Source organism: Heloderma suspectum, chromosome 2 (genome assembly GCF_057233095.1).
Source record: "Heloderma suspectum isolate Gila_16-S chromosome 2, 16-S_ref, whole genome shotgun sequence".
NCBI lineage: Eukaryota > Metazoa > Chordata > Lepidosauria > Squamata > Helodermatidae > Heloderma > Heloderma suspectum.
Window position 1 is genome coordinate 185,677,966 of NC_139459.1, and position 72,089 is coordinate 185,750,054.

General features: G+C 45.7%; 1 protein-coding gene and 1 long non-coding RNA gene across 2 annotated transcripts; both read right to left on the bottom strand.

Moving 5' to 3' along the window:
- Positions 1–13,767: 13,767 nt before the first annotated feature.
- Positions 13,768–32,318, bottom strand: LOC146353549 (uncharacterized). Its single transcript, XR_014787395.1, has 4 exons — positions 32,195–32,318; positions 29,741–29,857; positions 17,356–18,343; positions 13,768–14,282 (listed from the first exon to the last, which is right to left on the bottom strand). It is a non-coding gene; the product is annotated as an uncharacterized LOC146353549 (long non-coding RNA).
- A 35,489-nt stretch (positions 32,319–67,807) lies between these two features.
- Positions 67,808–72,085, bottom strand: LOC146353550 (homeobox protein Hox-D3-like). The gene is made up of 4 exons (XM_084829747.1): positions 72,076–72,085; positions 71,150–71,175; positions 70,592–71,006; positions 67,808–68,493 (listed from the first exon to the last, which is right to left on the bottom strand). Exons 1-4 carry the CDS (start codon positions 72,083–72,085, stop codon positions 67,808–67,810), a joined length of 1,137 nt encoding a protein of 378 aa, XP_084685873.1.
- Between the last annotated feature and the right edge of the window lie 4 nt (positions 72,086–72,089).

Sequence of the window (72,089 nt, forward strand, 5' to 3'; positions counted from 1 at the left end):
CGAGGGGGGCGAACAGATCCCTATCCCTGCTCCCTCTCCACTGTCCAGGGATCTTCAAGACAAAGGCTGTTCTCCTTTGGTCTTACATTCACGCTTCCCCCAGGTCCAGGTCCTCCTACCCCCTCAGGCTTTGTAGAACAAAGGTTACTAAATCTAGATAACCTTTGAGTCATTTGCCCAAAAGACTGCACTGGGGGGAATCCTCAGTCTCTTTGTACTCAGCAGCACTGAATGGTAAGGGGCCTCTGGAGGTAATATAGATTGACCCCAAACACACAACGATAGATTCATTACGTTGACATGGTTCTTATTGCTGTTGTCAGTCACTATGTCCCTCACCCTCTGACTAGCTACTGGCGAAGCTACTGTGATGTCACAGAATGTTCATGAATAATAAGAGCTAAGGAAGCCCACATCTTGATTTGAAATAGGCACAGATTTGAGTGGTATTACCAATTCCCCTAATTTATTTTGAGCACGTGCTTTTAGTTTCTTTTATGCAGAACTTGAATTGTGTGCGCATGTAAATGTGCATGTGTGTGCGCAGGGTCTGTGCAGCCTTATCATATATTACTTGGAAGCCAGGCCTGGCTCAAGGACTCCTGCTGCCTGAGGCGAAAGAGAAGATGCGCTGCCCCGCACTCAGCCCCACGGTTACCGCATCATGCCCTTGCAGTGCCCCCCCCCCCGCTCCCTTCCCCTATTGCTGCTCAATCTTATTCTCACAGGAGTTCAGACAAGTCTCGTGAGAACTCTCAGGGCTCTTGCAGCAGCTTGCAGGGAGTCTTGCAAGACCTGGGCTAGCTCTTGCAAGAGGGCCTCAGCTGCTGCTTCCAGCCACATGACGAGGGAAGGAGAGGATGGGCGGCTGCTCTACAGAGCCCTGCTAGCTGCTCTCTTGCAGTGGCAAATGCCACGGTGGGAGAGTGGGTGGCAGGACTCTCCACAGCACCTGCTGGAGATGGTGGGGGCAGAGGAGCGGCGTGGTGTGGCGTGGCGTGGCATGGTGCCATTTGCCACTCCTCCCACCCCGCCCCCTGATGTGGGCGCCTTACCCTGTTTCATGGGTCAGCCGGCCCTGCTGGAAGCCAGGAATGACAGATAAGTAAAGCGCCTCCATCCTCTAAAGGATTTCTTTCTTTCATTGTTCAACCCTTTCCCTTCTGCTCGTCTATCTTCCCTTTGTTCAGCAAGGAGAACAGAGAGATATGGTGATTTTTATGAACGTCGTGCTGCAGGAGCAGCTAGTGAAGCATTTCAAAATATAATTAGAAATCTAAATATGACACCGCTGTTACAGTTGGAGACCTCACTCCATAAAACACCGAGACTGTGATTTGTGCCAGCCGGCCTGCGTGTCCTGTTCCAGTCTGTGCGTGCGTGCATGTATGTGTGTGCGTGCACACACACACACACATATATAGCAGCTTATGCAAGAGCATGATTGCTTAAAGATTGCCCATGTGTTTTCAATTATCTCCTATTAATGTATTTACTCTTTGTATCTTTCATCAAGCCAAAGGGCTGCTTTATTTATTTATTTAATGTGTGTGAGCTGCAGCAGCCGCTGCTTTGCCGGGGATGGCTTGAGTTTTGTAAATAGCACATATTTCAGTATTAAAGCTGCTTGCGATCATCACAAGCATGAAGGATGCCTCAAATAAACTCTTGCTCCACATGCAGCCATTCCTGTCTACAACCGGGCAGTATATCTCCTGTATTTTAATTAAGTGGGTGTTCTCTCTCGCTGGGAGTCGTACATTACCGGCGGTCATCTCATATGTCACCCAAGCTCAGCCATTCCTGAGAGAGACTAAATCCAACTAATAAGCCGGTGCCAGGCAGAGCAAAACATCCTCTCCCTTTGAAAGGGGGTGGGGGTGGGGTGGGACACTTCCTGGCACTGCATTGCCATCTGCCCCCTCCCATCCACACGTACAAAGGGCCTGATCCAGGCCATTACAGGCACAACAATCACATGTGGAGAGATCACCATAGGGCAGGGATGCAGAACCTCAAGGTTGGGGGCCAAATCCAGCCCACCTGGGGTCTCAATCCAGCCTTCTGGGGTTCCCCAGATGGCCACGCCTCCTAACCCCGGCTCCACCCTCTTTCCCTGACCACTGATCATTGGGTGGCTTTCCAGTTTTGCACCATTTCCCCCCATTCTAAAAGGTTGAAATGCCCCTCCTAAGGCTTAATGACTGGCACAAGAGCTTTGAGCTAAAAGATGCTGGCGTTTGGGGCCCCACCTCCTTTACCTTTGGCCTTGCCCACTACTTGCACGCAGCTCCCCAAGAGCTTCTCGGAAATGGAATTTGGCCCATGGGGCACAGTTGAGCTTGATTCCCCTTCTTCAAAAAGCACATATGGGCACTCAGTGTGCCCAGCTGCAATGGGGGCAATGGCTTGGGCAGAAGTAGCCAACCTAGTGCCCTCCAGATTTTTGGGACTACAACTCCCATAATCCCTGACCATTGGCCATAGTGGTTGGGGCTGATGAGAGTTGTTGTACTCCAAAACATCTGGAGGGTACCAGGTCACCTACCTAGGCTTTGGTCTCAAATACCTGAAGGAGTGCTTCTTCCCATATCAATCTGCCCATGCTTTAAGACCTTGCGTTGAGGCCCTTCTCAGATGCCTCCTCCATCAGTTGTACATTATTCCACAACGAGGAAGGGGGCTTTCTTGGCAGTGGCCCTCTGGGTATGGAATGCCCTCCCTAAAGAGACTCACCTGGCGCCTAGCCTACGCTGCAATCCCTTCTGTGCTAGGAAAAAACATTTTTATTCAGCTAGGCATTTCAAGTAGTATGTAAGAACATCAGAAGAGCCCTGCTGGATCAGACCAAGGGTCCATCTAATCCAGCATTGTGTCCACACAGTGGCGAACCAGGTGCCCCAATAGGAAGCCTACAAGCAGCATATGAGTGCAACAGCACCCTCCCACCCATGTTTCCCAGCAACTGGTGTACACAAGCATACTGCCTTTGCTACTGGAGGTAGTAGCATATAGTCATCAGGACTAGTAGCCATTGATAGTCTTCTCCAGGAATTTTTCCAATTCCCTTTTAAAGCCATCCAAAGCGGTGGCCATCACTACATCTCATGGTAATGAAAATTGTAAAAGTTTATAGATCTTTATGTCAGAAATGGATCATCCTTCTTCCTTTGCAATCAACAGTAGTAGGAAGCTTAAGGCTATTACTACTTTATTTTGCAAGAGACTAGCATCTTTAAATATGCAGATTACAGGAAACTCTCAGACTGCCTCAGGCACCTAAGCTACTAATCTGTGATCCCTAATTACAGGAGATGAACTGGGGGGTAGTGAAGTTGCTGCCAGTTTGGGCGTGAACCTCACAGCCAGACTTGCTTCGTAGTGATGCCCCTCCCTTAGGGTGGCTCCCTCCTACGTTGGCTTCCAAGAGTGGCTATCCTGGCCGAGCATCTGAGTCCTGCCCCTAACTTTTCCTGCTTTGATTTGCGACTCGCCCTAGTGACTCTCAAGTCACCCTCCTCCTCCTCATCTGAAACTTGAGTTCTCATGGTGGAGGGAGGGGGCAAGGGCTCAGCCTGGGCCATCTGTTTGTCAAGGTCTTCAGAGAGATCTCTCCCAGCGTCTTGACTCACTAGGGTGGGTCCCTCCCCCACCCTCCCCCACCCTCTGATCTAGCTGCTCCAACTCTGATTCAGAATTGGAGCTGTCAGACATCTCAAGGTGCTTAGCCTCATCCCTGACATTTCATTTTTTCATTACTCTGTTCATACATAGTGTGAATTAATTTGTTTGTACACCACCCTGAAATCCTAAATAGGAAGAAGGGTGATATATAAGTATTTTACATAAATAAATATCCCCATCCTGCCCTTCCTGCTCTGCTTGGTCGAAGAACCAAGTGGAGGAATGGGGCTGGATGGGAACATGGGAGATACACATCAACCTCCCATTCCACATCACACGGTGGTGTGGTGCCTGTTCACATGCCTGTGTGTGCACACTGCAAAGGAGAGAGGGGGAAAACAGGTCTTTGTTACATCTTTGGGCAGAAGGTAGATCAGGATCAGCCCTAGCCAGAAGAGCCAGCAGAGAGGGATGATGGCCAAAACATCTGGGGGGCACCAGGCTGTGGAAGGCTGAACCTGTTGTGTTCCTTCTGTTGTGTGGCAGAAGTATTTCATTTATCTGAGGAAGGGGCTCCCTGTCCACCTGAAGAGTATTTTGGGGTGCCGTCTTGCTCTCCCTTTGTACTTGCTGTAACTAAACGAGCATGATGACCGCCTTTAAACTTCTGATAGAACTCATCAAGACAGATCAGTTATTCCGGAGCATTTAAACCCTTTCAGGGCTATGGCAGAATGGGCAACTGGTGGCCCTTCAGATGCTTTCACTTACAACTCCCATCAGCCCTAGCCAGCATAGCCAGTGGTGAGCCAGAGCTCCATGGGGAGGGTCTCTAGCTCCATGGCAGAGCACTTGCTTTGCATGCAGAAGGTCCCAGGTTCAATCCCTGGCATCTCCAGGCAGGACTAGAAAACAGTGCTGCCTGAAACCCTGGGGAGCCAGTGCTGCCGGTCAGTGTTGACAGCACTGGGCTAGATGGACCCAGGGTCTGACTCAGGATAAGGCGGCTTCCGATGTTCTGTTCCTACGGTCTGGTAGATCTCTGGGTGCTTTGCAGTACATCAGCAGAGTGGGGTCATCAGGGCAGGACTTAGGGGGCAGAAATGCAGGGCCCTACTCAGCAGAATGAGGAGGAGGGTCCCCAGACACAGCAGCATTTGAAGTCAGTGAACTCAGTGAAGTACATTTGAAGTAAGTGAAGTGAAGTAAGTACATTTGAAGCAAGTGACGTGCTACCCATTACCATCTATATAGGGTTGGGAGCCAATTTGGCCCACCAGGTCAGCCCCTCAGATCCATGGGGCCTCTCAGCTAAGGCCCCGCCACCAAGCCTTGAGGGCAAATGGGGAGGACTGCCCACTGTTATCATAGATGGGAGGTAACAGTGGGGATTCTCCTGCATGCCACTCCCCTCCTTAAAGAGACAACAGTGGGGATTCCCCTATTGTACCACTCACCCTCCCAATTGGGAGGGTGTGTGGTGCACTAAGAGCATCACCCATAGCCAGGGTGGCCATGTGTCCTCTTTTATAGAGGACTGCCCTCTATTTTGAAGACAGCCCCTATTTGAAGGGCTCTCTAGTCCAAGGCTAGTTTTAAGACAGAGAGCCACCAGAAGGAAGAGCTGGGCCGTGAAGCTGCCCATCAACAGCACCTAAACAGCAGACTGCGTAGTCAGGTACACAGGTCACCTGGTCACAGTCTTCTACACTATACCACAAATGTATGCCAGTATTATGCCCCTTTAGCTGACATGGCCTCTCCCAAAGAATCCTGGGAATCGTAGTCTGGTGAAGAATTCTCAAGAGATTTCTAGAAACTGGCTGTTTCTGCTGAGGTAACATGTAATTCTACAGTAATATTTAAAACTATTTTGTCAGGGAGGCCAGTCTTATTATTTCATATTGCAAAGGGGAGGGAGGCATAGGAAGCTGCCTTATACTGAGTTAGACCCTTGGTCCATCTAGCCCAGTATTGTCAACACTGACTGGCAGCAGCTCTCCAGGGTTTCAGGCAGGAGTTTAAAATTCCTGCCCCAACTGGAGATGCCGGGGATTGAACCTGGGACCTTCTGCATGCAAAGCAGCTGCTCTGCCATGGAGCTACTGCCTTTCCCCTGAAGGGCTGAGGCTGAGAGAATGTTTGTTTCCTAAGGCCGCCTAGTGAATTTGTGTCTGAGCTCACACTCGTATTGACCATACTTCATCAGCTCTCTCAGTGGAAGAGTGGATGTGTCATAATAATGAAATGTTGTTAAGTGCACATTTTCACTGTGTTTGGAGTCATTTGGATCCCCAGTAGCTTAGCCATGCAGTGCTGTCGTTTGTTTGTTTGTTTGTTTGTTATTACATTATATCCCACCATTCCCCCTTTTGCCAGGAACCCAAAGCAGCTTACATGGTCCTCCTCCTCTCCATTTTATCCTCACAACAACCCTGTGAGGTAGTGTCTTAAATCCGGGGCCTGGTATAGCCAGGACTCACAGACAGATTTGAAGGTTCCAATATGACTCAAGTCCACGTCTGTGAAAGAATGATAGTTTATTGATGTAAAATGGTTGTAGATATTAAAAACCAAAAGAAAGCTTTCACACAGCCCTCCATCTCTCAGCTGTAGTCACTCTGGTTCCCAAAGAAGTGATGGGCATGGTCCCCGGGCTGTTCACCTGAGGCAGGTGGTGCGCCTTCCTCTTCTCAGGATTTTATAGGGCCTGTCTCATCAGACTGTCAGAAGAGACACCCCCCCCCCTTCACTCAGAAGGAGAAGTGGGGGGGGGCTTTCTTCTTGGCGGCAAAGAAAATTTCTCACAGCATAGGAAGATCATCCTTATCAGCTAGAAGGTACAGACTGTAACAGCTGCTAACAAAGAACAACTAATGTGCATTGTCTAACTTCTATTAGTAGCAAAAAGCGTGGCCTTCACACTATGTGAATACAGCTATGAGAACCAACTCTAAAATCATAAAAATTGCTGACTGCTCAAGCAAACCAGTATACCTATGCTATTAAATACTGCATTAGACTCTGTGCAAATTCACATCTGACCTTTCGGCATTCTTCCAAAACCAAATCCAACACAGGTAGGTTAGACTTGTCCAAAGTCACCCAATCAGCTTCATGGCCAAGTGGGGACTAGAACCCAGATCTCCTGAGTCCCAGTCCAACACTCTAACCACTGCCCCATGCTGGCTGTCATTTTCCCCATTAATGTCTATTGGGTGCTAAGGGATCTCCGGTATTTTGTTCCCATTACATACTAACACGCACAATACAGGCAGGTGTGAAACAACACAGAACAAATTCTTCCTTTACTTCAGGAAAACGAAGTATGAAAGGTCACTGTTTAGCAGAGAGAGGTTGTACATACTTCTTTTGGTACTCTTTTGGGTCAAGGACTGCCTGCACGCATAAGAACCTAAACGCATCCTGAGGTAGGTACCTGAGGCTGTGATCTCTGGCATATCATTATCAAGGACTGGATAGGCCTTTTGGGGGCAGTACTGCAATTGTTGAATTCCCCCCCTACAGAGATCACCCCCCACTTTTTTAGATGGGCTTTTGAAACTTTTCTCTTCTGGAAACCTTTCTGTGATTCTTTTCTAATATTTTTTATGTTGGATGTTATGATGATACGCCTTATTTTTGATATGTGATTGATTTTAGTCATTTTATTGGTGTTACTCTTGTGTTTTTTTTTAAGCCATTTTGGAAAATAAATTTCAATACTGCCTGAGTCTGTGTTAACAGATCCATGACTGCTGCTTTAACAGTGATTTTATTTTCCCATGATTACTGCAATCACTGGCCCAGGAAAGGAAGGGCTTTAGTTTAACTCATCCATTCAACATTCATCCATTTGCTGGTAACGTGATGGAGATGAGAATGGAAGTTGGTACACATTTTCGGGACATAATTTTTCATTTGAGATCCAAATACCAGGTTGACCCCTACACCTGTTTTCACAGGGAGACAGGAAATAGATAAAACACACAGTAGTGCAGCATCTTTCTCCCTTTTAATTTCAAACACCAGCTTGACTCCTCCACTTGCTTCATTGGGACAGTTGGGGGAAAGGAGGATTCAAAATAAGTTCCAAAGTGATATCTGAACAAGCAGAGCGTCTTGAACGGTGTGCTTTAAAGGACACAGTCTGGTGGGAACATCTCCTGGACAAGCCCTGTTTAAATTAGGGATGGTTGAGACACTTACTTCATCAAGTGTTGGGTTTTTAAAAAACCTGATTCGCACCTCCCAGAAATGAAGATGGACCCATGTGCAGTTTGCAATTTGAAATCTGTACGTTTCCAAGCTTGTCATTGTTCCAATGAACAACAACAGGAAAAACCCTGCATCTGTTAACACGTACACATTTGGGAAATGAGCACAGAAAACAGCATACAGATGTGCACAAACATGCTTTAGTCAATGGGTTGTTGTTGTTGTTCAGTCATTCAGTCGTGTCCGACTCTTCGTGACCCCATGGACCATAGCACGCCAGGCCTTCCTGTCCTGCGCTCTCTCCTGGAGCGTGCTCAAGTTCATATTCATTGCATCGGTGATGCTATGCATACAAAAATGCATACATTTGAACAATGTGCAGAAAAATACATACAAATGTCTGTGTGGGGAAAAAGTAAACCTGTGTGGAATCAGGATTGAACATGCCTGGTGGTGGAAAATAGAAATATAGACAGGATCCAATTTGACAGATGTGCCCATCGTTAGTTTAAATGAATGGAAGCTGTGCAACAGCATTCATGCATCCTTTATACCTCTTCTCCACTTTCCTAGAGTCTTTGCCCATACATTATGCCCACTCTCATAACAGTAGCCTGCAATGTATCACATTAATCAACCTTTTTAACAGTTGTGAAACATCTATTCTAAGAGTGGTGTGTGCAAGCCTAACTATTTGGTAAAGACTCCACATTTGCCCTAACGGTTTCACTCCTAACTTCTTCCAGCTGACTAACATTACAGGGAAGTGAGAAACACCAGTGTTTCCTCTTCAGTGTGCAGTCATAAGCTGAAAAATTATGAAGTTTAAGATCCCATCTGAAAAGGAGAGCAATCTGGAACTCACTGTGTGTATTCACAGCTGGCTTCTCATTTCTATCCCTCTTATTGAAACAAGGTTATGTTTCTTTTCTTTCTCTCCCCCCTCCCTGCCTTTTCGTTCCTCAATGAGAAAATGTTTCCTCGTTACCAGACAGCGGATGGCCAAAATGGAGCAGTTAGCTAATACTTTTCTGTCAAAGTAATAAGTGTCCCCGGGATATAATGTATTAACACCTCCACGAAATTGACTCTGGGAATCATAAAGAAACTGTCAAAAGTTTCATCCACTTCGCAAATTTCACTCACATTTCATATTCATTACAGAGATGGAGCACAAAGGGTCTCCGAATCACTTTGCAGGGAGCTATTGGGAGCCAGATTCAATAAGGTGGTGCTCAAACAGCCTTGAAGAAAATAAAATATTATTCATCCACAGAAGTCCTGAAATAGTGGTGGCACTTAGGTGCCTTTGCTGTAACAAATGTCTTTCTTTCTCCTCAACCAGCCACTAACGCAAAAGGCAGAGTCACCTGGAAGTTTCAGAGGACATCCAAGTTTTAGGCAGAACTGGGCGTGATGTTCAGTGTGGGGCCGCTGCCCCAAACAGCAGCCCCATGGCAAATTCTTCCCCCTTAAGTTAGCATTCAAACATGCATTCCCCCCCCCCCCCGGCAGCTTTAGGTAAGGAGAGTCCAAGTAAAGCATTACAATTTGATTCTACTGAATGTATAAAGTTGGCCTTAATCCACTAGGAAAGAGATACTTTGGAAAACAAAGATTTTGCTCTGGAAGCAGAGCCGGCCTTAGATGTGGGCGAGCTGGACGCTTGCCTGGGTACTGACCTGAAGGGGGAACTGAGTTGAGCATAGGGCACCAACATATGCATACTGAGACTAATAAGGAATAAAGTCCCAGAACTCCCAGCATTCCCCAAATGCTGGGAGTTGTAGGACTTCTTTGTGTGTGGTCTAAATATGCATTGGATTATGTCCTTAGTGATGCACTATTTGTTAAATGTGCTGTCTCCAGTGAGTTAGGTTGGGAAAAAAAAGCAGTAAGACTGCAATCCTAGGCTGGGAGTAAGTCCCACCGAACTCAATAGGGCTTACTTCTGAGTAGACATGCATAGGATTGTACTCTCAGTGTCATCAACCTTTTTTTAAAGTTCTACAGGTTGTTTGGCTACTAACTACAAAACTGAACTTAAAATAATTTCTTTTTCCATTTCCAGTTTGATGTCATTCGTTTTAGATAATAATAAAAACAAACCAGCAGATCATGGCTTTACTTTTAGGCAATGTTACTAAGCATTATGAGAATTACAAATACAATAAACACTATAAGCATTGTACTTTAAAAAGAAAGCAAGCTATAGTCAGTTAGTTGCAATATAGCTATCAGCCATTATACACCAAACATTAACACTAACAAAACATACATTAAGCAATGGCACTCCAGAAAGAAGGAAAAGCCCAATGTTGTTTCATATTCATCCCTTTAGCCAAAAGTTGATTGGGGGAGGTGCTGAAAGTTTTTCCCAGGGCCAGCCCCATCCTGACATCCTTTTGGAAACATTTTTATATTATATTTATGTTTATATATATATATATATATATATATAAAATTTATATGCTTCTTATATTAAATGTCCCTACATAGAGATGAATAAATTTCCTTATTTATTTACAGCATGTTTATCCTACTCTAGAAAAGGCTCCCAAGACAGTGTACAAAGATAAGAAATAAGACAGTTCCTGCCCACAGTCCAAAACAATTCAAAAGACATGACACAAAAGGAAAGGGGTCTGGGAGGGAGGAGGAAAAAATTGAATTCCGGCACTAGAGTCTCAGTTGCAGTGGAAGGGCTGCTGCTTCCTCTCCTTCTGATGTCCTCGGCAGCAACAGTTGGTAGCAGGAGGGAGGGGGCCTCTCAGCCGGAGGTGGATCCAGGCACAATGGAGGGGTACCCGACTGCTGCTCCCTCTCATACAGGCAATATCATACGATGATATACGGACAATGCAGGACACCGACTTGAGTTCCTGTTTACATTTGCGGTCTGAAGGGATGGGAGCAAGGGACTGTTTCCTTCTAGGAAGCTATGTCTGATGGTTTTATCTGTTCTCTTCATCAGTTTAGTTGCCTCAATTTCAGACTATAATGGTGTGCCTATCATTCTGATCATTTCTGACCGTTAGATCTCAGAGACTCCTTCCCTTTCTGGAGGCAACTCCAGGGTTGCGAGGAAGGGGGAAATATGTTCCTAAAGCTGACTCGAAGCTCTCCCCACCCCCTTAGCCAGGTTCAGGAGGTGGAGGAAGAGAGAAGGAGACAATACAGACGACTGCTTCCCTCCTCTAATCCTAATTGTGGATTCTGGCTTGCAGTAGAGAAAGCAATCCTTCCTTCCTTCTCAGGGCCTGGAGGTCATGGTTGGTGGGTCGGTTGGTTGGTTCAGAGTAACAAGGAGCAGGGGCAGGCTTGGAATTGGGGAGAGGAGAGGTGGTCTCTCCTCTTGCTTCACCTACAGTTACGACATCAATCGAGGACTGATGGCAGGGATGAGTGCAAGAAAACTGCTCACACTGTGTGCAGCAGCCTTCCCCTGCTGGATGGCAACTCCCAGAATTCTGGCTGGGCCCTTTGGTACTGATGCCTGCCCAGCCCCACTCTGGGGCCTAGACTTATTGGAAGCAGTGGCAAGCATTTGGGAAGCCACCATTTTAAACTGGCCACAATGTGCTGGAGTGATGGTATGCTGAGGCATTGTGTGTCATTACAATGGTGGGTGGTGACGGTGCTGCTGCTGACTACCGCTGGTAAGCCTGCTGGGAAGGGTATGCTAATGTTGGAGGGGGGGGCACCAGAGGGCATTTGGCTGCAGGGTGGAGCTCACATCTGGAGCTGTCTACATCTACAAAAATAAAACCCAGTTCCCAACATGCCATCCTGCTCTACCAACATTCCATCGCACTCTTGCGTGACCAAGAAACAGAATCCAAAAGGGGGTTATGCAGACAGGGGCTGGCTTGGTCCTCAGTGGCTGAGTTCTAAGGGACAAAGAAAAGAATAAGGGCTGCAATCTAGGACAAAGCTGTGAGGGGTCCACCCTCTTTGCACTCCAGTCCCTGGTATCGCCAGGGGCAGGGAGCATGCTTAAACCTGCAAACCAGGGATGTTCTGGATCATGTGCTTTCACACTCTCTCAGATCTGTCAATGGCTGCTTTTCATTTCTCTGGAGAAGAGTCAGTGCTGCACATGGGCTACGTTGCAGTAGGGGCAACGTCTGCCCACCCAGACACTGGGTTGTCCAGCTACCGCGGACAGGGGCATCTGGGAGGAGTGAAGCGATGTCCCTGCTCTTGCCTCTGCACACAGTCCCAGGGCTGTGGCAGAAGGGCCAAGATTTCCAAGGTTTCCTCCCCACACACAAAGGAGGTCTCAGGATCAGGCCCATCCCGAATACCACAATCCCGAATTTCTAGACTGGGGGAGGGCACTGTTTCTTCCTTGCTTCTCAGGATCTGCAGGTTGCAGGGGAACAGGGGTCAAGGGCCAGTGTGGGAAAGCAAATCTCTCGTAGGGTGGTCATACGTCCTCTTTTACAGATGACAGTTCTCTCTTCCCAGAGCTGCCAGAGGATAGTCTTCTGTCCGCAGGGCTGTCCTGCCCAAGTCCAGGTTAAAGGTAAAGAACCTTAAGAACTGTTGCCCATCCACAGCGATCACCTGCACGGCAGAGTGAACAGGCAGGCACACAGGTCACCTGGGCACAGACTTCCCCACGATGCTGAGATGTATTACATTTCTATACAAATCATAGGTATTATTTCTAAATTTGCATCTGTAAATATAAATTAGCGTATGCAAGTTTTATGCAAATCGGTATCCTCTTTGGTATTCTTTGTTGTTGTTGTTGATGCAAGTCCTCTGTTTTGGCAATTCATAAGTGGCCGCTCTGCTCCCAGGCCCTGCCCCTTTCTTTTCCTGTGACAGCGGCTTTGCTGATGGATGGGAGAGTGGGGTGTTGCTTCAGAAGCCAAGGATGATAGGTACGGGTGGGTGGAGAGTGAGATTGGGGAAAGACCTGGGATCTCCATACCTCTCCCTCCCCTGATGGTAGCTTGTACCCATTACTACAGATGCACGAAACACAGGAAAGTGGTTGTTGTTGTGCTACACTTCTTTTTCAGGCATTCATGTTTACCATCCAATTGTGGTGACTGCTCAGCCAGAGAATGACTCACATGCTTTCCCTTGTAAATGATCTAATCCTTTCTTATGGTCACAATTATGCTAACAATGGCATTATGAAACTGCCAGGGAAAGACCCTTAAATCAAATCAAAAAGTTTCTCCCTTCGAGAAAATTGTATCTTGTTGGATAACACAGCCCTGAAAATACATTTAGAGTAGATTGATCCGCTGGGGAAGTCAAATCTATCCACCCCCACCCCCGGTGACTGTGAATTTGGTGGCTATTTAAAAGAAGAAGAAGATTATTTATGGTTTATTTTAGACACCAGATCATTTGATGCTTGTTTCATCAATTTGTCACTGTTTTTATTGTCACCAATTGCCCATAACTGGAGTGCATTTAAAACAACATTGATCTTGATATTATGGTGTCATAATATGACAGTAATAGTTGTAGCCTGCTCAGGAAGCCCAGTTGCTAAGATTGATGGCTTTCACCGTACCAATTATATTCCGTCCATCTAAGTGATAAAGAGAGTGTTGGAGGCATTCAATAGACAAATTAGATATCTTTTCCAATTATTTCTTTTATTTTATAAGGCCACATGTTTGATTAACAACTTTTTACTTCTCTTATTAGCCAAGCAATGTTGGGCATTAGTTCCATGTGTTTTAATTTTACGGATGTAATGAAAGTTATTGAAAACATCCACAGAACTGACAGAGCTGTATTCCTTCTCTTTCAGAGTGTGTGTGATTTCTTTTTATGGGGTGTGGGCATTGGGTTTCATCTCTTCTGCACTGAATATTAGTGCAAGGCTATTTTCCTTGGGCTGTGGGAGGAGTAAGAGAAAAATATGGACACTGTATAAAGAGACTAAGCTTGTTTCCCTTCAGTACTTGCTTCGTTTTTATTTAGAATAAAAGCAAACATAAAACACATCTGGGAAGAAACGATAGTAATGAAATTAATTTGTTACATAGAAGCCCAGACAAATGATCCAAAAGCAATGATAAGAACATAAAAACATGTCTCTTCTTCTTAATAGTCATTAAATGAACATAAAATGCAATTGTAGAATTTATACAAATAAATTAACAGGCTTGCACTAAGGGGGGGAAGTTCCATAGGGGCCACACGCTTCTTTATTTAGAAACTGCTAGTCAAAAGCATGATAAGTACACCTCTCGGCTTGTTCTGAATACAGATATGTGCATGGCTGGTCTTACTTTGGAGAACGATGGCTCCATAGAACCAAAGTGCAACAGCTTAACACTCAGCAGGCAAGCCCACACAAATGGATGCCATGAGATTAAGAAAAGGTGTGGGTTATCCACAGTCGCCAAAAGGACAATTGGGATGCACACACATGTGTTCGTGTAGGAATGCACACTTTTGTGTCCCTAGTGGTATAGTGCAGCCAGGGCTTTCAGGGACGCCGTGCTGGCTCTTTGTTGAGATTAGCAGGGATGCTGATGTCACCTGCCACCCCCCTCATATGTCCCTGTTCCTTCTGAGCTTAGCTGCAATTCTCACAGTAGCTGGGGGGAGCACTATGGATTTTTCCAGCAACAATGTATTGTTCCTTGTCGTAATGCAGATTATTTTGGGGTGGCTTGGTCTTGAATGAGCAATGAAGACCCACTAGTTTTACAAAATACTTGCTCCTGATGGAGATGAAAAGCATTAGAGTCAGTTGATATAGGTCAATGCAGCACCTTGAATTTTTGGACTCTCCTTGGGGGCGTGGCTATGGTTACTTTCATGATGAGCACCTGTCCTTCCAAATTTACTGCTACACGACTGTGTGTCTCTATGTTGAGATGCCAGATGGGATCATTATGCTATGGCTGATGGCCAACTGGTGGCCCATATAAGCCACTTCTGGGCCCCAAAGCAATTTTCTCTGATCCCTGGACCCTGGCTACCCTGCCATAGGAACACAGGAAGCTCCTTTCTACCAGGTCAGACTATTTGTCCATCCAACCCAGAAATTGTCTACTCTGACTGGCAGCGGTTCTCCAGGATCTCAGGCAGAAAAGGGCCTTTCCCATCGCTCATTATGTGGGCAAAAATAATAATACAATTCAAGTATTTCCAATCAAAGATGGTATTGGATTTAGGGATTTAAAAAAATGACATTCCTGGCAATCCTTAATGTTATTGCCTCAATATAATCAACTATCCTAAATACATGTATGTGGAAACCAGTGTCTGTTGATTTCAATGGAATGTCCTAATATGTCAAGATGAAAGCTTTAATTAGTAGATCTTTTTGTCATTTGAGGGGTCAATTTTAATAAATGATGACCAATTTTAATTGGGAGTGCTGAGAGTTCATGGCACACCTGTTCATTCTTTGAGGCTATTTTGGCTCTGGTATGTTACTGTAATAAGGAATTTTAAAAGAGATATTAAAGAAAACCTTCTCTTCAACTCATGAAAGGTAGACGTAGTGTGCTTCCAGGTGAGGCTTTTATCAGGCCATCAGCCTGCCTCATTCATGGAATTTTACAAGGGATCCAGAGAACACTGTCTTTCACTTGTAATTTCCTGTGTTTCCCCACTGCTTTTTTCTTACCGTGGAAATCTGTTCAATAAAAAAAAGACAGAATAGCTGCACAATGCCGTCTCACCGCTAGCACTAGAATCCCTTCATCTGGAAACACTCGTTGTTGATTAAATTCTAAGTTACATTGCACTTCCTTCAAATATCTCAAAAAGGCACCTCTGCAGAGGTTGTAGTAATATGCAAGGGTTTTTAACAATGCAATCCCATCTGTGCCTCCTCAGAAGTAAGCCCCATTGAGCTCCCCAAGCAAGTGTCTATAGAATTGCAGCTTAACAGTGTAAGCCTATATATGTCTACTCAGAAGTAAATAAGTCTGTTTTGCAGTCTAAAATCCCATTGCGCCAGCTAATGCTATGTTGTTGCGCTACAGGTCCCTTATGCTAGCACAACGTGATTTATGCTAGTGCTTGTAGCTTGTGTCACATTGGATACTGCCCTAAATCAGCTAAGAGGCAGATGATTCCTCAAGTACAAAAATATTCAACCTGTAGGTAATCCTCACTAACAATAGCATTTAGGATCAAGGGAACCTTAAACATACGGCAGCATCCAATGCTGTCTATCTGTCAGTGAAACAGACATTGTGGCGGAACAGATTCCCCTTCCCCCTCTCAACCCCGTCCCTGGCAAATCTGCTCTGGAGGGTTGGGTGGACTCTCTGGAGCAGATCTGAGGGATGTGCAGGGGGGTATGTAGGGGGAGGACAGGAAGGGGAAGTCCTGTGGTTTGAGCACAATGCTTGCATGAAGTTGGCAGGAGCCCATGAGTCACAACATCAGTTTGCATCAAATGGAGTTTATTTCCAAGTAATGTGTTGGATGTAAGCACGTTCTGCTTGTCAACGTTTATGAGCAGAGTGCAGCTTCAGCCATGAATTATTTGTGCCAATATGAATACAGGAAGCTGCCTTTGACGGAGTCAGACGATTGGTTCATGTAGTCCAGTGTGTATGCCAGGTCTGGCGGTTCTTCTCCAAGAGCCCAGACAGAGCTTTTTCCCAACACCTGAGCTCATTTACTTGAAGTTCTTTAACCCGGCCTTACCCCAACCTGGCTTGCGCTGTCCATATGTGTTGGACTACAACTCCCATAATTCCCTGACGGTTTGCTGGCTTGAGATGATGGGACTTGCAGTCCAACAAAATATGGAAGGCGCTAGGTTGGGGAAGCCTTCTTTAACTGGGGAGATGCCAGGGTGTGAACCCTTCTGCATGCACAACGTTTATCACTGAGTTATGGGTCCCTCACAGGAAGACAAGCAGTTTGGCTCAGGCTTGTTTACACATGCAGATAAACCATGTGCCAGAGTGCTTTAGATTACACCATTTCAGACTTCGAGAGAGGACTGCATGAGTGAATGGTCCCTTGCATCATAATCTCCCCTGCCTGTGTAAAATCCATAGGCCAGGAAGAGCATTCTAACCTAGCACTGTAGCTTTCGACATTCAAGGAGATCTTTTTTTATTTGGGGAACATTCATTCAGTCTCACCACCACCACCACATGCAATATGAAATGGGACAGTCTGAGGAATGTTGAACGACATGATGTATCTGCATTTGCAGACCAGCCCCCTCAGTCACACTTCCTGTATATTCTGTGGTGCAGTAGTAAATTCTGAGGTGCAGGCCATCAGTATGACACTCTCCATAGCCATGCCCCCAAGGAGAGTCAAAAAATTCAGGCTGCTGGTCCATTAAAGACCAAGCCACCCCAAAATACCTCGCAACAGGGAGCAATATACTGTTGCTGGGAAAATTCATCCCTCCACCCCTACCAGCTACTGTGTGGATTCCCTGCTCAGAGGGAACAGGGAAGTCTGAGGGGTGGTGGTGGCAGATGATGTCAGTGTCCCTGCTAATAATAATAAAAAAGTCCCTGTGCTGTGTCCCTGGCTCCACTACACCACTGTGTATATTCGTGCATATCATCAACATCTGTCATGTATCCCCACACAGGATGTGCATTTATCTGCTCCATACAGGGAAGTCTCCATTCTGAGCATTCATGGTATGTGTGGATACAGGATACCAGGCTTCCTGTATGTGCACATCTCATTAGCATCCAAAGCTTCTGACAAGAGTCCTGCATTGTATAGTTGACCTTATTAGAGAACATCCCTGCCCAATGTAATGCCACTCGGGGTGGCACATATGGCCTCTGTAGACCAATATCCTGTCCCCACCACATGTGTGGCTGCACATCTGAAGCCTTTCTGTGTGGGGGAGCAGGGAAGGGAGTGCACAACCTCTGATGAGATCACTTGCCTGTAATGACCAAGCGGAGATCAGTTATAGCCCTGAGGCAGGAGGTTTCACATTTGGTCCCCCAGTATGTGAAACTATTAGCTATTCTTGCGGCTCTGTAGAGATGTCCAATCCCTCTTTGAAACTTGCTGAAACCTTCCCCTGTTTGTGATGAATGAACTTTTAATGGAGAGGAATAGGTCGGCTTGTTTTAAGTGAAACGTTTATATGGAAGTGGATGATTTAAACAACTTGAGCTCCATTAAACAAAAAGGGAAGCTCGATCTTAAACTCTCATTTGTTTCGGAGAGTGTCTGGCCTGGGATAAACATGACATTAAGTAGCCATCTGAGCATTGCTAAAACATACATTTGCCTTCATAATAAAATGTTTTTAAGAGATAGTAATGGTTACCTTGAGAGTGGTTCATATTAGAAGCATTTAAAAAAAAAACCTAGTCCTGAGTTCCTTCAATAATTGTCCATCAACTGGCAGTAGCAGTGGCATACCACAAAATAGGAAGCGCCACTGATCCAATTCTATAGCAGGAACCTCTAAATCTCATTTAAAGGCAATGGCATTGAAGGTTTAAATGTGGAGATCCTACATCTTCTTTTCTGCTTCCCTTTTGCCTTGGACCTGCTGTGTCTGCAAAAGAGCATGGGTAAGGAAGGGGAGATATTAAAAGTATTTTGATGTCATCTGCATTTCCTTACCAATTGGTTGGTGCGTTCTGATTTGCATCCCGCGTGGCTAGTGACATCTCTCTCCCACATTCGGAAAGCGAATCATGTAAGCAAAAACACAGTTTCAAGGGCAATCCAATGCACATAGCATTCCTCCACCATCCTATTCATTTCAATGGAGAAAGCAAATCCGTATGTGCATGTCACCAAGGGCCGATCTACATTGCGCCCGCCATCGCAATGAATTCGGTGTCTTGTCAGGTTAAACGCTCTCTCATTAAAACATTATTATTCACACTCACCCATTTTCCCCATTGCAGTGCTTCATCGAATGCATGAGCTCAGTTCACACGCAAGTGCTGTGCTGTTTTCCTGCTGTTTTCCTGTGCGCACTTGTCTGATCTCGGATGCTAAGCAGGGTCGGCCCCGGTCAGTAGTTGGATGGGCAACCGCCTGGGAGTCAGACTTCCTGCATTGAGCAGGGGGTTGTTCTATCCCTTCAAATGAGACTAGGTTTTACCCCTTCCTATCCCCGGCTCCAGATATTTTTTTTTAAATTAAGATGTTATCCTTGCAGAATTGGGGCTTCTCCGTGATGGTTTTTTTTCCTAATTCAGGCATGATCTTCGAAGATTCGAAGTTGTGAAGCTTTAATTAAAAAAACCATCTGGAGCGGGGGATAGGAGAGGGTAAAACTTAATCTCATTTGAAGGGATAGAACAACCCCCTGCTCAGTGCAGGAAGCCTGATTCCCAGGCGGTCGTCCATCCAACTACTGATTGGGGCAGACCCCGCTTAGCTTCCAAGATGAGACAAGCGCGCGCACATCCAGCCCTTTGCTTGTTGCTGAGGAAATGGGGGCTGCTGAGGAAGCTATGCCATCAGTAGCTGGAAGAAGACATGGGGCTGTCGAGAGCTGTGATTGGACAGGAGGGAAATACAAACACCGCCATAATATGGACAGGCGTGGGAGGGGACTATGACTGGATACGTTAGCGAAGGCGGAAAATCAGAGCACATTAAGAGGAAATACCAGGATATTAGGGTATTGAAAGTGGGAGCACGGAAGTGGGAAATTCCGTTTCCAATTCGAGGTGGGTACTGCGTAGTGTGAAAGGCGGGCGGTGAAACCTCATTGGAAGCGAAAAAAGGTGGTAAGTGTAGATCCAGCCCAAGTGAATCTGCTTCTGGAAGTGAACAAGGCAGGCTGCATGTTCACCAGCATATTGAAGAGCACAAGGGCCTCTCATAGGTTCAATAAATCGTCATCGTCGTCATCATCGTCATCATCATGGCATTGTACAAAAGATAAAAATAACACAAAATTTAATAAGACAAACACAACTCAGAGGTATGCATGCATCAGACCCATAGGCATACCACAGACTGGGTTCACACAACATGATAACCCATTCTAGGGTTGAGTGTGGGCTGTCTTTGAACTGTGGGTTGCTGTGGGTTATCATCTTGTCTGAACCCAGCCGCAATAACAAACCACGAACAACCCACAGTTCACAATCCCACAACAACAAACCGTGGGTTCTCTTCATGGGTTGTTTGTGGTTAAGAAACCATGGTTTGTTATCACAGCTGGGTTCAGACAACAAGATAACCCATGTTTCAACAACAACCCACAGTTCAACGACAACCCACACTCAACCCATACAGAACCCTATCATGTTATCTGAACCTAGCCATAGTTTTATACCAGTTTCCTGCTTTCCATCCCCTCAACCTCTGAATTTCTAAGCAAACTCCCTTAAGTTTTTCCATTGCTATGCTGGTGAACACATCCCCCGCCCCAACTGGGGCATCACCAGCATGATATGTAATCACACAATCCACTCTCATTGCATAAGTGATTAATGTTGGCCAACCTACCCCAACCTGATGCCCTCCAGACATGTTGAACTACAAATCTCATCATCCCCAACCAGCATGTCCATTAGCCGTGCTGGCTGGGTTGATGGCAGTTGTGTTCCAACACATCTGGAGGGCACCAGGTTGGAGAAGGCTGGTGCAGGCGCTACTCAGGGAGGTGGGTCTCTCCTCCTTTGGCCTTTAAGAAGAAATGTAAAACCCATTTCTTCAGACTGGCTTCCACAAGTCAAGCAGATAGATTGTTCTCACCGCATCTGTTGTGCTGATTGTTTTTCAAGATTAGTTTTAAGATAGCAGAACTAACACATTTCAGGCATGTTTGGTGTAGACGTGAGAGAGGGCCTTCTCGGTGGTTGCTCCCAGGCTCTGGAACTCCCTGCCGAGGGAGGCTAGACTGGCTCCCTCTCTGCTGTCCTTCTGCTGGCAGGCACATATGTTTTTATCCAGGCAGACCCTTGGCATGTAAGCTGGTCTGCTGTTGAAAGGGGCTCTAACTGGTTGGCTGTTGTTATCGCTTTTTATGTTACTGCTTTTTATTGTGTTTTAATTGTGTTTTTATGTTTTAATTGTATTTCTGATTTTATTTGAATAGTACCATTGCTAGCCACCTTGAGTGCCATTTTTGGCAGAAAGGCAGGATATAAATTTAGTAAATAAATAAAATAAAAATCCTATAGATAGACAGATACCTTTAATGACCTCTCTCTCTCTCTCTCTCTCTCTCTCTCTCACACACACACACACACACACACACACAGAGTGTTTCTGCATTAGAGGTTAGAGGATATATATGGATCATGGTGTACTGGTTGCACAACCAGCCTACAGAATATATGCTGAGCCATTACTGACTTGTGCATGTGGGGGCCCTTCAGCTTCTATGGCTGCCAGATGGGTGAGTTTGCTCGTGGGGCTGTGATGTGGGCCTCTGCTGGGTGTCAGGAGCAGCTCCGGTGCAGGGTCGAACCACCAGCGAGAACATTCCGCCACAGAGCATTTTACCCCGCCACAGCAGCACCAAGTAAGCTGCAGAAATTGATGCAGCATAAAACCTTGGTGTCCAAGCTAGCGTCTCTTATTCTAAACAGTTTCACCCTTTTGAACTTGAGCAACAGCGGAAGACAAGCAACACCCTTGGCTCTGCCCGACAACTTGTGCCCCTGTGCAGGGCTGAAACACACAAGGAGGCACAGAATTCTTTACCCTTCTCCTCCCCGGTGGGATTAGCAATGGAGAGAAAAGTTCTGCCAAAGCCTCCCTTGCTGCTCAAATTGAGGAGGAAGGGCTTAAAGAGAGTGCTCAGTTTGCCCACGACCTAGCTTGTAGAGGAGAAAGAAGTAGAGATGGCTTGACCCTTGGCATCCAGAGGGACCTTGATGGAAGGGCCCAGGTTCAGCCCCTGGCATCTCCCATGAAAAGGATCAGATAGCAAGAGGACAGAGAGGACCCCTCTTTGCCTGAGACCCTGGAGCACTACTGCCAGCCAGAGTAGGCAACACTGGGCTATAAGGCAGTTTTCAATGTTTCCAGAAGTGATGGTGGTGACCAAGAGAACCTCCAAGCAGCTGGCAGCTACTCATCTCTAGCTTAGGCTATCAATGGCTACTGGTCTTGATGGCTATATGCTACCTCCAGTACCAGAGGCAGTGTGCCAAGCAGGGTCAGCCCTGGTTAGTCCTTGGATGGGAGACCGCCTGGGAATCAGGCTTCCTGCACTGAGCAGGGGGTTGGACTCGATGGTCTTGTAGGCCCCTTCCAACCCTATGATTCTATAACTTCAATGACCAGTTGCTGGGGAGAGTGGGCGGGAGGGTGCTGTTACAATCATGCCTTGCATGTGAGTTTCCCACAGGCAGCTGGTTGGCCACTGTGTGAACAGAATGCTGGACTAGATGGACCCTTGGTCTGATCCAGCAGGGCTCTTCTTAGGCTCTTAGAGCAGAACAAACTTGGCCCTTCAGAGGATGGTGATGATGGGGAAGTTGCTATGATCATAATAGCATTTAAATACATCTGCAAACATAAATGTGTGCTGAGATGTTTTCAAAGTTCTGCCCTCTAGGAGAGTCTGTCTGGTTCAGTTTGAACAGCCTCCTGCAACCTGGTGCCCCCACTGATGCATCAGACAAAATTCCCATCATCCCCAGCCAGTGTGACCATACTGGCTGCGGATGGTGGAACTTTTAGGCCAACGCCTCTGGAGGTCACCAGGTTGGGGAAGGCTGAGTTACAATATCTCACTCACTGGCATCAATGGGGGATTTTTTAAAAAATCGCTAATTGCTGGGAGAGGGCGTTTTTCTCAGGGATTGCAGCTGGGGAGGGAAAGGTAAAATTTCCCCTCCCTGTGTGCTGCAGTCCCAATAAAAATCTACCCCTCCCACTGCACCCCTGTTCTTACTAGTAAATAAACAAATCTCCCTGACATGATTGGTAGCCATGTGTAATGTCACAGGTCATTTCCAGCCGTTCACTTTGCAGCCTTTCTGGAACATGTAATTTCCATAGCCAAATGGCACTTTGTGTAGAGGAACATTTTACTTTGATCCATTTGAATATGCCACCTCCGATTCTTTTCTTGTCGAGATGCAGAGGATGTTAGCTTGACACTGTTTTCTTGAGGCCATCGATTAATTCTCATGGCTGGCCCAAGACATTTTGGCACCCAAATGACACCCTCTCCCATGAAGCAATAGGGGGTGCAATCTACTGGGAAGGTCTCCTGCACATGTTCCACTGAAACTGGTGGGACTGTGCAAGAGCGCTATGCCACAAGTAGGGATGGCGGAGAAATCTGCAAAGGATTCAAATCAGTTTGGATTTCGATGAATCCAGCCTGTGGATTCTGCCGCGGACTGGCTTTTTCTGAGTTGTGTGGATTCTGCGGATTTGCAGACTTTTTTTAATTGGGGGGGATTTGCGCAAGTCCATTCATTTGAAAATGTGCAAGTGTGGAAGTGTGCACTAGCGCAAGTGCACGCTTGCGCTAATGCGCATTTGCAAATGAACAAAATTTTCAACAAAATATTCCATTCCGTCAATGAGCAGACAACAGAATGAAAGGCGCCTGACCATCCATGAAACACAGATGGAACAAATCTAACAAAATCTGTACATCCCTAGCCGCAAGACAGGCAATGTGGCTGCAGGGCTTAGATTCTAGCTACTGCAACCACATTGCCTGTCTTCTTGTTAGAGCGTAGTACAGGTGTAGGGAGCCTCTTTCACCCCAATTCATTTCGGAGAAGCCGTTGGGGGGCACATTCTGGTGCTGGGTGGGGGTGGGAGGTAAATGGGGCAGGGCCAAAGGCAAATAGGTGCAGCCCAAACACCCAAAATATCAGCATACTGTAGCTTAAAGCTCTTATCGCCAGTAATTACACCATAGGAGGGGCATTTCAACCTTTTAGAATGGGGAGGGGGGAAATGTGCAGAAGCTGGAAAGCCTGGTGGTCAGGACAAAGGAGGTGTGGCCAGGAAAAAGGGGGCATCACTGTCTCGGGAATCCAGAAGGGTCAGATTTGACCCACGGGCCTGAGGTTCTACCCCCCTGCTCTAGGCTTTTGCCTCATCCCTAACTCTTGCTTCTTCTGGATGGCAAACAATCCTGGTCTTTCCAGCTTACCCTCACGGAAGAGGGATCAAATCCATGATGCTTTTGACATGGTTGTGCTTGTATTGTTACGCATGGCTTGCTTTTAATTTTGTTGCCATTTACCTATTGGCCTGCTTTTTGGAGGGAGGCCGCTGGGCTGCTGGATGCAACGAGCTGCAGTGAAGAACTCACAGGAGAGAGAGGGAACGCGGAGCAAGCCGAGGGCTGTGCTGTGAATGGAGCTCATGTCTGGGTGAGATTTATGGCATGGGAGAGAAGCCGCCTTGCCTCCTGTGATGAATTAAAGGGAGAAAGGAAACGTCCACAACGGGTCTGTAGAAGGAATTTCCCTCTTGTCTGCCCAGAAGGGGGACTCGAGGGAAGGGGAGTTTCGTTCCAGGCAGGCTTCTCCAGCTGCAGATCATCATCATCAACCCTTCTGAAGTTGGGGGCCCACAGTCTGCCTTTGGTCCCTATGAAGAAAATCTGGCTAGGGGGAAGGGAAGGGGAAGGGAGAGCGGCGGTGCGGGGCCCAGCATGGCTTCTCTTGGCACCCATCCTGATTATGATCTTCAGCAGAGACAAAGAAAACAACACGCTTTTTACACTTGGGAGATTTCAGGCCAGAAGTTTGGGTATGCACACGTGTGTGTGCAGTGCCAGCTCCAGGTTTCTGAGGACTCCTGGAGAGGGCAAGACACCCTCCATGGGCCCCCTTTCTCAGTGAGTCTACCTTCTGTCACCAGCCGCTCTTGCTCCTCCTCCTCCTCTTTCTCGTCACTGCTACCACTTGCTTGACAAGCAGAGAGCCAGGGCGCAAGCAGGCCGTGGCATCTGCTGCTATTCTTTCTCGCCACCACCGTTGTCTGGGCCAGAGCGAGAGGCAGGTGAGCAAGCAGGTTGCAATGGTGAAGAGGAGAAGCAAGTCCAGGGGGCTCTTCTCAGGGAGGGTGTGCGCCCTCAGCAGGTGCCTGACCATGCCTACTCTTGATGCCGGTCCTGCATGTGTTTTTTACCCCCAGGATTGACACGCTGTGGCTCAGGAGCCACACGGCATAGCTACAGAGCATGTCCAGCATGGACTCCCAGGCAAGTAAGGGAGACAATGAAGAAGAAACACCAAGATCAGCAGTGGCATGATATGAGGGTGCAAAATAGACCTGTCCTCACTTTTGCCCCATTTTTAATCCGAGTCCCATGTTGAGATTTAGGGCGCATCTGCTGGCCGCTTTTTCAAACCCTCCAATGTTTCACACATTAAAACGGGGAGGGACACACCGAAGATCATTGTCGAAACCCTCCCCACTGCCAATTACATGTTGCTGAAGGTTTGTTGCACCTTGATGAATTCACTCTGCAAGAGCTCATCCTCTACCAAGTTAAACATGAAGAGAAATTAGGAAGCAGCCCTGATACCATGTAAGACCGCTGGTCCATTCAGCTCAGTACAGTCTATATCAGCCTTTCCCAATCTGGTGCCCTCCAGATGTGTTCGATTACGTCTGGCTGGGGGTGGGAGTTGTTGTCTGGCCTTCTCCAGATGGAGAAAGCCCCTCCAGATGCCCTTGGATGACAACTCCCACCATTCCTGACCTTTGGCTATAGTGGCTGGGGCTGATGGGAACTGAAATAAAAAACAGCTGGAGGTGCAACAGGTTGGGAAGGCTGGCATACACTGACTGGCAGTGGCTCTCCAGGGTTTCAGAAAAGCCTTTTCCCCCAACCTCCCTAGAGATGCTAGCAGCTGAACCTGGGATGTTCCGCATATCAAGTATGTGTTCCACCCCTGAGCTCTGGGTCCATTTCCCACTCAGTGAAGGGTTGGTCCTTTGGTCTAAAGGTATGGTCTAAAAACATGAGTGTCCTGAAGCTAAAGTATGTTATTAGCCATTCAGAAGCTATGTGAAATGGCAGATGGCTTGCTGCGTTGTGCCTTCGCGTTCATATGTGTGCATTTATATGCATGTGCCCCACCAGAGACGGGAGGTATCCACCGGCCCAGTCAGAGACATACAGCGCGGTCCGTTGCATGACGACATGGAAGTAAGTCCTATTGAATTCAGTGGGACTTGCTTCTGTGCAGATGTGTATAAGACTGTGTGTTTAGAGACCCTGAGGAGTGAGCTGGACCCTGAAGTATGACAACACTGGCAACTCACACTAACAAAATGTCGACATCCCTGCAAAGCAAAAAGAGGGGCTGTGAGTGAACAGGGACAGGTGCCAGAAAACAGTAGGGATGCTGGAGAAATTTGAGACGGACTAAAATGAACTTAAGCTTTCTAAGAATCTGTCCTGTGGAACTCACTGCGGAGTGAACCCGTCAGGCCACACAGAGTCTGTGGACTTTTGGATGATTTTTTTAGGGATGGCGGAGAATTTCTCCACAAATCTCCGGGAGGCTGAATGCCAACGCATTCGGCCCCCCGAAATTGGTGGAGAAACGGAGAAACGGCCCATGGGCGCCGCCATTTGCGTTCCTTATTTGGGCACGTGTAGTCTACGTAAACATTTACGTAGACTACAGCGAAAATAAGGGCAACACAAATAGCGTTGCCCTTATTTTCGCCGTAGTCTACGTAAATGTTTACGTAGACGAGACGTGCCCAAATAAGGAACGCAAATGGCAGCACCCATGGGTGCCGCCATTTGCGTATGCGCTTTTTTCCCCCCAAAGTCAGCCGTGATAGGCTACGTAAGGATTTACATAGCCTATCACGCGGCTGACTGCAGGGACGCAAACGGCGGCGGCTACGGCCGCTACCATTTGCGTCCTGGCCGGCCAGGAGGATTTGCGGCCGGAGGGACGGGGCGCCTCCACCCCAGCCAGAATTTTGGCCGGAGGGACGGGGCACCTCCCCCCCAGACAGAATTTCAACCGGAGGGACGGGGCGACTCCCCCCCGGCCGGAATTTTGGCGGGGAGGAACGGAGCGCCTCCCCCCCACCGCGAAGCAAGCTGTGGGACCAAGTAAGTGACTTGTAAGTAAAATCGTCCATCCCTAGATTTTTTACTCTCCTGAAATTTACGCATGATTATTCGTAGGAAAATTTCTTTTCTGCTGAGGAAAAGTTGAATGGAATGGGGGATAATATGCTATAGTTACATACATTTAAATTATGCAAATTCTTACAAAACCTCTTACGTAATTATTTGCATATTTTTCCTCATGGTGAAAAAAAAATTCACATCCATTAGTGAGTGGATGACAGAAGAAAAGGCAGCTGACAATCCACGAAACACAGGCAGAGCAGATTTTACACAGTCCGTACATCCCTAGAAAACAGCGACCATTCTCAGTAAATAGAGATGACATATATGCTATCTCTGAAGCAATGGTACCATCAGGGTAGGACTTCGGGGCAGATGTCCAGGGCCCAACTCAGAAGAATGAACAGGAGGGCCCCCAAACACAGCTGGGCTGGCTAACCACAATTTGGAATAAGTGAAGTAATACATATTTTACCATCCAAAGAGATGCCCCCTCCATGAACCCCACATAAGACCATTAAGTCCGGAGTCTAGAATGATCTAACTGCACCACTGCTCTGAAGATAAACAGGAGATGTCCAATACTATTAGACAAGGCCAAATTTTTATTGAGGAGCAAGAGAAAACTCTGGCTTATCAACTCTCCTAAAAATCTCACCACATGGGCCCAACTAAAGCCTAATAAGGGTAAGGGAGGTATGTGAAAATAACTTCTCATCCCCTTTGGGGGATGAATCCATTTTGGCTGTGGTCCCAGTTCCATCTCTTCACGGCTCCACTCTTAAGGAAAGAAGAAAGGCTCTGTCTTGCCTTGGCCCTCCCGAGGAACACAAGGCAAGCCAGTGTCAAGCCTCCTTCTCTTCTGACCCATCTCAAACTGTGGGCTTGTGCCAAAGGACACTTCCTTCATAGCTCTGAGATGCCTCAGGGTGCTCTGCGGCCTTCCCCTTCCCTCCTTCCAGCCTGCAATGTCCCTGCCAAAGCTGGATCCAACCAACTGGTATTGCAGTTCATAGCCAGTGGTGCAGCTCAAGTTGGACCTTGGCTTGGGGCTAAAGTCCAGGGCCCTGGAACCGGGATGGGGGGACCAGAGAGCCTCAGGTGACGAGGGCATCAGAAGCAAACTTCATTTTATTCCTGTAGTCTTGATGGAGCTAAGATTTAAGTGAGCTAAAAATGTGAAACTGCACATGCTAAAAGTAATAAAAAAAAAAAAACAGGGTTGCAAAAACGTTTTGTTATTGTTGTTCTAAAATATCAGGAATGTAGAAGCAGTTGTAAAGCATGAAATGGTGGTTGCAGGGGAGGGGTGATGAAGAGGAATATAAGTTGTGTGCTTCACAATTGAAGGAATACACATGGCCATCTAAAATGCCCCCCCCATAAAACCATTAAGTCCAGGATCTAAAATTACCTACCTGCACCACTGATTATAACCCTCCCCGCCACACACACACACACCACTTTCTGAAGAAAATGTGGCACTGTGTGCCACAGACTGACCCCACAAGTCAAGCAAAAGGTTGCTCTACTGGCACCCAGGCCCATAGCTGGCTTAAACGTTCTGAGAGGGGTGTGCCCCAAAATGGGGGGGGGGCAGTTCATCTGGTTTGCAGGCCTTTTAAAAGACAAAATTGTAAACTGCTTTGTTAAATTATTTGTTTGTAAAAAAAATTTAGGGGGGAGAAAATATTTAAGGGGGCTGCCCCTCCCAGCCGCCTGACTACTGGCCCATTGGCAGCCTCCATCCCCATTGTATTAACCCACCCATCCTAAGGTGCCCCTTCACCATATTGGCATCAGTGGTGTGGTGGTGAATTTTTGACATGCAGGCGCTCATCAGGACAGTCCCCACAGCCCTGCCCCCAAGGAAACCCAAACATTGCAGGCAGTTGTGTATCGACGAACTAGTTCTAGCAGTTTTCATCTCCACCCGGAGCAGGTTTTTCGCATTGCTCGTGGGTCTTAATTGCCCATTTAAGACCAGGACACCTCCAAATGCTCTGCTGCATTACAACGAGAAGCCAGATATAGTTGTTGCTGAGAAAATGCATCCCCCTCCCCGCCAGCTACAGTGGGGATTGCAGCTCAGCTCAGAGGGAACAAGGAAGCTGGGGTGGGGTGGCCAATGACAGCAGCATCCCTGCTAACCAAAGACACTGCCAGTGCCGTGTGCCTGCGAACCCTGGTTCCGCTACAGCACTGCATCGTCATACATCTCATCCTAAAATGAGGAGCAGTAGGATAATAGGCAATGTAAGCTTTTGAACCACAGAAGAACATAATGAAGGACACAACCATTTTTCTCTTTAACGCATGGTTGGTGCCGCACACCTGTTGTCGCCATTAGGTTGCATCAAAAAAACCCAAGATTTTCTTTTCCAGTGAAGGCTTTCCACCGTTCGTGTGTGTGTGTGGTTCTCACCAATGTGCCCTTAACAGATGTCAGTGTCCCTAAGCACATCACACCTAACAGGTTTTCCCATTCTTGTTCTGTTCTTCTCCAACTCATACCAAGCATTATTACCAGGCAGGACCTGTCTGAGTTCCTCACACACTCAGTAAGGTTTGCAGCTGGTGGCCTCTATTCCTAGTTCCATTTGTCTGACTAACCATTAACAAGCTCTCACGCCCAGCAAATACAGTATTAAGTCAGCCACTAACACCATGCAAATATACTATTCTTTATCAGTACCGTTTGAAGTACTGATAGGGAGAAATGCAGCCATTCAGGCGGCTGGCTGCTGAAAACACTCTGTTTTGTGAGCCACAACTTACTGCTCAATGCAGGCAGAAGACCAATATATATATATATTTCCTAGAGTGACGGTGCCGTAAAAACTGAGCATTACAGTTAAAGTAGTGCAACTGAGGTATCCGCATCACACTCACCTTCCACATTGCAGAGGCACACTGATTCATTAGTCAGCGGATCTTTCCACTCTGTTCCATGAAGTGACAGGAAATCTGATATGTACTTCCTGCTTCTGGGCACCTTCCCTGATGTTGCTGTGTGGAGGAGGGGAGGGTGGGTTTTTGTTTTTAATGGGGAATGCAAGAAAATGCAAGTGCTACTACTTAGAGCAGCCTTCCCCAACCTAGTGCCCTCCAGATGTTTTGGACTTGAACACCCATCAGCCCTAGTCAGCATGGCCAATAGTCAGGAATCCTGGGAGTTGTAGTCCAAAACATCTGGAGAGCACCAGGTTGGGGAAGACCAGCTTAGACAAATGAAGCATTAATGCTTTCACAGTGGCAAACCCATCTCCATGTAAACAAGTTCTTATAGGAAGTTATACTGGAGCGTCACTTTCTCCTAACAAGTACCAGCCACAGAAACTGGTGTGAGTAGACCCAATAGTGAAGACCAACCAGAATCTAAGTACCTCAAGCTGTTTGAGAAAATCCACTTTTTAATCAAATGTGTATGGGTGATAGTGACTCCCACTTAGGGTCCTATTTTACAGAGGACAGTCCTCTATCTGAAGGGCTGTCAGAGGACTGTGATTCAGAGGCACCTCCTGTTTGAAAGACCGGCCTGTCCAAGTTAGGATTAAAGTCAAAGAACCCTCTGGAGGGAAAGCAGGGAGGGACTTCGAAGTTGCCCATTCACAATGAACACCTCTCCACAGACTGAGTAAGGCACACAAGTCACCTGGTCATGGTCTTCCCCACTAGGGTGAGATATATTGTATTTCTATTTAAATGATAGTAATTCTTTCCAAATTTGCATCTATGCAAATTTTACGCACATCAGTTTTGTGTACCACAGCGTACTGCTGCCTGCATGCCAGAGATCAATCCATACATGCATTTTCCAGCGTGATGGTGCAGTATAAACCTGTATCCTTTTTTGCCATCTTTTTGTGATGGTGCATTTCCTTCTTCTTTGGCAATGCGCAAGGGACCACCCTGCTTCCCCCCACCAATGAGAGGAGCGGAGGCCCTAGCAGGCTTCGGAATCTCCAGCAAGAGCGTCAGCCGTAGCTGTATCAGTGGAGGCTGGTGGCTCCTATTTCAGTGGGGCGGTGAATCCACTCTGGGTTTCAGTCAGAACCAGTCAGAATTCTAAAGGGGCTACCCAAAGTGCTGAACTCTATCCCCCAAATGGGCTCAGCACCTTGGATAGCAGATTCCCCACCTCAGTGAAATAGGAGCCATCAGCCTCCACTGGGCTCAATAGTAGAGCACATGCTTTGCATAGAGACAGTCTCAGGTTGAATCCCCAGTTTAAAAGAACAGGTAGCAACAGCTGATGTGAAAGGATCTCTGCCCATGACCCTGGAGTGTTGCTGCCAGCCAGCGTAGACAATACCAGGCTAGATGGGCAAACAGTCTGACCTGGTATAAGGCAGCTTCTGCTAAGGAGTTCAGATGAAGTGTTGCTGTCTCTCTGAGGATAGCCATAGTGCAGCCTTATCCACCCTGGTACCCTCCAGATGTTTTGGATTATTATTATTAATAATAATTATTATTAATAATAATTATTAATAATAATAATAATAATAATAATAATAATAATAAAGTGTATGCAACACTTCCCACCACGAAAAGCAGTCCCAAAATGACTAACACACACAATACAGAAATCCATAATGAATATAACAGAAGAACCCAAAATCAATATAAACTATAATCAGCCCAATAATACAAATAAAAATAAACATCATAAAAACATAATCTAAAAACAATACAATAGGAAAAATATTCATCTACACAAATTCTCCCCCTGCACAGCATAGAAGGAACACCACAAAAGCATCCCAGAATGACTGGGCCATCGCTAATGCTCAAATGCCTGGGAAAATAAGTACATCTCTGCCTGACCATGAAAAGATGGCAGTGTCAATGCCAGGCAAGCCAAAATCCTGACCACTGGCCATGTTGGTTGTGGCTTATGGGAACTGTAGTCCAAAACATCTGAAGGGCACCACATTGGGGAAGGTTACCATAGCAGAACAATCCCTTCCTCCTTTGCTTGCCATTTACCTGCAGAAGGGGACAAAGAATATCCCCAGTGGAGATGAATGTACTGATGATACAGATTAATTGTGAGTCCTCTTTTTATGATGATGATTATTAAGGAATTTGTGAATTTGGAAACAGCTCCTAACCACAAGAAAAGAAAAGGAAGTGGAGAGGAAAGCATCAAGTGCATCCTTGTCACTGGTGAACAGTCTTTGTCATCATAAACAGCTGGCCTATGGACAAAAGGCAAACATCATGTGTGTACCATCCTTCCCATCTGCTGCATTTCCAGCCATTTGTCTCATTTGGGCCTGAACATGTCGGAAGAGTCCCTCCCACCTCCTCGAAAAGTCCTTGAGCTGAGAAGTGCACACTTGCCTGTCTCCATCACATCTCCCTGTGGCTTTCCCAGATCGCTTGCGGCTGCGACATTGAAGGCACCTTCGCTGAAGAGCCCCCTCAGGAATGCCGGCTGGTTCCTTCTCTCCTCACCCTACACACCCTTGGTGTAAGAAAAGAAGTGTTGATGACAGCCTGCTGAGTGACTCGTTTGCAAGAGATGAAGCGATAGCAAATCCCAGCCTCTGATGCATGCTTCCTTTCATTGTAAGTGCCTCATTTATAAGGAAAGAACAAACAGAGAAGAAGGGTCAGAGGAACTGGCTGGTTCTGGAGGCCATGAGACTCGCCTACCAGACATAACACGTGTGCAAACATTACTTGGCAGTCACCCACCTTAACCCTCCCCCCACACACAATAAAAATACCAGTATTTGGCTCTTTTCATGGACCCATATCCAACAGGGACCTCATCCAACCACCCATATAACCCAAACTCTGAGGGCTTTTTACCTAGTTCTATTGACACATCATTTGGTTTCCCCAGGGCAGGGGTGCCAAATGAGGTCCTCTGGGGCCCCCCAGAAGGTCATGTCCCTTTCCCCAGCCTCCAACCCTTTCCCATGATCACCAGTCATTTGGTGGTTTCCCAGTGTTCGCATATTGTTTTCCCCATTCTAAATGGTTGAAATGTCTCTCCTAAGGACTTAGTTACTGGCAGTAGGATGTTTAAGCTAAAATATGCTGGCATTTTTCTTTCTGGCCCTACCCTTTTTGCCTTTGGCTCCTCCCACCACTGAAATGTGGCCCCCAAGAGCTTCTCTAAAATGGAATTCAGCCCTCCAGTTGAAAGAGGTTCTGCACCCCTGCCCTAGGGACCTAGACTAGATTTGAGATCAACCAGGGTGTTTTCAGATCATGAACAAAGTAGAACTTGCTGAAGCCAATGCAGAGAAAGAGATTCGAACTTTTGATTGGGAATCAAAAGTGGGGCAAAAGTTTATCCAGAATGATGGTTGTGCTGGGATGACCACTTTTAAAAAGACGTTGTGATTTCTTAGATGGGTTGCAGAAGTAGAAGCTCCACAGCACTGGGGGGTGGGATGGAGGGGGTGGGGGGAGTTCTGTGCCTGAAGCAAACTAGTGACAGTCAGTCGCAAGTATTTTGAGGTCAAACTGGACAGTTCCTAACAGAGGGATATTCATTAGATTTCAACATCTGCGAGATACTTCATTTCAGAACTCAGCCACAGTCACATTTTCAAACCCTTTCATAAAATCACAGTTGAGGTTTTATTCATTCCCATTTCAAAAGTACCCTTAAGATTTGATTTTCCCTACAGAAATTGTGGGCAGTTGGGAGAAGCAGGGTGACCCCTGGGGCCTCTTTCAGCATGGGGACCACGACTATTTAGTTACATCCCTCAATCTATAAGGGAGAGAAGGAACTATTTGGTGGCGTGATCTAGCAAGGAGGTAGCATCTGCTCACATTTTTCCTCTATCTCTTACAGATCCTACACTGAGAAAGGGGGATAGTAAGGATCTGAGGATCATATGTTACATCAAGCCTAGGTATGGTTGGGCACCTGTCAAGGTCCCACATCCCAGCAACAGCCCGCTGACAAGAGCTCCCTGAACTTGCTCCTCCTCTTCACTATTGCAGCCTGCTTGCTCACCTGCCTCTTGCTCTGGCCCAGTCCTCAACGGTGAGGACTGACAGATGCCACAGCCTACTTGCTCACTGGCTTTCTGCCCACTAAACAAGCAAATGGTAGCAATGATGAGAAAGAGGGTGAAGAGCAATCATAGAGTCATAGAATAGTAGGGTGGGAAAGGGCTTACAAGGCCATCGAGCCCAACCCCCTACTCAATGCAGGAATCCAAGTCAGAGCATCTCTGACAGATGGCTGTCCAGCCTCATCTTGAATGCCTCCAGTGTGCAAGAGCCCACCACCTCCCTAGGTAATGGGTTCCATTGTCGTACTGCTCTAACAGTCAGGAAGTTTTTCCTGATGTTCAGCTGGAATCTGGCTTCCTGTAACTTGAGCCCGTTATTCCGTGTCCTGCACTCTGGGATGATCGAGAAGAGATCCTGGCCTTCCTCTTTGTGACAACCTTTCAAGTCCTTGAAGAGCGCTATAATATCTCCCCTCAGTCTTCTCTTCTCAAGGCTAAACATGCCCAGTTCTTTCCATCTCTCTTCATAGGGCTTTGTTTCCAGTCCCCTGATCATCGTTGTTGCCCTCCTCTGAACCCTCTCCAGCTTGTCTGTATCCTTCTTAAAGTGTGGTGCTCAGAGTCAGAACTGGACACAGTAGTCAATATGAGGCCTAACCAGTGCTGAGTAGAGGGGAACTAGTACTTCACGTGATTTGGAAGCTATACTTCTATTAATGCAGCCCCAAATAGCAGCTGGTTGCAATGGTAGTGAGAAGGGAGACTCACTGAGGGAGGGAGCCCACTGAGGGTGTCTTGCCCAAGGGCCCTCCAAAACATAGAACTGGCATTGATAAATTAGATAGTGAAAATTAAGGAGTTGGTGGGTTCTGTATAGTTCCATGTACCTTATTTCCAACTTTTCTTGCCTTTCTTAAGTCTGATCTTAATTTTCTACCAGTGAACCCTGGGGATATACACACCCCACTCACAAATGCACAAGAGTGGTGAGATACACAATACACCACCCCATCAGAAAAAGTTCTTTGGTTGGGTCATTTGATATTTATTTTATTTAAAAGTTTTATATATCATCCTTCATCCAAACTGATCCAAAGGCCTATGTATATATGTATGTATGTATGTATGTATTACATTTCTTAATCGCCCATCTGGCCAGTCACCCGGTCACTCTGGGTTCAACAGTACAATTTAAAACAGTAAAATTACACATTAAAACATCGTCTTAAAATACCCTAACCCACCCCAAATGCCTGCCTGAACAACTAAGTGGCCGAAGCTCATTAAAGCGGGGGCATGGCAGAGTTCCCTAGGGAGGGAGTTCCACAGAGTGGGGGCCACCACAGAGAAGGCCGTTTCCCTTGTCCTCACCAGCCTAGCTGTCCTGGCTGATGGGACAGAGAGAAGACCATCTGAGGCTGATCTGGTGCTGCTGGAGGTGCTCCTTGAGAGAGGCTGGGCCAGAACTGTATAGGGTTTTAAAGGTCAAAACCAACACCTTGAATTTGGCCCAGAAAACAACTGGTAGCCAGTGCAACTCCTTCAGCACCGGAGTGATGTGATCATGCTGGCAGCTGCCTTTAATCAGGTGAGCCGCCGCGTTCTGCACCAGCTGCAGCTTCCGAACCGTCTTCAAGGGTCACCCCACGTAAAGCGCATTACGGGAGTCCAAAATGACCCCCAGGCTGCGGACCTGGTCTTTCAAGGGTAGCCGTACCCCATTCAACACCAGGTCAACACCCCCCAACCTCCTCTTGTCTCCCACCAAAAGTACCTCGGTCTTGTCAGTGTTCAGCTCCAGCTTATTCCTCCCCATCCTATGTATCACAGGTGGTTGCAACAGCAACTTTGGGATACCTCTAGCGGTAGCAGCAGTCTCTGCAGCTGCTGCAGTAATTCCTATGGAAGGTTTTCTCAGTGGTTTTGCTCAACTGACTTATTTTGCAACTGTGTCCATAAACCGATTCTGGGAAATCTGTAGAATCGCAGCGTGCTTCATCTCTGCTTATAGGCCACCGGAATCAGCAAGAATCAGCAGATGATGCTCTATAGATTTGGGAAATGGGGAACCCAAAGCAGCGAACCTCAGACAGATGGTTTAAATATGGCACTGCAGGGTAGAGCCTCATTATTTTTAAGTCAGTCAGCACATTACATTATATCCAAGGAAAAAAATAATTAAAATAGCCTTTATGGCGCATTCATACAGAATAAGGTAAATTGCACACTTGAGATTGCTTAGGAGCAAATGCTTTCTTTTGTATTGCTTGCAAGGAGTACATTCCTTTCTCTCTCTCCAAAGACATCTCTGTTGAAATTAATGTAAACCCATGTATGGCTGCAATCCTATACACACTTCAGTAACTCAATGGGGCTTACTTCTGAGTAGATATGCATAGGAAGATCATGCTCTAAGTGGTCTTATCTGGGCAGTTATTTGTACTGTTCTTCAACATCAACCCAACCACAGTTTATTTATAGCCTTCATAGGAACCTTCAACAAAAAATAAAATTACTAGATGGTGCTCCCCAAAGAACTGAAAACATACCCCATCACACAGTGGTGCCATCAGGGAAGGACTCTGGCAGACTCAGCAGAATGAGCAGGACTCCACATTTTGAAGTAAGTAAAGTCGTACACACGACCACACGTACACATAAAGTGGGAAATGGCATGAGACCATTAAGCCCAGAGTCTAAAGCCACCTAACTGCACCACTGCTCCCACATATCCTAACAATATGTCAACCTGTGGAGATTGAGAGAGTTGTGGGGGCGGGGGGAGGGCTCCGGGAGGGAAGAGTTTTCCCACGGACTGCACATCATAGTTCAATGAGCAGAGGGCTACCAAATGCAGACTTAGCTTGCCGGGCTAAAGAACGTGCAGGAAAAGAGACATATTATTCTACACCACCCAATGGATGGAAGGGCATAATTGCATCAGGAAAAGAATCAGCTGCTAAGTCCTGAAGAATTGTAAGAACATGCAGGAAAGCAGCCTGATCCAGCAACACCCCCTACCCCAGTACCCAAACGGGCTCTAACTTGTAGTCTTAAATGGAGGTAACTGATTTAGAAGCATCCAACAAGCATAAAAATATGCACAAATGTGTGTGTGTGTGTGTGTGTGTGTGTGTAGGGGGCATTTTACTACCCCAAGCCATTTTCCGATGTATCTTGGGGTGGGAAAGCTAGTGTGGTGTAGTGGTTAGAGTTTGGGGCTGGGACTCGAGCGATCCGTGTTCTAGTCCCCGCTCAGCCATGAAACTCACTGGGTGACTTTTGGCCAGTCACTGACTCTCAGCCTAGCCTATCCTACAGGGCTGCTGTGAGGATAAAATGGAGAGAAGGAGGAGGATCATGTATGCTGCCTTGGGCTCCTTGGAGGAAAGGTAGAATAGAAACGTCACACACACACACACACTTTATTTATTGCATTTATATCCTGCCTTTTTTCATCTTGCAAGGAACCCAAGGTGGCTTACATTCTCCTCCTCTCCATTTTATCCCCACAACAACAACCTTGTGAGGTAGGTTGGGCTGAGAGTCTATGACTGGCCCAAAGTCACCCAGTGAGCTTCCATGGCTGAGTGGGAATTAGAACCCGGATCTCCCAACTCCCAGTCCAACACTCTCACCACTACACCATGCTGGCTAATTATATATATATATATATATATATATATATATATATATATATATATATATATATATACACACATACACACATACACACACACACACACACACACAGTCAGGGCCAGAAATATTGGAACAAGGAGAACTGTTTTGGCAGTTGGCCTATGTACACCCCCACATTGAAGTTGAAACGAAACACACCCAGATGGGAGTGAAGTCAGGACTTCCAGCTGTAATTCAAGGGGTGTGACAAGTGGGGCACTAACCATTCAGGAAGTACAGCCAGTGGCATACGCACACACCCGTCGTTGGGGGCTCATAAGTAATGGAACAAACCATCATTTCAAACTTAAGGATAGCCTTTAATACCTGGATGAAAATCCTTTGCAGTCAATGACTGCCTGAAGTCTGGAACCCATGGATATAACCAAATGCTGAGTTCCTCCCTCGAGATGCTTTGCCAGGCTTTGACTGCAGCTGCCTTCAGCTGCTGCTTGTTTGTGGGTCTTTCTGCCTTCAGTCTTGTCTTCAGCAAATGAAAAGCATGCTCTATTGGGTTGAGATCAGGTGACTGACTTGGCCATTGAAGAACATCCCACTTCTTTGCCTTGAGAAACTCTTGGGTAGGTTTTGCTGTATGTTTGGGGTCATTATCCATCTGCAATATGAAGCGGTGTCCTATCTGTTTGGCAGCATTCGGCTGAATCTGAGCAGAAAGTATAGCCCTCTATACTTCAGAATTCATCCTGCTGCTTTTATCAGCAGTCAGGTCATCAATAAACACCAGTGACCCGGTTCCATTGGCAACCATACATGCCCATGCCAGAACACTGCCTCCACCATGTTTGACAGATGATGTGGTATGCTTTGGATCATGAGCTGTTCCTTTCCTTCTCCATACTTTTCTCTTCCCATCATTCTGGTACAAGTTAATCTTGGTTTCATCAGTCCAAAGAATCTTATTCCAGAACCGGGCAGGCTTTTTTAGGTGTTTGCTGGCAAAGGCTAATCTGGCCTGTCTGTTCTTAAGCGTTACCAGTGGTTTGCACCTTGTTGTGAAGCCTCTGTATTTACATTCATAAAGCTGTCTCTTGACTGTAGATGTTAACAATGACATGCCTACCTCTGCAAGAGCGTTCTTGACCTGGCTAGAAGTTGTGAAAGGGTTCCTCTTCACCATGAGCAGAATTCCGCGGTCATCCACTTGAGTTGTCTTTATTTATTTATTTATTTATTTATTTCATTTCTATACCGCCCAATAGCCGAAGCTCTCTGGGCGGTTCACAAAAACTAAAACCAAACAACACACAATAAAAAATTTAAAATATATAGAACATTAAAACCACAATATAACAATACAACCACAATAAAACCTAGCAGCAGTACAGGAGTTTAAAATACAGATTTAAAACAGCAAAGATAAAAATTTAGAAAGCTAAAATGCCTGGGAAAATAAAAAGGTCTTCACCTGGCGCCGAAAGGAGTACAATGTAGGCGCCAGGCGAACCTCACTAGGGAGCTCATTCCAGAGCCGGGGTGCCACAACAGAAAAAGCCCTCCTCCTAGTAGCCACCCGCCTCACTTCCTTTGGCAGGGGCTCACGGAGAAGGGCCGCTGAGGATGATCTTAAGGTCCAGGCAGGCACATATGGGAGGAGGCGATCCTTCAAGTAACCTGGCCCCAAGCCGTTAAGGGCTTTGAATGTTAACACCAGCACTTTGAATTGGGCCCGGAAATGGACTGGCAGCCAGTGCAGCTGGAAAAGTACTGGTGTAATATGAGCTCGCAGGCCAGTCCCTGTTAACAATCTTGCTGCCCTATTTTGGACCAGCTGAAGTTTCCGGACCGTTTTCAAAGGCAGCCCCACATATAACGCATTGCAGTAATCCAGACGAGAAGTTATCAGAGCATGGATAACTGTAGCTAGGCTATCTCTGTCCAGATAAGGGCGTAGTTGGTATACCAGCCTAAGCTGATAAAAAGTGCTCCGTGCCACTGAGTTCACCTGTGCCTCAAGTGACAGTTCTGGATCCAAGAGCACCCCCAAACTACGAACCTGATCCTTTAGGGGGAGTGCAACCCCCTCCAGAACAGGTTGAATATCACCTAGCCGGGCAGACGAACCACCCACTAACAGTACCTCCGTCTTGCCTGGATTGAGTTTCAGTTTATTAGCCCTCATCCAGTCCATTACCGTGCCCAGGCACTGGTTCAGAACAGCCACTGCCTCACCTGGTTTTGATGAGAAAGAGAGGTAGAGCTGGGTGTCATCCGCATATTGATGGCACCTCAGCCCATATTGTCTTCCGTAGTCTTCCAGGCCTTTTGCTGTTTCTGAGCTTGCCAGTTAATTCCTTCTTTTTCAGGATGTTCCAGACTGTTGTATTGGCCACTCCCAATGTTTTTCCTATCTCTCTGATGGGTTTATGTTGTTTCCTCAGTCTAATGATGGCCTCCTTCACTTGCATGGACACCTCTTTGGACCTCATGTGGGGAGTTCCAGTGAACAGCTACCAAATGCAAATGTAACACTCAGAACCACCTCCAGCCCTTTTACCTGCTTGATTGGTCATGGGGTACCCAGGAAACAGGCCACACCTGGCCATGCAGCTGCTTGTCATTCATTCGTTCCATTACTTATGAGCCCCCAATGACGGGTGTGTGTGCATGCCACTGGCTGTATTTCCTGAATGGTTAGTGCCCCACTTTTGTCAAACCTCTTGAATTACAGCTGAAAGTCCTGACTTCACTCCCATCTGGGTGTGTTTCCTTTCAACTTCAATGTGGTGGTGTCCAGAGGCCAACTGCCCAGTTATCCTTGTTCCAATATTTCTGGTCCTGACTGTATGTGTGTGCGTGTATGTATGTATGCATGTATGCATGTGTGTGTGTGTGTGTGTGTGTGTGTGTGTATATATATATATATATATATATATATATATATATATATATATAATGCTCTACAACCAGAAATGTGTCTGTGGTATCAGAAGAAATATGTTTTAAACACAAAATAGTAGAAAAGCATCATAAATTGTCCAGACAAAATTTTAGGTAACACTTTAAAATTACTAAGAACTAACACTTTTGATCTTGTGGGGATCCCTAACCCCATAAGAAATCTTTCTCCGGTGAAATCCCATTGTTAGTGCCAACCTACTGACACCCAGCATATTTAAGCCTGCTTCCCTAGACCGGTTTTCTTTGGAAAAGCCCATGGGGACTTTTTATCCCCTCAAAATGTTGCTTCATTTGGGGGACATAAAGATACCCCAAATGCAAAATCAATACATTCTGAGGATATTTTAAACACTGGGGATTTTTTTCCTCCCCAGAAAGAAAATAGTAAGTGTTAAGACTTAAGAGGCTGAAATTTGGGGACATTACGCAGGTGACAGAAGACAAAGATGTCATGGGAAGACTATGTTGTAGGTCTACATTTGAGTAAATTCTGCAATGGAAAATGTGCTGGGGAACCTATCCATTTCTGGGCCCGATTCAAAGTGCTGGTATTAACATTCAAAGCCCTTAATGGCTTGGGGCCAGGTTATCTGAAGGATCGCCTCCTCCCATATGTGCCTGCCCGGACCTTAAGCTCATCCTCAGCGGCCCTTCTCCGTGAGCCCCTGCCAAAGGAAGTGAGGCAGGTTTCAGGTGGCTACTAGAAGAGGGCCTTTTCTGCTGTGGCACCCCGGCTGTGGAATGAGCTCCCTAGTGAGGTTTGCCTGGCACCTACATTGTATGCCTTCCGGCGCCAGGTGAAGACCTGTTTATTTTCCCAGGCTTTTTAACATTTTAGCTTTCTAGACTTTAACTTTGCTGTTTTAAATCTGTATTTTAAATCCCTGTACTCCTGCTAGGTTTTATTCTGGTTGTATTGTTTACTGTGGTTTTAATGTTCTATATATTTTATATTGTTTTATTGTGCACTCTTTGATTTTAATTTTTGTGAACCGCCCAGAGAGCTTCGTCTATTGGGCGGTATAGAAATGAAATAAATAAACCGTTGTATCTCCACCTGATTGGAGGAGGGTAGACCATTTGTCTCCTACAAGGAAACAAGATGCTTCCCAATTCCCATATGGTAATTTCAAGAGGTACTCAGGTAACTACTCTACAACATGACATTGTTCTTCAGTTTTTCCATGTAGGTAGATCTTACACCTGGAGTCCTCCAGGACTAAATCCAATGGAGGATGGTGGCTCTGATTTTGGTGGGGCTATGATCCATTCTGGGTTTCAGTCAGAACCAGCCAGAATTCTAAAGGAGCTATTGAAAGTGCTGAACCCATTTTGGGGATAGGGTTCAGCACTTGGATAGCTCCTTTACAGTTCTGGCTTGTTGTTGTTGTTCAGTCGTGTCCGACTGTTCGTGACCCCATGGACCATAGCATGCCAGGCCTTCCTGTCCTGCGCTCTCTCCCGGAGCATGCTCAAGTCCATATTCATTGCATCAGTGATGCTATCTAGCCATCTCATCCTCTGCCGTCCCCTTCTCCTTTTGCCTTCAGTCTTTCCCAGCATCAGGGTCTTTTCCAGAGAGTTTTCTCTTTGCATTAGGTGGCCAAAATATTTGAGCTTCACCTTCAGTATCTGTCCTTCCAATGAGCACTCAGGGTTGATTTCCTTTTGTTGTTGTTCAGTCATGTCCGACTCTTTGTGACCCCATGGACCATAGCACGCCAGGCCTTTCTGTCCTGCGCTCTCTCCCGGAGTGTGCTCAAGTTCATATTCATTGCATCCGTGATGCTATCTAGCCATCTCATCCTCTGCCGTCCCCTTCTCCTTTTGCCTTCAGTCTTTCCCAGCATCAGGGTCTTTTCCAGGGAGTTTTCTCTTCGCATTAGGTGGCCAAAATATTGGAGCTTCAGCTTCATTATCTGTCCTTCCAATGAGCACTCAGGGTTGATTTCCTTTAGGATGGACTGATTTGACCTCCTTGCAGTCCAGGGGACTCGTAAGAGTCTTCTCCAGCACCACAGTTCGAAAGCACCAATTCTTCGGCACTCAGCCTTCCTTATAGTCCAGCTCTCACAGCCATGCGTTACTACTGGGAAAACCATAGCTTTGATTAGACGGACCTTTGTTGGCAAGGTGATATCTCTGCTTCTTACTATGCTGTCTAGGTTTGCCATAGCTTTCCTCCCAAGGAGCAAGCGTCTTTTAATTTCATGGCTACAGTCACCGTCTGCGGTGATCTTGGAGCCCAAGAAAATAAAATCTGTCACTGCTGCCATTTCTTCCCCTTCCATGTGCCAGGAAGTGATGGGGCCAGATGCCATGATCTTCGTTTTTTTTATGTTGAGTTTCAAACCAGCTTTTGCACTCTCCTCTTTCACCCTCAACAAGAGGCTCTTGAGATCCTCTTCGCTTTCTGCCATTAGGGTGGTATCATCTGCATATCTGAGGTTGTTGATAATTCTCCCGGCAATCTTAATTCCAACCTGTGATTCATCCAACCCGGCATTTCTCATGATGTACTCTGCATATAAATTAAATAAGCAGGGCGACGATATGCAGCCTTGTCGTACTCCTTTCCCAATTTTGAACCAATCAGTTGTTCCATGTCTGGTTCTTAGTGTTGCTTCTTGACCCTCGTACAGGTTTCTCAGGAGACAGGTAAGGTGGACAGGTACCCCCATCTCTTTCAGAATTTGCCAGAGTTTGTTGTGATCCACACAATCAAAGGCTTTAGCGTAGTCAATGAAGCAGAAATAGACGTTTTTCTGGAATTCTCTTGCTTTCTCCATGATCCAGCGAATGTTGGCGATTTGATCTCTAGTTCCTCTGCCTGTTCGAAACCCAGCTTGTACTTCCGGTAGTTCTCGGTTCACATACTGCTGAAGCCTAGCTTGTAGGATTTGGAGCATAACCTTGCTGGCATGTGAAATGAGCGCAATTGTACAGTAGTTTGAACACTCTTTGGCCTTGCCCTTCTTTGGAATTGGAATGTAAACTGACCTTTTCCAGCCTTGTGGCCACTGTTGAGTGTTCCAAATTTGTTGGCATATTGAGTGCAGCACTTTAACAGCATCATCTTTTAGGATTTTAAATAGCTCAGCTGGAATACTGTCATCTCCGCTAGCTTTGTTGTCACTAATGATTCATAAGGCCCACTTGACTTCACTATCTAGGATGTCCGGCGCAAGTTCAGTGACCGCACTATCATGGCTATCAGGGACATTCAGATCTTTCCTGTATAGTTCTTCTGTGTATTCTTGCCACCTCTTCTTAATCTCATCTGCTTCTGTTAGGTCCCTGCCTTCTTTGTCCTTTATCGTGCCCGTCTTTGCACAAAACGTTCCCTTGAGATCTCCGATTTTCTTGAAAAGATCTCTAGTCTTTCCCATTCTGTTGTTTTCCTCAGTTTCTTTGCATTGTTCATTTAAGAAGGCCTTCTTGTCTCTCCTTGCTATTCTCTGGAACTCTGCATTCAGTTGGATATATCTTCCCTTTTCTCCCTTGCTTTTCGCTTCCCTTCTTTCCTCAGCTACTTGTAAAGCCTCATCAGACAGCCACTTGGCTTTCTTGCATTTCTTTTTCTTTGGGATGGATTGAGTTGCTGCCTCCTGAACAATGTTACGGACCTCTGTCCATAGTTCCTCAGGCACTCTATCTATCAGGTCTAATCCCTGAAAACTATTCCTCACCTCCACTGTATATTCATCAGGGATATGATTTAGGTCATACCTGAATGGTTTAGTGGTTTTCCCTACGTTCTTCAATTTCAGCCGAAATTTTGCAAGAAGCAGCTCATGATCTGAGCCACAGTCAGCTCCAGGTCTTGTTTTTACTGACTGTATAGAGCTTCTCCATCTTTGGCTGCAAAGTACATAATCAATCTGATTTCGATATTGACCATCTGGTGATGTCCATGTGTAGAGTCGCCTCTTGTGCTGTTGGAAAAGACCATTTGCTATGATCAGCGTGTTCTCTTGGCAAAACTCTATTAGCCTTTGTCCTGCTTCATTTTGTACACCAAGGCCATGCTTGCCTGTTATCCCGGTGATTTCTTGACTTCCTACTTTAGCATTCCAATCCCCTATGATGAAGAAGACATCTTTTTTTGGTGTTAGTTCTAGAAGGTGTTGTAGGTCTTCATAAAACCAATCAACCTCAGCTTCTTCGGCATCAGTGGTTGGGGCATAGACTTGAATTACTGGGATGTTGAATGGTTTGCCTTGGATTCGTACTGAGATCATTCTATTGTTTTTAAGATTGTACCCCAGTACTGCTTTTCCCACCCTTTTGTTGACTATGAGTGCTACTCCATTTCTTCTAAGGGATTCTTGTCCACAGTAGTAGATACGATGGTCACCTGAATTAAATTCGCCCATGCTTGTCCATTTTAGTTCGCTGATTCCCAAGATGTCGATGTTCAGTCTTGCCATCTCATGTTTGACCACCTCCAGCTTACCTTGATTCATTGATCTTATTGTTCTTTACAGCATCGGACTTCCTTTTCACCACCAGACACATCCACAGCTGAGTGTCCTTTTGGCTTTGGCCCAGCCGCTTCACTCTTTCTGGCACTACTTGGAAATACCCTCTGCTCTTCCCCAGTAGTATATTGGACACCTTCTGACCTGAGGGGCTCATCTTCCAGCGTCATCTCTTTTAGCCTTGTGATAGGTTCCATGGGGTTTTCTTGGCAAGAATACTGGAGTGGGTTGCTATTTCCTTCTCCAGTGGACCACATTTTGTCAGAACTCTCTGCCATGACCTGTCCGTCTTGGGTGGCCCTGCACGGCATAGCTTATGGCTTCACTGAGTTAGGCAAGCCCCTTCACCACAACAAGGCAGTGATCCATGAAGGGGACAGTTCTGGCTGTTTCTGGCTAAAACCTAGAATGGATTCACAGCCCCACTGAAATCAGAGCCCCCAGCCTGCACAGACCTGATACATCTTCCAAAGTTTCTATTTCTCAGTGGATTAAGCCCCAGGATATATACTGAGTAGAATCAGTATGGTAAAGCTTTTCTCCAGTCTGCAAGTGTGGATGTGTATGTTCAAATGCCCCCCCTCCAGTTGCCTCCCTTCATGTAGAAAAATAGCACCCCAGAGAGAAGGATAGGCTGAACCATGACACACTCCTTTTTAATATGCAAGTTTTTCTCCCCATGGGGGAGCATTAACTATCATGCAACCCCTCCTTCCCCCACAACCTGAAGTGATCTAGTCTAAGAAAAGCCTTATACATTCTGCTGAAAGTATAACCTGGGTCTATGTTCAACATTGTGTCTACAGGCCTGCACTTAAGCAAAATAATCGATTTGCCTGACCATTGTTTTAACCTATAGTCCTGTTATAATGAAGCTACATACTGAAAGGGGGCAGGGAAGGTAGCTGCCACTTGACATCTTACATTTATTCCCACATTTCCTAACATTTTCCTGTCATAAGTAAGAGAGAATTTGAAGTTAAATTGAATATGTTACTGTGGAAGTCCAAAAAAAGAGATGAATGTCAGCAAACACCAGAGACGGTCAACATTATTTCTCCTCTCTTATAAATGCTGGTTTTCTCAGAGATACTCCAGTGAATGTTGATGTTTGCCCAAATGGCCTGGGAGGTGTTGCAAATCTAGGGTTGCTGGGTCAAGCTTCACCAGGGAATGTCAACAGGATGAGTCTGAGACTGTCAACATTCGTACTGGGAAAATATGAAACAGCAATCTATGATTGCAAGACCAAACAATCCATTTTGGTGACTGTCAGCATATACCGGTGTACCTCCAGATGCGCTCAGACATTTGCTAAAGATTTGAAAAGAATGCTGACATTCTGCTACCATTTGCTCTTTAAAAAAATAATTGAGATTGTTTCAGTGGTTTTGGTTGTTTTAAATGATATCAGATAGGCTTCAGAGGGACTTGATCTCTCTGGCTCATTGTCGATAAAGGTCTGATTGACAAGTTTCAGGGACAGAGCCTTCTCTGCAGTGGCACTGCAATTGTGGCATTCTGTCCTCATATTGGTCTGCCAAATTCCCTGTTTTTGGATAGGTTCTTTTTATCTTATTAGACATTTCACAATTGATTTCTAACTTTATGCCATCGCCAGTGCTGCTGTGTGTGTCTTGTTTGATTTATAAATGTTTTGATTTGTGTTTCATTTTTGTGATATTGTAATTCTTTTCCTGTAAGCCACTTTGGGGTGGGGGAAGGGGAGGATACTTTAAAAAGTCAGGTATAAATAATTTAAATGAATATAACATAATAAAGTTTTTCTCCTTCCAAATAAATAAAGATGATTAAATTCACTGGAGACTGTCAACAGTTACCTCTCTCTGGATTTTCACAGTATATTAATGTTTTGCCAAAATCTTAATTGCCCCTGGCTGGAGAAAATATAATGTTCCATTGATTAGAGAATGGTTACTAAATGTGGCAGGTATGGACAAGTTGACAAATGTTCTTAAAGTTTAGGGAAAAGAGACAGTTGACAAATGTTTTGGGAGAAAAATGGGACCTTTAATTGGAAAGGGAAAAAAAGAGAGATAGCATTAACCCTAATGTTGATAATGTATTCTCCCTGTGCTCAAGGTATGGGGTAATTTGAAAATATTTATGATGTCTGATGTAAGTGCTATTTGGAGTTCTGTTAAGTTATACTATTATTCCTTTTCTCATCTTTTGTGTACCTTTCAATAACAAATGTGAAAGAAAAAAATATGACTTGCCAAATTGGGTCCACAGTGCTGAAATGCTTGTCCTAAAAACCAATGTTTTCTAGAAGTGGGATCTGATCAATGCCATTGGAAACACCAGTTGTTTCTATAAGGACATCACTGTGCTACACAAATAGGGTAAAATCCAGCATAAGTCCTACTTAAAATAGACTAACCTAAAGTCAGGACTAACTGAAGTACCATTTATTTCAATAGGTCTACTCTAAGTAGCACTGGTGTTGGATTTTTCCCATACAATTCAGGCCTTAGGAATTTAGGAGCCTGACGTGAGATATTAAAATAGTGACAGGGTTGGCCAAAGACATTTTGCTGCCTGAGGCAGAGAAGCAAATCCCCCCCCCCCACACACACACACATAATGATGCGTAATATCGAAGACTGGTCAAGTTATGTTGGCCTCTGAGGCAGAAAATCCCACTCCCTGTAGTTAAAAATAAATAAAGCAAATCATAAATTAATTAACTAAACATTTGCAGAAAAAAAAACTCCACTTGGTTCCTCATCCAACTATAGGGCCAGCACTGACTCCATCCCCCTGTAATTCCACTAGCACTGTAGCTATCCATGCATGTTAAGAACAATGAGAAAAGAATTGAAGCTCCCTGAAATACTTGTTGGTAATGCTGCCAAGGAAAACCAATGTACAGCCAAAGAGGGAGAGAGAAAACTATGAAGTAGAGAGTATTCATCCACTGAACCCAGTTCCGAACCCACCTTAGGGACCCCCTCCTCCCATACCAGCCTGCCCATGCTCTAAGATCAAACAGAAAGTCCCTTCTCTATCTCCCAAGTACGGTGGAGGTGTGGTTGATGGGGATGAGAGAAAGGGCCTTCTCTGTGGACACACCTAAACTGTGGAATTCCTTGTCTTGGGAGGCTTGGTTGGCATTGGCAGCCTATCCTACAGCATTTCACCATATGGCAAAGACCTTCTTGTTTAGGAAGGCGCTTGTCTTATTTGATGGATACGTTTTATCCAACATCTCTGTTTTATCTGCTGCATCTGTTTATTTCTACTATACTGTTATTTTTTTTCCCCTTTTGGACTTTTATTGTATTTTATTATTGATCTTGAATTGTTAGCCTCCCTGATTGGGACATAAACACAGGGCCACCAGCCCTACCATCAGGCAGAGTGAGGCAGCTGCCTTAGGCGGCAGATGCTAGGTGGCAGGGAGTGGCAGAGAGATACTCAAGAACTGTCTCTCCTTCAGACACTGCCAGTCCGGTCAGCTTCTGTACATGTAATGGAAGAGGGCACCATCTTGACCTTCACCTTAGGCAGCAAAATGTCTTGGGCTGCATCAGAAGGGTGGGATATACATTTTCAATAAGAGACATAAACACACACACAAACTCAGTGCCCTACCTCCACTGACTGCTACTTGTTGCTGAATGCTGATTGCTTCTTTACCTCCCTGTATCAACAGATCTCCATCCTCCCATCCTACATGTACCATGGTGACGTCGGGAAGGGAAGGTCCCATCTGCTGGTGTGTAAGTCCACCTGTGCAATATGTTTCCCTAGGGCAGGAGTGGGCAGAGAGTAGATCTCCAGTGTGTGGGACTTCAACTCCCATCCTTTCTGACCATTGGCCATGCAGGGCAAGGGCTTCTGGGAGGTGAAGTCTATCACCTCTGGTGATCTACCTTCTGCCTATCTCTGCTCTAGGAATGCACCAAGCCCAGACTTCTGAATCTCTGAACCCACCATGCAGGATACCTCCTAAGAACACAAGGACACATCAAGAGTGCTTCCAGATCAGACCAAAGGTCCATCTAGTTCACTGTCCTGTTTCCCACCATGGCCAAACAGATTCCTCTTGGGAAGCTCACAAGGAGGGCATGAAGGTGACAGCCCTCTCCCATTCTTGCTCCTCAGCAATGTATTTATTTATTCATTCATTAGAATGATACACCGCTCAACTGACAAATGCCCTCGGAGCAGTTTACCCTCGTAAAACTGCAACTGCTAGTCAGAGGCACATTGCCTCTGAACCTGCAGGCGCCATATGGCCACCATGACTAGTAGCTACTGATAAGCTTATTTTACACTGAGAGCCAGTGTAGTGTAGTGGTGAGAGTGATGGACTGGGAGCTGGGAGATCCGGGTTCTAGTCCCCACTTGGCCATGGAAGCTCACTGGGTGACTTTGGGCCAGTCACAGACTCTCAGCCCAACCTACCTCACAGGGTTGTTGTTGTGAGGATACAGCGGTGAGGAGGAGGATAATGTAAGCCGCCTTGAGTTCTTTGTGAGAGGGAGAAAGGCGGGGTATAAATGCAATAAATAAATAAATAAATAAATAAATACATTTATTCAGTGGAGGCTGGTGGCTCCTATTTTGGTGAGGCTCTGCCGCCATTCTAGGTTTTATCAGGACCAGCCAGAACTCTAAAGGAGCTACCCAAGGTGTTGAAACCTAGCTCCAAACTGGGTTCAGCACCTAGGATAGGTCCTTTAGAGTTCTGACTGGTTCTGACTGAAACCCAGAATGGATTCACAGCCCCGCTGAAATCAGAGCCACCAGCCTCCACTGATTTTATTCCAGGTCATGGCATCTGGCCCCATCACTTCCTGGCATATAGAAGGGGAAGAAATGGCAGCAGTGACAGATTTTACTTTCTTGGGCTCCAAGATCACCGCAGACGGTGACTGTAGCCATGAAATTAAAAGATGCTTGCTCCTTGGGAGGAAAGCTATGGCCAACCTAGACAGCAAAGTAAGAAGCAGAGACATCACCTTGCCGACAAAGGTCCATCTAATCAAAGCTATGGTTTTCCCAGTAGTAACGTATGGCTGTGAGAGCTGGACTATAAGGAAGGCTGAGCGCCGAAGAATTGATGCTTTCGAACTGTGGTGCTGGAGAAGACTCTTACAAGTCCCCTGGACTGCAAGGAGGTCAAATCAGTCCATCCTAAAGGAAATCAACCCTGAGTGCTCATTGGAAGGACAGATACTGAAGCTGAAGCTCCAATATTTTGGCCACCTAATGCGAAGAGAAAACTCTCTGGAAAAGACCCTGATGCTGGGAAAGACTGAAGGCAAAAGGAGAAGGGGACGGCAGAGGATGAGATGGCTAGATAGCATCACCGATGCAATGAATATGAACTTGAGCACACTCCGGGAGAGAGCGCAGGACAGGAAGGCCTGGCGTGCTATCGTCCATGGGGTCACGAAGAGTCGGACACGACTGAACGACTGAACAACAACAACAACAACAAATCCCTCCTCCTCAGCCAAAAAGGCTCCTGGAGTGTCTTGCATGCAATCAGTAAAGCAAGACACTCCCTGCCCGCAGGCTTACAATCTAAAGTCACAGCCAAGGATGTGTCATCCTTGGGGGATGGGGAAGGCAGAGGAAAAAACAAAGTGGTCTTTCAACAAGGCTGGTGGAATGGCCACGCTTCCCTTCTCATCTTCCTCTGCACAGCCTGCTAGAATGGTTGCTGGTGGTTACAGTGGAGGGAGGAGGAGCCTTCATGGGGAGCTCTTTCAGCAGGGCTGGTGGAATAGCCCTGCCTCTCCTCTCACCTTCATGAATTTCTCTAACACCCCTTTAAAGCCATCTAAATTAATGCAGCCTGCCAGACATGTATGCTGGCCCTCTTGGGAGCTTATAAGCCTCCTGGTTTAACTGGCTACCTGGGACTGCAAAAGCAGGGGGTTGTTTTAAATACCTGGCAGGTTATGGTATATGGAGGGGTGGGGGTGGGGCTTCATTCAACTTGCTGGGTCATAAATGGTGCAGGTTTGACCCTGATCACTTAGTGATGATGGGGCCAGTCCCCTGGAGCAAACAAACACTCCCCCCTCCCCCTCCCCCCTCCCCACAGCTTTTCTTCTGTGCACCCAACATGGTCTCCGGCGCCAACGAAGCCCTCTCGTCTCTCTTTATTAGAATAACAGGATTACGATATTAATAAGTCTGTTGTTTTCACCCGGTAATTAATAAGGAAAAGGCAGTCGAACAACTCGCCTGCCTGTTGCTAATTAACGCAGCGTTATACGGATGGCATTGACACTGTAGGGAGCCCGGGCGCCCGTGATGTTTAATGAATGCTATACAACCCTTAGTGTTATTTAATTTAATAGGAGAATTAATATCAGGATGGAAAGAAATTGCCTCTGCTCTGCAGATGGGGAGAGAGAATGCCACATTCATCTTGCTTTATTCAAAGCATCCACCCACCAAGTGAGCCTCTTAAAGGCTATTTGATTATCCAGTAATGGGCATATTTGGCCTCAGTGGCAGTAGGCAGGAGCAAAGGCCTGTGCACCTTTGATAGCAGAACAAATGAAATACACACGTAACCCTTCACCCAGTGCAATCCACTGATAAAGTTCCCCAGTCTTAATTCGATCTGTAAAGATTAGTCCAGCAATAAAAAGTATTACAAGGCTGACGTCCGTGGAGTCTCCCAGGGCATTTGACAAATGGCTTTATGACAGTAATAGGAGAATTAGAATGCGACATTAAAATCCACACTGTTTAGTCGAGCTAAACTTTGCAAAAGAGCTGCGGAGACATGCAGAGCGGCTCCTTGGATGGTGGCGTGCGTCCACCACACGGTCATCCCTTTGAACTGGTGAGCGAGGCCAGCGTGCCGATAAATAATGAGCATTTATAAAAAAAGAACACTCGGCTGCCTATCTATTTATTTAGTATTGCTGTTATCACTGTTTGCTCAGCTCCCATGGCCTGGCACTGAGAACACTGCCTCTCCACACAAAGCCAAGAGGTTTTACAGCATGCTAAATAGGTGTTCTATTGCGCCGCATATTATCCTAAGTGATGCTCATTCTTGGATGACTGCATCATTTTCGCAGCCTCGCTGTCGCTCCCGAGCATTTATAAAGTAATGATTTGACTAGTCTCAAATGATATTATCTGCCAAACGACTCTATATTTACACCCTTGGCATTCTGTTGCTAAATTAACTCCCCTGGGATATGATGGTGGCCACTGGTTATGCTGCTGGAATCGTGGGAGAGCTCCTGATCCAGTGTTTCTATACCAGTGGAATTGGGACCAAGCTTTTGAGAGGAGGTCAGCCTGCACCCCTACGTGAAGTTTCTTCGAGATGTATGAGGAGGGGCTGAAAGGTACTACCTCAAGCACTCACATCCCCTCAGGGTGGCCGTTGCCAAAAAAGAGGACAAAAAGGGGACACCTATTTGCATCAAATTTGCGTATCCTAATTAATATGTATAGATGCAAACTTAGAAATAATTATTACACTTGAAATAGTAACACAGTATATCTTGCCATACTGTGGAAGAACTGTGACCAGGTGACTGGTGTGCCAGACTATTCAGTCTATCGCCCAGGTGCTGTTGACGGGCAGCTTCGAGGCCCAGCTCATCCTTCTGATGGTTCTTGATCTTTAAACTGGACTTAGGCTAGTGAGCAGCCCTTCAAACAGAGGACGCCTTCAAAACAGATGGCAATTCTCTGGCAGTCCTTCAAACAGAAGACTTTCCTTGGTAAAAGAGGAGCCATGGCCACTTTATTTCACTACTGATGCAGGTAGGTGATTTTAATCCCTGGACAGAACGCTCTTATGGGGGCTCCCTTTAGACGGCCATGTGCATTACTTCATTTGTGAAGCACACATCCACACCCAACTGGCATGTCATGCTTTAAAAGTGTTTCTACTACTGTCCTGATAATGTCAGTTTGTTGTTGTTGTTGTTCAGTCATTAAGTCGTGTCCAACTCTTCGTGACCCCATGGACCATAGCACGCCAGGCCTATGACAAATAATGGTTCCAAGGCATGGTCTGAAGTCACATGAGGTAGCTGCCTTGCTGAAGTGAAGCAGGTCTGGGTCTGGTCACTGCTTGGAGGGGAGACCACTTGGGAATTGCATGTAGCCACCTGGAGTTCCACAATGAAAGAAAGGTGGGCTATAAATGTAATAAATATAAATGTAATGAATAAGTAAAACTGTTTGCTGTCTCTGGTTTTTTAAAAATAATACTCTGAGCATTTGCAGTTGTGGATTTTAAACTAATTCCAATCATAGCACCATCATGAATGCAGGAATAACACAGAGTCTGCCCACATCACCTGCCCCTCTCTGGGTAGCTATTTGGGCCCCCTCTGGGCTGAGGGGCCCTGGACCTAGACCCCAAGGTCCAGCCCTACCTGCACCACTGGCTGTATACCCTACCACTTAGTGTTACTGGGCCGGTTCGTACATGCATGCCACCATTTGATTTCTCATTACTCACATGCTTAAGCCCGGATAACTCACAACTGAATGTGTGAATTCATTGCATGGAAAAGCACTCTGTGTACGAGGTGATGTGTGGTAATACAGAAGGTCTTTTGGTGGTGGTTGATCTCTGATGGCTCATTCACATATGATGTGACAGTCATCAAGTGATGACCATACATGTGTGAATCAGCCATAGTCAAAGCGCCCCTTGGCGGACAGGAAGGTACAATGCACCAGACGCACAGTGACACTGGGCAAGAGGCAGCCAGGGAATTGGCTCCGTTGAGCCATTTTGGAATAGCACCCTGTGCAAAAATCTCCCTGCAAGTAGAAAACTAGTTTATCAGGGAGAAGGGTACTATCCCAGCCCATTCCCTGCAGTGCTAGTTTTCTATTTCCAGGAAGATGCTCTATTTTTAAACATCAGGAAGCTTTCAAAAATGTATTCCCCCACCTGATGTCTGAAGTGGCACAGTCCATAATTTAACCACCACATTCACACCACATTCTGTTGCATGTGCAAAGTAGGCCTAGAGAGCAGCGGGGTGTGGGTGGGGGCAAGGAACCAAAGAAAAAGCAGCCAAAGGGAACAATGCCCCTCCAAACGCTTTAAGGGTGAATATTTGCACAACCTAAGTCTTTTTCAGGAGAAATTTGTAGTCCACTGAAATCACCAGTTTCTACCCCCACCCCCTGCCAAATGGAAAACAGGTGGATATTTGGGCCAACACCACTTTTCTGCTTCCCTCTTCTACAAGCAGAAAACAAGTGCAGCAGGGAGAAAGGCACTATCCGAAACTGATCCCTGCAGTGCTAACTTTCAGTTGATGGGAAGGCTTTTGGACAAAGGTATACTGTCTGTGGACCTGAACGTTCCATTCAGCTTACAGGAGCAATTTCCACTGGCGGAGCTGGGGGGGATGCAGCAGGAAGGAGAAGCTTTGAGTGGAGGAACTTGCTGGGTGGATGGGGCTTGAAGTAGCCCTACATCTTGGATCCCCCAGCCAGCCAGCCAGCCATTGTTGCAAGAAGTGGAAGTTTACGAGAAGGACCCCGGGCATTAAGAGACATATGCAGATATATTGCCTTCCTTTAGAGCACCAGAAGTAGATTACTTCAGCCAGCCTACATGTGAAGCCAAGCCCATCTTTGAGTTTGATGACTTGAAGCCAACTGGGCTCAAAGCATTACAGACTTAGAGTACAATAGAGACAAACACAGATATATGGAATAGGAAGTAACATTCCTCCTCCTCTCAAGTGCCGGTGGAGGCCTTTGTAGTAAGCCATTTGCAAGCTGTGGTTATAGCTTTGTTCATTAGTGTGTGTGGAGGGGTGGGCGTCAGGAGTAAAAAGAGAAGGGCTGCTGAAGCATTCATTATTGAAATTCTGAGCTTGCAATGGACCAAAGATCCCTCCTGACCTTTCTGTCATGCTAGATACAATTGAGTTAGTGCTGAGTTCTGATTTAATTCCAGGAATGGAGTTATAATTCGCTTATAGCAGACATTTCCCTGAAAATGCAGGCATCAGAATACTGCAGGAAGGTAGGCCTGGTTGCACAAATGAGGCACATTTTGAGAAAGATGTTAACAGCATCCATCCATCCCCACCCACCGTTAGAGGTGCCGCCCTTCAGTAGTTGTTGTTCGTTCCTAAATCATGCTAGATGAGGGGTAGGCTAGTTTATGCGCTCAGTATAGGCCTCAGTGTGCCTATATGGAGCCTGCAGCATGACAGAGAGACCCTTGGTCCATTGCAAACTCAGAATGACAGCGTGCTTGATAGCTCGCAAATCCTTGAATTGGAGAAAACCAACAGATTTCTAAAGCAGCATCACTTTCCACAGTGTACATACCTGTTTCTCTGAGGGTGGTGAATTGCCGAAAAAGAGGACAAAAGAGGACACTGATTTGCCTAAAATGTGCATATGCTAATGTATATGTACATATACATATTTAGAAAGAATTTTTACAATTTAAATAGAGATACAGGTCATCTCACCATAGTGTGGAAGGCTGTGACCAGGTGACCTGTGTGCCTGCCCGTTCGGCCTGCTGTCCAGGTGCTGCTGATGGGCAACTTCAAGGCCCAGCTCTGTCTTCTGGTGGTTCCTGATCTTATACCCGTGTTGGACTAGACAGCCCTTCCAGCAGAGGACACCTTCAAAATGGAGGACAGTCCTCTGGCAGTCTTTCAAATACAGGACTGTCCTCTGCAAAAGAGGACACATGGCCACCCTAAATTTTCTCTTGTCCCACTGTCAGCTCCTCATGTACCAACTTGCCTGCTGCCTGAGATGTGGTGGAATGGCCCTTCACTGTGTCCCACCTATGATGGAAGCAAGGTTGGGCTGTGACAAGAGATTGGGCCCAAGTGGTTCCCTCTCTTACTGCCTTCCCCTGGGCTGGTAAAGAAATCCTTATTCCAGCAGGCTTTTGCCTTGCTGGGCAAATAATGCTTTTATCTGAAGAGCTGGTTTTAATCTGCAGTGGTACAGTTAGGTAATTGTTGACACTGGATGCTGATGGGGTGCACTAGGGGTGTCCGTCATTGGGAAATCTAGTTCTTTTTGGACCCGACGGAGTTCCATGGCATGTACGACTCAATTTGTGTCCGTGAGCTGAGCTGCAGGCTTTTCCTTGAACTCCGGGAACTTTTTTGTGCAGGTACTGCAATTTGTGCAAATTTCTGAGTAATTTGCGCAAATTATGGCTGAATGTGTCAAATTCAGCCATATTTTTTGCAAATACTGCCATAATTTGCACAAATTGCTCAGAAATGTGTGGATTGCTCAGAAATGTGTGCAAATTGCAGAGCCTGCAGAAAAAAATGTGCAAAGTGCCCAGAATATCCGAGAACTGGTCTGACTCACTGAAGACTGGGTTGGGCACCACAGCGGGAAATGGAACAAAGTCCTGGAGGCTGAACCAGGAAAAAAAAAAATCCACCCCACCCCCAGTGAATTTCCCTTTCATCCCTATCCTATACCCCACCCTGTAGGTAGTCATGTGTATTACTTCACTTACTTCAAAATGTGCTAAGCCAGCCTTCCTGCTCATTCTGTTGCTTGGGGCCCAGAATGTCTGCCCCAAAGTCTTTCCCTGACAACACCACTGTTTATCTCTTATGCTTGCCTCTGCTGTACTGTATTTCATTGTCTTTTATTCAGTATGATTGTTTTATTGTAATATTGTGAGTCTGTTTGTTGTAAGCTGCCCTAAGTGACATGCAAACTTCAGAATGGCAGAGTACAAATTTATATATATAAAATATATAAGTAAATTCTGATCAAACAGGCTTTGCAGGTCTTTGCAGCAAGATAAAAACCTGCAAATCCTGTTTACCGGAGATGAAAGTGGGATGAGCGTGTATATGGATGAGCATATGTACATGGGACTGTCCGGAAACAAAGTCTTGCATCTCTCTCCAGCTGTGCTGGGATACTGGCAATCCCAACTCACATTTAAAAACCATTCAAGACACAATCTGACAGGAAGTTCTCCTACTGAATCTGCATAAGAGCATGATAGGGTTGAAGATGTGATGACCCAAATGTTAAAAGACAGGAAACAAGGAAGCAATCCCAACTTTGTTAAGACTATCAACAGCCATGACATCTAAACCCATATATCAAAATTTGACTAGGCGATCACTAGGGTTTGTCACATTTGAGAGAGCCAATTGGGGGGTGGGGTGGGGATGAAACTACATGCAACTGCAGTTGGGGCGATTCCATTATATGCCCGTGAATTTATTATGCATTTCAATCCTGCCCTTTTTCCAAGGAAGAAGCTTCATGACCGAGAAATCAAAATCCAGGCTCCCCTGGGTCCAACCCTCTGTCCACTAGGCCTGCCTCCCCCAACCTGGTGAACTCCAGATGTGTTGGGCTGGTCAATGGCCATTCTGCCTGGGAATGGTGGGAGTTGCAGCCCACATCTGGGAGCTGAACTGAGTGACAGAGCTGGTGTAGCACAGTGGCTAAGGCTACAGACTGAATCCTCCCATTCAAATCTTAACCCAGCTGTAAAATCATATGCTGGCATTTTTGTTCCTGCCCCTTTTGCCCTTGGCCCCACCCATCACTGGAATACTTCCCCCAAGAGCTTCTCTAAAATGGAATTTGGCTGGCCCTCAGGCTGAAAGACTTTCAATACCCCTAGATTACAGAGATAATTTAACTGAAGTGAATGTTATTACTCATATGACCATTTGCCTCTGAAATATATAAAAATGATGCAATTATCCAGATAGTGCTCTGTTTCCAATGAAATCCACAGTACCCATAATGCTGAGCATATTGCCCCCATGTTAGAGGTTGGCTCTAGTCCCCCGTTACCCACCACACACACACACGATTCTCACTTAAGCTAGTAAGTATATGTAGCCAGTGGTGATCTGAGAGATTGCTTTCTCCCATATAGGCTGCCCTGGTCTCTATGTTCTGAGGGGGAAGGCTTGTTTGCCATACCACAGCCTACTGAGGTTCATTTGACCATGGTGCAGAGGTGGGCCTTTTCAGCTGTGGCACCCGACATATGGAATGATCTCACCATTGAGATCAGGCAGGCTCCTATGGTGGAGTGCTTCTGCCAACAACTTCAGCGCTGTACCCTGACATTTGTTCCAGGAGCTTATATTCTGGAAATTGTATTCCCCATAGTGCTAGCCAGCAAACACTGGTTTTTCAAGGCTGGCTAGAGATGAGAAAGCTGCCCCTGAGCACATAAAGAATTTCTCAGGGCCAGTCCAGCACGATAGGCAGTTCAGGTAGCTGCTGAGGACATCAGAATTTGAGTTGCCTGGTGACTCCAGAAAATCCTGAGAGGCCGGGACACAAATGCCCCTCCTGTGTTGGGACAACCGGGGGCATGTGCTTCTCTTCTTACTTTCCCAGTGGAGGCTGGTGGCTCTGATGTCAGTGGGGCAGTAAATCCATCCCAAGTTTCAGTCAAAACCAGTGAGAACTCTGAAGGGGTCAGACATGAAATGTAAAGCACCTTAGGGGGCTCTTTTAGAGTTCTGACTGGCTCTGACCAAAACCCGGTGGATATCACCCCACTGATATCGGAGCTGCCAGCCTCCACTGCTGTTTCCCTCACTCTATTCTAGTGCAAAGCAGAAGAAGAGGGCTGTAATCAGTAAAATACTTACGGAAGGAAGACCCTTCACATTCCCATTCCGCATACAGTAAGATTGCTGTTGTTATTAAATTTTTATCCTGCCCTTTCTCCAAAGAGCTCAGAACTAGGGATGGGGGAGAAATTAGTGCCGTTCACATTTTAATGCAAACTTTCCTAATTTCACACTTTTGAACCACTACATGAACGAAAACTTAGTTATCTTTTGGAGTCCGCACTTCTCCAAATTTTGCAATGGCGTGCTCCAGTTAAAAAACATACACAAAACACAGGACAAGAGTGGAAAGTTATGTTAAAAAAAAGTATTGTGCTAGGAAGATTGCTTGCAAAAAATGTCTCTGTTAGGCAAAATGTTTGTATTAGGAGAAATGCACACAAAAATGAATATAAATGTTCATGAAAACTTTAAAGAAACAAAAATCTTGAAGTGCGGGATGAACCGAAAGTAAGATTGGAAAAATTATCACGGTTCAGGATGAACTGAATTGAATATTGGGAAAAATTAGAAAAGGGGAGAAACTGAAATCAACAGATTTCTCCTTTCATACCAGGACAGCATACATAATCCCAATGAGCCTCATAACAAGCCTGTGAGGTAGGCTAGGCTGATTGGCACAAAGACACTTACAGCATAATCCTACGTATGTCTGCTCAGATATCATTCCCATTGAACTCAATGGGGCTTACTCCCAGGTAAGTGTATATAGTAGTGCAGCCTCAGAGAGGTTTTGTGGCTGTGTAGAGATCTGAGGTTGAAGAATAGCACTCCTATCCACACTGGCTCTCTCTGTAGAGAGATAAAATTAAAATCAAATTATGTTTTGCCTAGAGAGCAGCTATATGGATTGAGCTGGCCCTGTCTTTGTTTCACTGAAATACATAATTACAACGAGATTGAAGGTAGCACTTGGGGTCACTGATTAGGTTTCCTCTCCACCCCCTTCTCTGTTCTTTGCTATTATGGAAGTAACACTTTAACCAAGTAATCATCCTTTTGCTGTCTAAACTCCTATTACTTTATTTCAGATTATAATCTGGGTCTGAGATTATGTCAGCACTTTCACTTATCCTCCTCCCTGCCTTCAACTAATTCCACCCTCCACATTTCCTTTGCAGGCTGCTCTCCGAAATATTGGTTCGTTCAAACAAAAAAGAAAAACTCAAAAATCTATTGATAGATTCAAGCTCTCAAACCACTATGAACGAGTTGCGGGGGGGGGGAGTGTGTGTGTGTGTGTGTTTTAACACACCACGGTTTACCAACTCTCAAGTTTGTTTCTGGAAAGACCAGAAAAGATAAAGTTCTTGCCCTTATTAAATATTTATCAGTTAATTACAATATGTAGATTGCATTGGTTGGCCATTCATCTTTTAAGGGGGATACAATAAAATACAGTGGAAAGTTGTGTTATCGTAATTGCCTGATGCCACAGGAAACAACCAGAGCCTGCTGCAATGTATTTTACATTTATCTGCACCGCCGCATTTTCATTTTGTGCGCAAAGATGCCTCGGTGGTTGTTTCACAGATACTTAATGTTTGCAAACTCGGCATTTTCTTAGGAGGCCTCTTTACAGGAAAAGAGTTGTTAATACAGCAGCTTCAGTGCAATCTCTTTCTCTCTCTCTTCCTCCCTCTGCCCCCCATCACCCCAGAAGAGTAAAACTAGTTGACTTCAGAAAATTAACTCTAGCTTCTCTGTTCTGTTTCCTCCTGGTTTGGAGCTACTATAAGTCCCAAAACAGAAGTCATCAGCTAGTACCTCATGCTTTTCATTCATTCATAGGTGTGTGTATTTACACACGAGGATGTCTGAAAAATCCTCAATGGATTCAAATGAGTTCGGAGTTTTATGAATCTGACCTGTGGATTCTGCAGTGGATAGGCTTTTTCCAAGTCGCACAGATTCCGCAGGCTTGCAGACCAGTTTTCTTACTTTGGGGGCAGGGGGATTTCTGCAAATTTGCACTTGCGTTAATGCACATTAGTGCTAATTCGCACTTGTGCTAATGTGCATTAGTGCAAGTGTGAATGAGTGCTAATGTGCATTTGTGCAAGTGGTATGGAATTCTTGTGCACCCTAAAAAAACAGCAGATTCCATCAATGAGTGCTCGATGGAACAAAAGGCACCTGACGATATGCAAAACACAAATGGAACAGATTTTAAAAAATCTGTACATCCCTAGCACACACAGTTGGATCCAGATTTAGGTACATGCAACTGGGCTGGCTGAAACAAATCCCTCCTCTCCTTCCCATTGCTACCTGTCTGGCTCCCCTCCCCCAAATGTTACACAGAGGGTTGGAGGACCCTTCTGAATGGGGTGAGCTGTAGTGTTTGGACAGGGGGTGATCCCCCCACATTTAATGGTTCCAACCAGTATTGTCTAGGAATGATTTTGTGTTTCCAGACAGAGGGGTCCTAGTGCTAACAATCAGAAGGCATTGTGCAGCTATTCCATCTTTTTTTCCTTAATGATTTTCCATGGTAAGAAAAAACATGGAAGAAACAGTGGGGAAACATGGGAAGGTTACAAGTGCAAGCTGAGGCCATCTGGGCCCCCATAAAATCCTGTGAATGAGGCAGAGCCATGGCACCATAAATACCTCATCTTGAAGCACCCTAGGTGAAAAACTGTGTCAACCAGGACTCAAATGGTGCAGATCTAGTCCAAGGAAGACATGTCTACTTAGAATCAAAGGAGGCAGAGGTTCACTCAGGGCAGGGCTTTGAGGCAGAAGCCCAGGGGCCCACTCAGAGCAAGAAGGCCCCCAGGAACAGAAAGGCTGGCTTACCATATGATGAAGTAATACACATGCCCATTTGAAGAGCACTCCACCACAAAGGCCATTTGATCTAACTGAAGTAATACACATGACCATCTAAAGAAAGGGATTCTGGCAAGACCATTAAGTCCAGGGTCTAACGTTACCTAAGTGCACCACTGAGTGGAGGTAAGTTATTGCCTTTTCTAGGCTGCTTTCACACAAGAAATGTTTGAGCCTCCAGTGGTTCTCCCACACTGGAAGCATTCAAGATGAGGCTGGACAGCCATCTGACAGGGATGCTCTGATTTGGATTCTTGCACTGAGCAGGGGGTTGGACTCGATGGCCTTATAGGTCCCTTCCAACCCTACTATTCTATGATTCTATGAGCCTATCTCCAACCATCACCTTCAGAACAAATTCCATACCTAGTCTACTGTAGTGAGAAGGGGCTGATTTCAGCTAAAAAAACCCAGGTGATCCCAGTTTGATAGGCACCCTGAATGAGTTGTAAGGGGCTATATGGAAATGCGGAGGGAGCAGGGGCCTAGTGCATATGATTTGTCCCAGTGCAACCTGTCACTGGGGCTACTGCGGGTGGGGATGAGAATCGCACCACCTAGGCCCAGATATGACTGCCGGCAAGGTGCTGCTGTGTAGTGTGCTTCTCATTCAGCATAGGGAGGGAGAAGCATCTGCCAGGTGAAGCACAGAGGGCAAAACTCCATATGCAGAGTTAGAGCATTACCCCCCACCACCTCCACCCGCCACAAAAAAACAGCCCTCTGCATCATTGTAGAGGCCACCAAGGCATGTGGGAAGCAGCTCTTGAGAAACGTGCACACTGCTTCCATCTGCCCAAACTTCATCCTGTGAAATCTGCATTCTTATCAGGCCCCCAGTGCTCACTGTGCCTGAAGCCACCAATCACCCTGCCCAGAGTCACTTCCAAATTGATCCCCAGACTTTGAGGTTCTGAACTGTCTGCCTTGTTGTAACCAAAGTGGGACTGACACACTGGTAATTCTCCATTGTTTCATTCTAAAAATTCAAACTTCGCACAGCGCTCTGCACATGCGCACTTTGACATAGCTTTTAGTGCCTTCCATTTATCCATGTCTTCCCCACACCCCAAATTTTACATGCACATGCACTGCAAAAAAGGAAAGAAAAAAAAGGAGAGAGGAAGAGTGAGTTTGTTCGTACTTAGAGTTGCAGAAAGATTCCTTTTGTGACAAGTTTGAGTGATGCATAGGAGAGCATAGACACATCAATAAACACCACCCAGAAAGAAATGTGAGGTGCTTGTACACTTGATCATGTCAAAATTGGTAGGGTTTTTTTTTTTTTACTAGTCTTTTCTTTCTTTCTTTTAAATCGATGCACATGTTCATGCCAGTAATGTAGAAGGGTGTGTGTGTGGGGGGGGGGGGTGCAAATACAAGGAAGAAACTGAAAAGTGTGATAAACTATGCATGCTTCAATTCTGGGATTCCAGTCAGAAAAGTTCCCCTAGTTAAATCATAATTCAGGAGGAGTGGAACTCAGAGAAACAACAAAAGGATGGAATGAGTGAAATCCTGTTATTCCTTCCCTGCTCACTTTAGTCCTCAGCACCAGCTAGTACCAAGCCCCTAGCAATCTTGGCAACCCACCTGCACATAAGCAGATAACAGCGATGAGGTGAAGAGCTCACATGGGGGTCATGATGCATTGCAGGTTTGTGCAAAGTAGGAAGATTAGAATTTCAGATGAGCATGGGAAGCTGCCTAATACAGAATCAGACCTTGAGTCCACCTAACCCAGTTCCATTGACCCCAACCAGCAACAACTCTCAGAGGACTCAGGCAGACATCTCTCCCAGTTTTTCTGCTGCCTGAGATCATACAATCATAGAGACAGAAGGGGTCTTGGAGGTCATCTAGTCCAACCCCCGCTTGATGTAGAATCTGCCATGCAAGATGCAACTACATCATCCCTGAGATTTGGCTGTCCAGCCTCTGCTTAAATACCTCCAGCAAAGGAGACTCCACCACTTCCCAAGGCAGCCTGTTCCACTGTCAAACAGCTTGTACCATTTGGACATTTCTCCTAAAGTTTAGCTAAAATCTACTTCCCTGCGATTTTCACCCACTGGTTGTGAGCAACAGAAAACAAGTCTGCTTCATCTTCTGCATGACAGCTGTCATGTCCCTCCTTAATCTTCTCTTCTTATGGAACTCGGTTTCCAGATCCCTCGGCATCCTGGTCACCCTACTTTAAAGTAGAGGTGCCAGAAATGGCACCTGGCCTGTGGGCACATGATGCAGCCACCTTGCTTAAGCTAAGCAGGTCTGGGTTAGGTCCGCATCTGGATGGGTGAACACCTGGTAACCCCAGGAATGCTGCCATGATGGAAGAAAAGTGTGATATCAACATACTTAAAGAAATTAAATGTTCTCTACCACTGAGCGATGGCCTCTATGAATGACCATGTACCAAGATTTTAAAATGCACTGCACTCACAGTCAAGCTGTAGCATCTGAGAATATGCACAGTATGCTTTGGTTTCATGTAGGCCAGGGGTGGGGAAACTTCAGGTGTTGCTGGACTTCATTTCCCATCAGCTCTAGCCAGCCTGGCCAGTCGTGAGGGATGATGGGAGCAGCAGTTCATCTGAAGGGTCATGAGTTTCCCTGCCCTGATGTAGACTGTTGCATTTCAAGATCCTTTTTCCCACTCAAGACAGCAAACAGAACTGAGAACTGGGAAGGGGTGTGGGGGAAAGAGGTGAGATGTTCGTGTACAAATTCTCCTAGAGAATTTATGTAAAAAGTGGAATTTATATTATCCAAATTTCATAGTCACTGATACTGTCGGGTTTAGGCATTTATTAATATTTTTAAAGGTGTTGAAATATTGACCATAGCAAATGGACACTTGACATTGTTGCCTTAAAATTCATCAACAGGAGTTATGATTGATGGGGCCGAGTCAGCCAAAGTGAAGCACCTTTAAGTCCCATTGGTTTCAAAGGGTGAGATTTGAGCATGTGGTTAATCTTCCTGTTGAAGTCAATGGAACTGAGAAGTGCCTAAACTTTGGCTGAATTATGAAAACGACTTTTGAAAATGTTTGAAATGCAACATGTGAAATTTGAATTCTGATTTTTTTTTTAAAAAAAAATTCCTGGCTTCCTAATTGGTGTAAAATTTCATTTCAGCTTCAGCAGCAAATGCACCTGTCCTTGACTCCAGCTGGGAGACTGATGTTGTGACCTCAACTGCATTTCTAGTAAATGCTTCAGAGTTTTCTCGACATTCACACTAGTGAACCAATGGCACTTGGTCACCAGCAGGTAACAGAGGGTCACTGTTTTGTGTGACCAAAGCTTCAAGCTGGGTTTTCAGAGGAAATTGGTTCCTTATTCTGGCACCAAAACAGGGACTGCCATCACCTCCCCCTGCTCCCCAATGTACCATACAAGCTGGATTCTTTTGCAGCTTGGACCTTGCATCTTGGCACTAAAGTCTCATGACTGAGACTTGTCCTTCCAGAAGCCACTTAGATGGAAGGTCTAGCTAACCTGTTGTCCATGGAAATGGAAGTGGTTTAATGGTAGGCAGGGGCCAGTTGGGGAGGGGGAAAAATGCACAAGCAGGCTAAGCTCCAGAGCTGCATACTAACTGGGAGATGAAAGAGCTAGAGGCCTTCTGAAGTACGTGCTGTCTCAATGATTAATGGGGGTGAGGGAAGGGTGAGGCCCAGCCCCTAGTAAACTACAAGATGGCAAAGTGATTCTAAGAACAACAGAGCAGTGTTCATGGAGAAAAGCTAGTCTGCCTATGCCAAGAAAATCTCCTCGTGCTGTTTTTAAAAGCCTCTTTATTTCCAGTATCAAAACAGTACATTAAAATAGATGCCGAGAGCCAACCAATCATTAAAAATAAACCAACAGTGATGTGTAAAGTACAGCCAAAGAATCGCTCACTGCAGCGGTGAGGTTGTGAACTGGTTCTTCTTATTCCAATGTGTTCGCTATTATTCCGCTTCTGATTGTGAGACAATAACCCACAGAGGCAGCCATTCACTTGCCCAGGAATTCTCTCTCTCTCTCTCTCTCTCACACACACACACACACACGCGTGCGCACACAGGTGATATCTGAGCTGTATCACAAGAGGTGTAGTGCCTTGTTTTAGTTTTATTTATTTTTTAAGAATGCAGCTTTCTATTTTCATCTGCGGTCTGTTGTGTTAGACACGCAGTGGGAGATGCTTTAGAAAGGCCTTTTTCTCAAAGAAATGTCGGGCTTTCTGAAAAGACGGCCCCTTTAATGCAGGGTGTCTCAGAGTGGGGTTGCCTGTTTGCCCTCTAGACTCTTACAAAGGTGTGGTGAGCCTAGTAAGGGATGGAAGAGGAAGTAGGTGGAGCGCCACAGTCCTGCCCCAAAAATATTTAGATGGGATAGATGATAGCAGGATAGGACAGTGCATCTCAAACTGTACTCTAGGGTGGGCAGGATCTACTTTGTTTTTTTTATACTAGACCCTTGAGTTCCACTAACCAGAGACTAAGAATGAAATACTAAGAATGAAAGAATTCTGAGCCCGGGGATTTGTTTTGAGTGCCAGAACTAAACTAAGTTCACAGTCCTTACACACACACACACACACACACACACTCTCACACCACTCCTGGTTACTCCAAGCTTTCTTATTTTCAGCACTACAATTGGTGTGTGTGTATGGGGGTGGGTGGGGAGGGTTGCTGCTATTGTTAGACAACTGGGAGTCAGAAATCCTTGCCCATCTACTGCAAATCACCCAGTCAGCAATTAGGGATGTACGGATTGTGTAAAACCCATTCCATCCATGTTTCATGGACTGTCAGGCACCTTTCATTCCATCATCCACCCACCCATGGAATTGTTCTTTTGTTTTGTTTCCGATTTGTGCAAATTTGCACATGTGAAATTGTGCAAATTCCCCCCAAATGTGCATTTTTACACTTTAGCCTATGGGGGAAATGCTCATTTTTGGCTGGGTTTTTTATTTTGCATATTTTTCTATAACGAAATTTGCGCAAAATTTGGGAAAGTAAAAAAAAAAACCAGTCTGCAAGTCCATGGAATCCACCCACTTGGGGAAAAGCTGGTCCACTGTGAGATCCAAAGGTCAAATTCATGAAAATCCAAACTCATTTGGTTCCATTGTGGATTTCTCCAACATCCCTACCAGCAATCCAGATCTACCATCTCTAGGGAACCCTGGAATTCTTCAGTAGCTTATCAAGGGTTCCTTAGATCAATGGAGATGGACAAACTTCCTTGAAAGACATCTTGAGCTGTGCACCACTGCCAATCTTCCTCTACAATGAACAGGGAGTTCTGGGTGCATTTCAAGGTGAAACCTCAGTTCACATAGATCTGCATGGGTTCCAGGTAAACTGACTGTGTGCCCTAAAACAGGGGTGGGAAGAAGGAAGCGCTCCAGATGTTTTGGATGTCAACTCCTGGCATTCCTGAGCATTGGCCATTCTGCCAGGGTCTTCTGGAAGTTGAAGTCCAAAATATCTGGAGATTACTGTCTGCCCAGCCCTGCCCTAGAGCACTACCCAGATTATTCTGCAATATGCAAGGGTTCATCAACAGAAAAGCCCAGATGGAAAAGGTGATCTGAAGATCAACATTTTGAAATTAAGCCAACTTGGGGGTAACCAGGAATAAGATTTTGTGTGGAAGGATTGTGAGCTGCTCCATTCAGGTCTGGCACTCAAAACAAATTCTTGGGCTTGGCATTCTTTCATTTTGGTTGTATGTCTTTTGCACCAGACTTTGGTTGATGGATCTTGGGGTTGTAGTAAAACACACACACAAAGCAGATCCTGAAAGTCTGAAGTATGCTCACTTAAAAGAGCTCTGCTGTTAGGGCAAGGTGCCTGCAGGAGATGCAGCATGGGTTTCACCCTGTGGGTCAAAGGATCCAAGTGAGGAGAAAATCAGGCACTGAGCATCTGAAGTGGACTAGGCAAAAAAGAAAAAGAAAAGTGGTGGTGGAAGTATTTAATTAAATTTTTGACTTTATGAAAATGAATGCCTGAAAAAACAAAGCAACAACATTGAACCTTCTCCCCCCCCCAGCATTGCCACCCTTTTAAAGAGGATCCTAAGACCGATAGATACAAAATGATGCAGATCCACGCCATCATCTTTCACAAAGTCATTCACCAAAGACTGTTAAAAATCATTTTAACACAATGCATAGACGGAATTATTATTATTATTATTATTATTATTATTATTATTAATCAAGCCACCCTGGCCTTGAATGTCAACTTTATAACATCCAGCCACAGCCCCTCCTCCACCAATGAATGCTCTTCGGTACAGTTAAATAAATAGGAGGTAATGGGTGGGCAGAGGGCTGAGGGGTGGGAGGCCTACTGTTGGTTGCACTTAGAGGTATTTTTTTAATGAGATAATAGGACTGTAGCAATTTCCCCTGCTTGGTTTCCATGGCAGGGAGCCCTCACAGATGCATAAGATTTACAGGTCCCTGAGAATCTCCCTGAGGCACAGGATGTGTGGTTAAATCTGCGTAAATGGGATGTGAGCTGGACAGCCCGAGCGGGTGATGGCCAGGGATTTCAGCAACACAGCTGTAGTCCAGGTTTGCTGAGGAGCAGTCGGGGAAGCTGAAGTGCAAGTCAGCCTCAGGCACATTTCCCAGGTAATTTTCTGGCATCTCGCTCGGACTCCCTTGCAGAACTGGAGATCCATAATGATGACCTTCTCCTTGCACAGAGAGGGGGTCGTATTCCAAGGAGACGGACGTTAAGGGGCTGTCAAAGAGAGGGTCTGTGTAAGCTGCTGAGCTATATATCCCTCCCTGGGCCTTGCTACATGAGCTGGGGTTGGCCATCTCATACTCAGCCTCCATCGGACTGTAGTAGACACTCACTTGGGGGCTTCTGCTTGGGGACTCCCTCGTGTTCCCCTTGGCCCGGCTGTCTTTCTTGTACTTCATCCTTCTGTTCTGGAACCAGATCTTGATCTGCCTCTCAGAGAGCCTCAGCAGCCGGGCCATCTCCAACCTGCGCGGCCGGCAGAGGTACCTGTTGAAATGGAACTCTTTCTCCAGTTCCACCAGCTGCATATGGGTGTAGGCTGTGCGGACTCTCTTGGAGGAGGAGAAGGTGGGTGGAGAGCTGCGGTCTAAAAAAAGGAAAGGAAAGGTTCAGTTCAGCTTGGACTCTAATGGGTTTGCAGGGAATAAATTCATTGCCTCATAAAACATTTGACCTAGGAAGAATCAACATTAAAAAAACCCCAGGGTGTATAACAGGGTTAGGCAACATGGTACCCGCAGGCACCAATGTGCCCCCAGACACCCTCCTTGGCACCCACCGAGACATCCTACCCAATTTTTATGTTAAAATATTTGTATATTTTCTCATTGACAACTGGGATTGCTTCAAAGGGAAGTGGGAACCTCTTGCTGCTGCCATCTTAATTTCCCACAAATGCCTCTGGGAAAGGTCCTTTGTGACTACCATGACAGCCATTTATGGTTTTGCTCAGGACAGTTTCTCAAATTTCTGAATGTGCCCACCGGTTGCCTACCCCAGCTGTATAATGTACAAATATGCAAATATTACACACTGCCTGCATTCAGATAAAACATTAGAGCTAAGGCAGAAGTCCTCAAAGTTTTCTCCGAACATTTTAACCGGTGCCCAGAACTGCCTCCCCTGTTTGGTGACAGTTGTTGGTGACAAGGTATCCATTCCCCTTGTACCTTGCAAAAAAAAAAGTTTGCTTATTCACTTGCATTGCCCTGCAGTGACATCATAAGAACAATAAGAAGAGCTGCGCTGGATCAGATCAAAGCCCTATTCAGTCCAGTATTCTGTTCCCACTGTGGCCAACCATATAACTACTATGGGAAGCCCACAAGCAGGACATGAATCCAACAGCACCCTCCTGCTTGTGTTCCCTAGCAACTGGTATTGAGAGGCATACTGCCTCCGATGCTGGAGGTTATATAAAGCCATCCTGACTAGTAGCCATGGATAGCCTTCTCCTCCATGAATTTGTCTAATCCCCTTTTAAAGGCATCCAATCTGCTGGCCGTCATTGCATCATCACGTAGCAAGATCTGAATGACTGCATGGTACTGCGACATCATCCTGCTCACTGTGTGATCCCTGATTGGGTGGGATCTCCCATCTGATAGGGAGGAAAAAGCAGCGGTCTGAGGGATAAATGATGCCAAAAAAGCCAGGGGAAACAATGCTGCCAAAAAGTATTGGTGGAGGAGAAAGGGAGCATTTGCCCAATCTAAACGTTTTTTAGGATAAATTTCTATCCTATCCCACCAAAATTGCTCATTTTTACTCTAAAAACTGAAATGGGAGATTATTCCATGCAGCTCAGTAACATTTTGGGTCCTTTCAAAAGATAGTTGGGAACATCTCGTGTTCTCTACATCTCTCTCTCTCTCTCTCTCTCTCTCTCTCTCTCATATCTATCTTTTCCAATACTCTATTCGTCTATTCTGTCTCTATATCCAGCTAAATAATTGTACATCTTTCTATATGTGTCTACATTCATCCCATTTCTAATGGATAGTTAAACAAAGAGATTCATCAAAGTGTCATTAAGAAAAAATGATTTTTATTTAATGAGAAATATGGGTATTCTCATAATGTTAGTTTTTGGTGAAGAATGTAGAAACAATATATTATAATTAGAACAATTTTGACAGAAAAAAAAAATATGTATTATAATGCAGGATTCCTTAAGCAGAAGCCTAGTTTCTCCTATGGCCCAGGACAAGGTAGGATATAAATGTAATTAATTAATTAATTAATTAATTAATTAAACCATGGAAACACTTTCTGAGTAATTGCCCAAAGGATGCTCTGAGGGCACATGTTCTGGTTCAACTACTAAAGCTAGGGAGTTTGGCCCTAGGTTCTGCAATGGGGGACCACCGGAAAACCATATGTAAGGTGCATTTATTTCCTTAGAGAAAGGACAGGGTATAAATGTAATAAAGACATAAAGTGCTGTATATTAACAAGTATTTCAAAAATTGCTAGGAAAACTATAGTCCAGATCTGCATTTCCCATCATGGAACCCTCCAGATGGGCTGGGTCACAAGTCTCATCTTCCTCAGTCAGTGTGGCCTACTTGCTGGGGAAGATGGGACTTGTAATCCAGCCCATCTGGAAGGCTCCACATTGAGGAAAGCTGATCTAGATGCACATTGGCACTAAGCACAGGAGATGACAGATAAAAACAAAGTACCTGAAGAAGGAAGGCTGGTGTTCTGCTTGGTGCTGTGTCTGGTCTCCTTCATCCATGGGAAGACTTGTTTCGGTAAGTGGCCCTTATGTGCTTTGCTAGTGCCATTGGTGGAGGTACCACAAGGATTGGAAGAGGTAACCGGTGGAGGCTGTTGTAATCTTGAGGTCTGATCATTGCTGTTCCCTAGAGATCTCAGGGATGTCTCTTGGGTACCTTTTTGGTCTGTTGGAGACCCCATAGATGTTTCTGGCTCCTGGTTTACCAATGGAGCCGGAAATGGTTGTTGACTAAAATAATCCCTCCTAATGGGATCTTGGCACAGACTGCTTTCCGAGGACTCCTGGTCATCTTCATGAAGAGCCTTTTGCATTTCCTGTTCTTGTCTGACTGAAGGGATGGGGAAGGAGACTGAGACCTTGAAATGAACGCGAAAGGAATCCAGACAGAGCTCCAGTTACTGCTGCTGAGGAAGGATCCTCCTCAACCAAGTGTTCCAAAAGCTAAGAGGAAACATTCTAAGAAAACATACCCTGATTTCTTAACAAGAACAATGCTCACCAGCCATTCTGGCCTCTGGGCCAAACCTGCTAAAAAAGGAACATGAACTTTAAACAAAGGCAATCTTTTGTGTTTCAACAGGTTTAGAGTTGAAAAAACCTTGTTCTCAGAAATGATCCTTCGTAAATGTCTTTGCAGATGCCCCAGATAGTTGATATCTGGATTTGCCCTCCAGTGAGTTCATTTCAAGATTTAAAATCTGATAGTATTTGTGAACTGATACATAATGGTATTTCATGTTTGACAGTGTTTTATTGCTGACATGCAGTAGTGTTTAGTATTATATGATGTTTGAGAGTTGACATGCAATGATATTCAATGGTTGACTTGTCAGGTAACTACAATGATATTTAGTTATTTGATAAGTGGGACCAACAAAATGTTGCAAAGTGGAGTGCTCCTGTTCAGCCTTCCAATCTCCCAGCCAGCCATGCTTTTTTTCATGATATTCCATTCCATCCCATCCGCCCTGCCCCAGACCATCAGAATTCTGTGGCTACTGAGCATGCTCAGTCCTCATTAGGCAGTCCTTGTCATTCCCCCACCCCACTTTTTAGGGTCCCCCCCTAAATTTTTTTTGTCGTTCTGCAAACCTTGGAGAGTTCCCCCCAAACATGACAATTCTTCCCTCTTGTTCCTAGATGGTGGCTTTTGGGCTACATAAGGATAAAGCACTTGGCGAATGTTCACTATTCATATATATATATCATAGTATTTGCCAGCTGAACGTGTATGAGATTATATTAGTTTATATTGGATACCTGCCAAAATAAAAAATAGAATCAAGTGATGCCACTAAGTCTAATGCACTCAAATTTGAAAGAGAAGCTCTCACATTCAGAATTTGGATTCTAGTTTCAAATTCAAAATTTGAACAGCAAAAGTTGACATTCTGGTGAATTTTTAATATTCATTTCAGTGCTCACCTTGTTCCATCTCC

What these genes read in the sequence shown, in the direction of transcription:
- LOC146353550 (XM_084829747.1), bottom strand. An exon ending in CCCAGAGGCCAGAATGGCTG is followed by an intron (nt 71,007 to 71,149) that starts GTGAGCATTGTT and finishes GTTCATTTCAAG; the next exon opens with GTCTCAGTCTCCTTCCCCAT. An exon ending in CACCAGCCTTCCTTCTTCAG is followed by an intron (nt 68,494 to 70,591) that starts GTACTTTGTTTT and finishes TCCTTTTTTTAG; the next exon opens with ACCGCAGCTCTCCACCCACC.